The 71,656-nt window shown below is 42.4% G+C and overlaps 2 protein-coding genes and 1 long non-coding RNA gene across 3 annotated transcripts in view; 2 read left to right on the forward strand and 1 right to left on the reverse strand.

Annotated features, from left to right (window-relative positions):
- Positions 1 to 8,250, forward strand: part of GEM (GTP binding protein overexpressed in skeletal muscle) — a 9,581-nt gene extending 1,331 nt beyond the window's left edge. The window contains exons 2-5 of the mRNA XM_026099849.2: positions 818 to 1,160; positions 4,318 to 4,394; positions 4,894 to 5,098; positions 7,007 to 8,250. Of these exons, the coding sequence (XP_025955634.1) occupies positions 827 to 1,160; positions 4,318 to 4,394; positions 4,894 to 5,098; positions 7,007 to 7,284 (894 nt within the window). The 5' untranslated portion in view covers positions 818 to 826 and the 3' untranslated portion in view covers positions 7,285 to 8,250. The remainder of the gene's footprint in view (positions 1 to 817; positions 1,161 to 4,317; positions 4,395 to 4,893; positions 5,099 to 7,006) is intronic.
- A 19,136-nt stretch (positions 8,251 to 27,386) lies between these two features.
- Positions 27,387 to 45,071, reverse strand: LOC112983021 (uncharacterized). The gene is made up of 3 exons (XR_003259126.2): positions 45,013 to 45,071; positions 27,605 to 27,927; positions 27,387 to 27,505 (listed from the first exon to the last, which is right to left on the reverse strand). It is a non-coding gene; the product is annotated as an uncharacterized LOC112983021 (long non-coding RNA).
- Positions 28,084 to 56,983, forward strand: CDH17 (cadherin 17). Its single transcript, XM_026099843.2, has 18 exons — positions 28,084 to 28,207; positions 30,853 to 30,922; positions 33,704 to 33,802; positions 34,447 to 34,584; positions 36,194 to 36,332; positions 37,185 to 37,343; positions 38,060 to 38,259; positions 39,941 to 40,072; positions 41,097 to 41,247; positions 41,952 to 42,167; positions 43,426 to 43,502; positions 45,112 to 45,303; positions 46,635 to 46,879; positions 48,870 to 49,000; positions 50,276 to 50,512; positions 52,523 to 52,639; positions 52,746 to 52,862; positions 56,096 to 56,983. The coding sequence occupies exons 2-18, from the start codon at positions 30,866 to 30,868 to the stop codon at positions 56,206 to 56,208; spliced, it is 2,520 nt and encodes an 839-aa protein (XP_025955628.1). The 5' UTR covers positions 28,084 to 28,207; positions 30,853 to 30,865; the 3' UTR covers positions 56,209 to 56,983.
- Positions 56,984 to 71,656: the final 14,673 nt, after the last annotated feature.

Genomic DNA, 71,656 nt, shown 5'->3' on the forward strand with positions numbered 1-71,656 from the left:
GCAGTAGTCAGTTTTTGTTTACCCTGCTATAGATGAGATCAAAATCCATCCAAAATACGTTATAGCAAGACCTGCTTGCATCGTTCTTTTCTAGTACGAGGGCTGCCTAGTGTGGGATGCCTATTGCTTCCCCAAAAGATTTGACTCTTAACTGAGACAATGGGAGTGATGTTGTAAGAAAAATGGGATTTATTTTGTGATTGTTTTTTGTGTGTGGCTGACATTGCTGGAGGGACCAGCCTGCCTGTGCCAGGAGTGAGCAGGGAATGGGGCACAGCCGTGGGGTGTGCCCGTGCCCACCCTGTACACCCAGCTGCTTTGGGAATCGGAGGCCACTGGGGCTGGTCCCTCTGTTTGCCCCCCGTTGCACACCAAGGGTAGGGACCGGCTCCTATAGGTGCTGCCTATACCACCGGGTGTCTCGGTGGGGGTGCAGCAGTATGCACGCTCCCAGGCACGACAGCGCTGGTGAACGTTGCCCCTTCCTTCTCCTCCTGGGACACAGCGATGCTGCGCTGTCTCCAGGGCTGCACTGCACCTAGTACGGCAGGGAGCCTGCAAAGGCTAAACAAAGCTAGGATTTAGCATGGGAAGTACTATCTTCCCTAGGACAAAAGCCGAGGCTCCAACTCACTAACTAGAATATTTCTTTGTGTACCAGCAGCAACAAAGAAGTGCAGAAAGTCTCATTTTTCTTTTGTTGTATACTAGGTCCCTATAGAAGAGCAGGACATGCTGCACTGAAGTTAAGAAGAGGGTGTTAACACGTTACTAAATGCTTGTGGGTGACATTTGTGATTTCTATGTTTCTCACTAGGGGTAAAAAATGACCCTCAACAACGTTACCATGCGTCGCACCAACAACAGTGGCCTGCAGCAGCAGCAGCAGCGATGGAGCATCCCTGCCGATGGAAAGCATCTGCTGGTCCAGAAGGACTCCAACGAATACAACGCGCAGAAGCGATACACCATCAATCCTGACGATTACTACAGAAGAAGCTGGTCCTCAGAGTCATCCGACTCCGTCATCTCCTCCGAGTCCGGCAGCAATTGCTACCGGGTGGTGCTGATCGGGGAGCTTGGCGTGGGCAAGTCGTCGCTGGCCAACATCTTTGCAGGGGTACATGACAGCATCGACAGCGACTGTGAGGTGCTGGGAGGTAGGTCATGATGGCCTGGGGTGCTTGGGTGAGCAGCCCTCTCAGTAGTAACTGGCATTAAGGCACAGAAGATTAGCAAAGCTGTTTCATCTGAAACTGAGGTAACCAACACTTAGGTCTGATCATCAAAATTGATTCCAACACATCTATCTCTCTGAAGAAAACAAGCAAACGAAATAGGATACAAGCACTAAGGTCCTCACTGAAGAGGAGCTAAAGCCTCTGAAAGAGAACAATATAGATTCTCATGCTATTTCATTTTAAAATACCTGTTGGAAGCTGCTATGTTCCTGCCTGTGCCTGTGTTACAGGGGAGGCTAGTTCAGCTCTCACACAGGTCCCAGATATGTGTCGCCACTGGCTCCACAGGGTTAATTCCTACTTTCTGTGGAGGAGAGAAGAAAAAATAAAACCTGAACGGTGACTTGTTTTACTAGAATGTAATTCCTAAAAATAATATATAACGAAAAATACTCCTCCGGCAGCCCAGTCCTTTGATCACCTCCAAAATATTTGCCGTTAGAAGTCATGTGTAAATATATTGCCTCAGTATAGGCTGTTTGGAGTTTGAGTATAATATGTCTCCTCCTCATTTCATGTTACTTGCGCAGCATGGCTTCCCCCAAGGGAAACACAGATAAAGACACTTCAGCAGCGTAAGGAAATTCTTATTGCCAGACTGTGGGAAAAGGCATAAGCAGTAGGGTTTTCTCTGACACTTACCTCTTGCTATTCTCCTGCATTTTTGGTTAGGGTTGTGAAATTTTGTTTGCAATTTGAAATTTTCAATGCAGGAGGTGAAGCTGTGCACCAACCTGTGAGGCATATGAGATATTGCTGTGAAGGGTTGTGCTGTGACAGAAATCTCTTGTGGCTCTAGGGACACATGCTGTCACCTTTGGAGGACATGCATTGGAGGCTCATTTTGCTAGTTGATACACACAATTTTCCTTTTCCCCAGCATAACGCTTCTGCCTCCTGCCTGTTCCCCTTGTAGGACGGCACCAGTGCTGGCACGCAGAGTTTGGGGGCTTCTGCTCCAGCCGTCAGTGGAGCACAAGCAGGGAAGCTTTTTGTGTCTATGCCTCTCCAGTTACGAGAGGTATAACCCCGGGTTTAACAGAACCCAGGATTAGGAAGGTAGAACCCACATTTTCTTTGCAAGTTTTCACAAACCAAGGGCAGAAATCTTGGTGCCTTTGGGGAATTTGAAGTTGCTGCAGTGCAGTGACTCTAAGCCGGTTATTCAGGCATGCTCTGCCTTCAGCTTCTACTGACTTTTCCCGTAATCCCACCAGCTGCCCTTCAATCCGGAATACGTCTGATAAAAAGTTTCCTGGTGCTACACCAGTGAACTAGGTTAGACCCCTTGGGCAATCAGTCAGAAGATGCAGCCAATTTGCTTTACACACCATTGTCAGCTGGTTTCCTTCTCCTCCATAAGAAGCTGTGTGGTTTCTTTTTTGATTTGCACTCTTAGCAATACTGCTTGGAGCATAGTCATGTCATATCTTCATGGCCAGGTCTGCTGAGGTATCAGAAAACTTGCTGTTGTAATATTTCTCAGCATTGTCAGCTTTGAAATAAGCATGAGATGAACTAATTGCTCACTTTCACTGTGTTTTATACCCTATGGAAGTTCCTTAGGATTGATCAGGGTACAAATGAGTGCTGAATATGCCCGTTTTGGGCATAGCATTTTCCAGAGGTGTGCTTGGATGTTTGCAGCCTCCCCAAGTATAACAGAGACTAGAGAAGTAGTCCTCTAAATGCTGTCCTGTAGGGCATATGGCGCTCGTTCCTATGCAGCTGCTCGGTCAGTTGAAGAAACTGTTCTCCAAACTCTAGCTTGCAAACTGGAAATCTTATTGCAAGAGGTGACAGTTTCACAATAGCCAGTTCACAGAGCAAATATAGCTGCTGTTATGGACTGCTTTTGCTACTGACTATAGGAATCATCTAACTCATAAACACAAATGCCATGCCATTGGGCCTACAAGGGGAACTCCTCCTCTTGATTAGCTTTGTCTTTTTAATATCTCCATTTTAAGTTGTGCCAGCCCTGTACTCTTGTTTACAAAGTTTCTCAATATGCAGCAGCTGATTTTATTTTAAATCTTAAATATTCTTGGCTCATGCTTTTTCATGGATGCAGACTCCTGGCTTCTAAGAAAGATAGTGATTACAGTTTGGGGGAAAGCTAACTCCGGCAAAGCCCAGCAGACATTTTATGAGGCAAGAGCTAAGACACAGCCCTATCTGCACACATGGCTGGGGCAGCTCCTTCAACAGTGCACTGAAAGAAGTTGCACGCCCAAAACCTGGCATTTTTCCCTGATGAGCAGCCCGAGACTAGAGACGGGCCTAAACCCCATAGTACTCCTCCAAATGTCCCCAGATTTGGGGGAAAGAAGGGAGATTTAGAGCTTGAAACAGGAGCTACACTGAGATTTCACATCAAGGATTGATCTTCACTGTTGGTGGGAACAAATCCCCCAGGTCTAAGCAGCATCTAGTCACATGGAGTTTATAATCTAAATACGAATTTTTGCAGCCTCAGTACAAAATAATTGAACTTTTGCAGTTTGTTGACTCCTTTGCTTTTTCACATCAAAGGTAATGTCAGAAACTGTGAGATGGGACACAAATCTCAGCGTCTCTAAAACTCAGCAGCCCTTGTCTGGCAAAGCCCTGTCCTCATTGCTGGGTAGGCTGTTAGCTGTATTGCTCTCAGCAGCAGTGACTGCTCACTCGTGAACTGTCCCTGCTAAAGCGAAAGCAAATATTTTCCATTACTCAGCCTCGCTGGACTCTGCTGCTCCCATGGGGCAAATGTTCAGCCTTTGGTTATTTCTTCCACGGGTTCTATTTTCTCTCTCCCACATAAGATAAAGAGAATATCAGCCAAAATAATGAACATTTTGTTTCATGATCTTTTGGTCTCGTTCATATATCATGGAAAGTAAGACAACCAGCAACAAACAGAGGGCAGGTTCAGTGCTGACAGAAATGAGGAAAGAACTGAATGTGAGCCAGCATAAAATCTGGCTCACTAGCTTGAACCATGAACAGATTATATGTATTCAGCTATTTGTTTTTTGTAATGTACATGATGCCGCAAAATAATATATAATAACATTTCTGATTTTCCTTCCAGAAGACACATATGAAAGAACCCTGATGGTGGATGGTGAAAGTGCAACCATTATACTGCTCGACATGTGGGATAATAAGGTACTTTTATTTGTTCTGGTCAAATGCTAAAAGAAAAGTGCTTATGCAAGTGTGCTAACATCAAAAATAGGTATCTTTGGGGAAAGAAAGCAGCTGCTTTGCATACTTCAAAATCAGGGAAAATATTGGATTAGTCAACCTCAGCCCCCAACCAAACCAAGCATGCCTAAGGGCTCTGCAGTGTGAGCTTGAGAAGAGCAAGGAAATTTATTTGCCGCCTTTACTTTTTTAATGATAAAACAAAACATGCAAGCCATGTTCCAGAACCACATTCATTCCAGTCTAAAGCCAACACAATGAATTCTTTGGGGCAACTTTTGGCCTCCTTTGTGGTGATGTATTCATATCATCACCACATTGGAATTGCTTTTAGTATAGCTATGATTCAAACCACACTCAGTGTAGTTACACCAAGAGTGAGTTTGGATTCTGTAGTGTTATATTTTCTAAGGAAAATCCTTTCTGTGCTTAACGATGGCTGACCCTTTCATTTGAACAGCGCGAAGGAGAATGGATTCGAGACCATTGCATGCAAGTGGGAGATGCATACTTGATTGTCTACTCCATCACAGACCGAGCAAGCTTTGAGAAGGCCTCTGAACTCAGAATACAGCTCCGCAGGGCACGCCAGAAAGAAGATATCCCCATTATTTTGGTTGGCAACAAAAGTGACCTTGTCAGGTGCCGTGAAGTTTCAGTGGCAGGTAAGGAAAACAATGAGGACGAAAACTAGGTAGGCTTTAAGAGTCATGTAAAGCCTTTGAACAAACCCCCGAGCTCTGGCTGAGGGAGTACACTGTGATCAGGACTGGGCAATAGAAGAGCAATAAAAGAGCAGAGGACTGGGACAGTGGACAGAAGATTGGAAAGGACCTGCCCGGTCCCTAAGCCACCCCTGGTGGTGCAATTACCATGTGAGAGAATCCCTTTCCTAAATTTGAGTTCCATCATAAAAGCAGCTTGAACTTCTTCCCCTGCGCCTCCTCATGGAAGATCACTGCTGCATGCAACTGCTCTGGAGGCTGGAAACCCTTTGAATTTCTGATACATATTTATGCACAATCAGTTTAGGGCCCTTTATTCTGCTGCCAAAGATAATCTCTTAGTTTAACTAGTTCTCTTTCCTCTCTGGCATTTAACTTCCTGATGAATTTACATTCCCTCCCACTCTTTATTTTACTATTCTAACAGCTCCCAGCTCTTTGAAATGGAAAGTGGTACAAACATCCTCCCACCGGTGTCAGGGACATTAAGTCCCTTTGGCTCAGTCTGGTGCTACATAGCCCTGCTCACGTAGGACTGGAAGCAGCCTACCTGCATTAAACTAGCCCCTAAACCCTGACTGTCAGCCAAACAAGGCAGGGTGGGACAGAGCCTGGTTAACGCCTGGGTCAGTCGGCACCTGCAGGTTAGATAAGGCCATAGCCTCTGCTCTGCTCTAGTTTGTCTTGCTTGAAACAGGACACGCGGGGACTGGGCAGCCTTTCAGGAGAGCTCTCCCTGGTGCCTTGCTTTGGGGTGCTAAAACAGCCCTCTCTCTGCTGCCTACAAATGAATGAACAGCCCACGTTGCTCTCCCAAACCTCTGGGAGTCCCGATCGCACAGGCAGGAACAGAGGGACTGCTGGGAAAGCTGCTGCTCCCTGTGAGGGTCTGCAGTTGGTAAAATCTCTCCTTGAGCCTTCCTTGAGGCTTAGGTGACGTCATACAACACACAGCAAGGCATTAAATTATCTTATCTGAGCCAGAACCCATCAGAAACATGGCCCGGCATTTTCTCCTTCCTGCAGCTGTTCTCCTCTTCCGTTTCCTGACCGATCTAGACGTTTTTCCCCTGGGGATGTGCATAGCTCCTCTGGCCTCTGTCACAGTTGCCCAAAATGAAGAGTTTGAACTGAGGCAGCTTAGTAGTAGTCCAGAAATTCCTATTTTCCTCTGATTTCTCTATGGCCTAGCTGAAAAATGTAGTTTCTTTTACGAGACAGCAGATACATTCATGTTATTGTCATCCAGAAGACTGTTGAGTTTATGTTCAAATAATTAAGGATAAGAGCAAAGATTTCATATTGACCCCTGAAGTTATGGGCATAGTTCTGCATTTACGTAGGGATTTTGCATGTGTCTGTTCACACCAAAATTGTTACTGTCCAAAGACTCTTTTTTATATGTATGACCTGTAGAGGAGGATTGGGCCTTGCCTGCTATGGTAAAAAGAGCTGTGCATGCTTATGGAGGGCACTGTCATCACCTTGTAGTATGACTTGAGGGAGTGTGCAGGTGAGAAGATGACTAGGTGGTTTTGAGTCACTGTCGACCTCTCGGCCACCGATGTCTCAGTGCGAGTCAGCCTCAGCTCCCCACACAGCTGGCAGCGAAAACTGGGCTTTTCCAGGAGATTCACTCCCCCTCGCTGTGCGGGGAGTCTGACACAGGCCAGATGAATCATGGGCTAGAAGGCGGCCTAAGGTGATTAAAGACTTATCCATGCCTATATTAGGCTAGAGGAATTCCCCTGCTGGAGCTGGCTCCCTGCACAGGGCAGCCCGCAGCGAGTTTGCTCCCCCTGCCTCGCTCATGCCACCTCCTGACGTGTCCGCCTTGCAATCTTGCAGAGGGCCGAGCATGCGCCGTCGTCTTTGACTGCAAATTCATCGAGACCTCGGCAGCCGTGCAGCACAACGTGAAAGAGCTGTTTGAAGGCATCGTGCGACAAGTTCGACTCCGGAGGGACAGCAAGGAGAAGAATGAGAAGCGGCTGGCTTACCAGAAACGAAGGGAGAGCATCCCCAAGAAAGCCAGGCGGTTCTGGGGCAAAATAGTTGCCAAGAACAACAAGAATATGGCCTTCAAACTCAAGTCCAAATCTTGCCATGATCTATCAGTACTTTAAGAACGCTGGACTCTGCCAGAGTTTGTGGCATTACGTGGACATTATCTATGTTGTGGGAAATAATCAATCTATATTAGATTGGGCTATAAAAATGACTTAGATTCACAGTTATGATTGTGATGAAATGTGCTGGCATAGGAACAGCACAGTGCATGGAAGTATCTCTCTTTCTCTTTTGTTGGTAGTTTTAAAAGAAAAGTATAGACCAGAATGACCCAAAGTTATGCTGGGAAGTGTTCTGGAAAGTACCTTTTTTTTTTTTTTTTTCTTCTCCTGTCACCTTTGGATAATAGCATAAGAATCTCAAACCATCATGACTTGGGAAGTGAATACTACACTCTTTCTCATTATATTATGTTTTGGAAAACTGTGTAAAGAAGTGAGGAACTGACTGGGGATTGGTTCTTTGCCAGTTGGCTGGTCAGGCTTAAGCACCCACACCTGAAAACTCTGCATTTTTGTAAAATAGCCACCAAGACACTCTTTTTTTATTATTTTTTTTTTATTTTAAGGATTGGTTTCCATGAGTTTACACATCTTATACTTTGAATATATTTAAAGGAAAAATCCTATAATCGAACAAATTTTCCTCTCATATTTTCATACTATGGGGACTGTTTAAAAATCAGAGTAAAAAATAAAATCAAAGTGCAAACTGTATCAAAGTGCATCAAGTGCAAGATGCCAAACCTTTAAAAATCACCTGAGCTTTTATAAGAAACCACATGGACTTCTTGTATCCAGCCTTGGCCTTTGTCTATGCCAGAGCTATGCTGTATTTATTGTTGTGCATAATAACAAGCATTTTAATGTTGAGGGGAAATGTATTTATTACCAAGTTTCTTAAAAGAATAATGTTAATTTTATTACTGTTTTCTATCTAATATCTTTTTTCAGATTATGCAAGTTTTTACTTACATGCCTTGTAATAAAATAAATAAAATATATGACTGCCTTTGAGCCTCAGCAGGAAATCCCTAAGAATTTTTTTAAGTTGAGACAATATTTTGAGTGCTTGGGAAGATTGCTACATGACAAGTGCAGTGAGGATTCCTTACACGCATCTCTAAACACAGATTACTTAGCAACCTAGAATCACAAAGCAAGAATCACCAGCATTCTCAGTGTTATTAATGCACAGTATCCCCTGTGAGCAAATGGGGTTGTGATGACAGAGATAAAAACAATTCATTCTTAAATAAGGTATTTGGCCCTAAGCCTGAAAACACTTTAGAAATGAAGATAATTATCCTTACCTCCATTTTAGAGACAAGACATTGTTCTGCGTTCAAGGACAGAAAGCATTTAATTGACATGGCCTCTAGGCAGGCTGTGCTCTAATCCTCAATTAGTGTTGGAAATTATTTTACTAGCATGATCTTCATTCTAGACTACACTGGCTTTTGTGAGTGCACCTCCAAGTTCAAGGCAGATGTTCAGTTATACCATTTTGCCAACAGATAGCTCAGAAAAGCTAAATGGCCAGCCTGATACCTCATCCTCCTTGCTGATGAACGCAAAAACATGAGGCACTATAAAATGAGAATTGGGTTCCACCTCTTGGGCTGTGTGACGTTTATCCACCAGATGCTCTGGAAAGGCGTGAACTTGCTGAGTGTCTGCTGAAAACTGCCTTTGCTAAGCAGATGAAAAAGGGGTAGCTGTTCTCTAGGGGTAAAATATCATATTGCAGTATTCAAGTCTCTCTAGAAGGGAATTCCTGATCTAGAATAAGCTGTTGGCAAGAACAGAATGTGATATTTTGAACAGCACAAAGACGAGATTCCTGTTGTTATCAGCCTATGCATGTGAAGGATTTTAAAGGGATGTATTTTAGCTGTCAGCATGCAACATAAGGTCAATCCAGAGGAGTCTACAGAGCAATACGTACTCCAACACCTGATGTCAGAACTTTTTAACTAACATTTCCTCTTTCAAAGAGAGAGAAAATAGCAAAAATTAAATAGATACTAATTTTCAAATACTTATAGTATAGTTGAGTGCAGGCAGGAAGATTCCGTAGCTTGTTCTGTATTTGTCAACCTATGGGCCCTACAAGTCTAAACCAAGCAGGCTTTGAAGAAATATAAAATACCCATGTTGATCATATATACTTAATGGGTAAAAGCCATTCATGTTCACAGCATTGCTGGATGCATAGTTGGTGTCATAAATGGTTGGAGTCACCTAGGTAATTTTCACCCCTTGCTTGTTTCTCTTCCACTCCCTCTCAGAGTAACAACATTTCTTTTTAAAACATGTTATTTTTTTTTTTTTTAGGAAAGTCTTTGACTTTTTGGTCTTCTATTTTCTGAGCCTTTAAAACAGTCTTTGTGTTTTCAAACTTTTCCCTGGAGCAGAGAAATCTAGAATGCATTTTTAAAGGGAAGCAGTGATGGCCATGCAGTAGGCTCCTACCACTGAGCTGCCACCGCTAGCAGCTCTGGGGTCTGCTTCTGGGGGTGCTCATGGGCCAAGGCTGGTCCTGCTGCTTAGTGTGGCAGCGACCTCAGACCAAAATGCTTTGGAGAACTACATCCACCTTGTGCATCCAACTCAATCTCACACTGGCCGTCTTGGCCCACCTGCATGCTCCTGGCTCACTGCGAGTTTCCAGGAAGAGTTTCTGAGGGTGGAGGAAGCTGAGGAAGAACCACTCACAGCAGTACCCCCTCCGAGCAGCTGTCCCTTCAGTTTGCTCAGGCACCATCAGCATGTGCTACTGCCCAACTGCTGTGTGTGGAGGGAAGCGGTTGGTGCTGAGGATCCACATTGTGCACATTTCAGAGCTTTTTCTGCTTTGGACCAGGTCTGGCCTGGTCCCATGGACCGAATGCCCGTGTGAGGCTGCAGTCCTGAAGCATACCCTTTAGTTTCATCTGAAAGGGATCCAGGTCATGTGCTGTGAGTCTCCTTCACAGCCCTGATGGGCTGGGCACAGAGAAAGGGCCAGGGTTTTATTCTGCAGCTTATGGGATGAATGTGTGTCACCTTTTTAGCTGATCAACACCAGATTATCACATACAGAAATACTCACTACTTCTAACAGCTAGTGTACCTGGAATGACTACTTAATACTTAATTATTATGTGGAATATTGACATTTCAAACCCTTAATAGCCAGCCCTCTTTTCATCTCCTATGGGAGTGTCCAAAACCATGGAATGGATCAATAAGTGATTCTAATCACTGCTCTGACTGTTTATGAAGTCAGGGCTACAATGGCAGATCCTAATGCGATAGTTACAATGTCGGCCTCAGAGATCTGGCAGTAACTGTGGAATCGATGAGTCACAGCAGTGCGTGCACCAAGACCAGAACGGCAAAACCCACGGAGTCCAAATAAAACATAATAAATAGAGCCTAAAAAGAGTCTAAGAATACATGAAATGCCAATTGTAGTGTAATAGCTCTTATAAAAAACTTTTTTTAGAAAGATAGATCAGATCAGCAAGAGGCAGTAGGGGGAATGTCCAACTTTAATTAACTTAATCATGACAGATTTACTGCAAGAAAAAAAGTTTACTTATGCTTTAGGATAAAACTGCACTATTTCGTTACTTTCCCCTGATAATTTACCTGAAGTACTATTCATTACCTCAGCTATGGCACCATGTGGATCTGGAGAGAGCTACATATGTTCATATTTGGGAGAATTATTGATAAGTATAAGAGAGATATACTATGCTTTTAACCCTCACATTGACAAGGCTTTTAACATCCATCCCTTGGAAAGCTTTAAAGAGCATGGACCAGAGTTAGCTCACTTGGGCTGCTTTGGAGTGTAGATATAAATGGGAGAAAAGGCTTCTGACAGCAGCAGTCCTGGTGATAATAACGTGGTTAACCAAAGGCTGCGTCAGTGGAAGAAAGTGGTTGGCCTCCATGCAGTATTATCTCTATGAGCAGCCACACCTCTTCTTTCTGTCTGGGAGGGTTTTTTACAGGAAGCTGGAGTGTCCAGGGAAGAGGTGAGAGGGTAAACTGTACTACCAGTGTTTCACCGGTGAGATCCCTGGAGTGATATATTCTTGAATTCCCAAAAGTGAACTCTGCACTCACATTCCTTGCAACACCTCTGAAGAGTTGTCAAGCTGCACCTATTGTGTAAATCATTCTTGGATCTGACCTACAAACACTCTCACCTATGCAGGAGATGGCAGCCAGCAGGCACTGTGCGGCAGGTCCTCCTCTGACTCTCTTTTCTGGACTTACTGGAGACTGTTGCTCAGTTAGGATGGCAAGTGCTGCAGGCTGTGCTGGTGTTCCCCACACTGCTGGCATGCACTTAGCAGATGTTGCTTCCAGATGCATAAAAAAGTACTTGATTAGAATTGTTTCTTTTGCCTACAGTCCCGTGTCAGTTCTAGTTCAGTGGGGAGGCACCAGACAGTCAGGACAGGATAAAATGTGGTTTCTTTGGTGCTTGCCCACATGAAGGACCAATGCAATTGCAGAGTGTGATGTAAAGCCCAGGCTAGATGTGGTGCCCTGTGTTAAAATTATGCTAAATATCACAGTGCTGGCCATACTCGACCAGGAGTTTTAATTGTGACAGACTCTGTGGGACATTTATATAACCACCTTTGGGCCTCTAGATGTGGCCTCTTCCAGTTAAAAAAGGGAGTGCAAGTGTGTTATGCTCTTAATTAATCACCCTCTGGAAAGGCTCTGGAGAAGCCTTGCTCCTTGTGCAGTTTACAGGAGGGACTGTGGGAGGCTGCCCTGCAGGCGTAAGGACACAATGGTAGATGGCTACAGGAACCAGTATGAGTGAGTGCGAGACGTAACACTAGTCTGCATGTAGTTTCCCCATGTGCTCCTTCCTTACGGTGTTGTCACTCCAGAAATCTCTTATGGACGTTGGGGCAAGCAGGACCTCCTCTTTCAGGGCCCATCCCACACCAAGGCTGGAAATATTTCTGATTTTATTCTCTAAGATCACATAGGTAAGATGATCAAATCAATGGCTTTTTGCCTAGACATATTGAAATTCAGTGTGCTAATTACTTAAAATTTTAGTTACTTTGCTGCAACAAGTTGCGTGCTGTCAGAGCAAGGATGATACACCTACATGAGAGCACTGTAGTCTTGTGTAGCTTGCTTTACGACAGCAGCACTGTCTCATCACCGGGCTAATTATTTACTAAGAGAATGAGTAGCGTAACACACTTCCTCCAAGACCTGAAACTTGTACCTGAGTAACTTTAAAATCAAGTAATTTTTTTAGTGGCAGTCATGTCAATGTACTTATGCCTTCTGGGTTGAACACCATGTTTGTGAAAGTGCTCCTACATCAAGAAAACATGGTATTTCGGAGCACTGCAGGGTGGAGAAAACAGAGACTCTGTGAGTGAACTCATAAGCCTCAGGTTAGACACTGTTTGTGCTGACCTGTGATCCCTTCGTACAGCCCAGAGCAGACGATGGGTCCCCTCTGCTTGCTCTTCCGCCTGGCTGCAGGGCTGGCCCAGGATGCCACATCGTCTGCCCTGGTGACGCCACTCGCCCGCGGCCAGGGCGCTGGGAGGGCGCTGGGAAAAGGTGAGCGCAGCCACAACCCGCCTGGAGAAGGGACCTCGGCTCAGCTGAGCCTTGCACCCATTCTCGGTGTGATTTTTGCTGAATTGTTTAAATCATTTAACTTCCACTGAAGTCAGAAGTGACCTCCCATTAATTTGTACATGGGTGGGGTGTTATTTCTGGGTCTACATTCCCCATGTACAAGGTGGCCTTCACTGGAGTGTGCATATTTCTCTGATTCACAATCTTGTTCTGAAGGTGCTCAGAATATATTTCCTCCCTAAATACTGTTAAATCCCAACTGATGCCTAGACAGATTTCTTGAGCTTTGCCACCAGGATATTATTTTAGTCACTTTAATTACATTTTTAGTCTTCTAAGCTTTAAGATTTTCCTCCTCACCATGATGAAATCTTATTGCATAAATGGCTGCATTTGCTTCTCGTCAACTTGCTCAATTCAGAAGTGAGCTGGAATGATCCCTTCGCACCCATGGCAGCATTTTTGCCACTGTTGGCACTTGGTAACCATCCCCCTGCCCCCCACCAGGATTTAGCTAAAATCTTTTGGCACCTGGACTCCCACTGGAGTCCTGTGCCGTGGCCGGGACATTGTGCACAGCTGATGAAGCTCTGGGAATTGAGCTGCCTAGTGTGGCTATGTTCATGCTATCACATCAGTAAATGGGAAAGCACCGTGGCAGAGGAGTGCTGGGCTCCAGGGCATGTCCCAGGTACCTCACTCCAGGCTGCTGAGAGAGAAAGTGAAACATTTCGGCAAATGAGATGAAAAGCTTGCAGTACATAAGCTTGGGGATTACAGAGGTGATGGAATAAACACGTCACCTGCATCCCAGATGAATGTGCTACCCACACAGAAATCCCTCCTCTGATGTTTTTGACAAAAATGGTTCATATTCTTTAGTTTATGCATTTCAGACTGCCACTGGAGAATGATCAGAAGGAATCTAAGAAACTGCTAAGAAGAAATTCCCTACTGGCTTGGATCAGTGGTCCTTCTAGCCCACTAATGTCCCTGAGAAAGTGAGGCAAAGCAACAACAGGAGATGCCATTTAGGGACCTCACCTAAGGGCTATTATGAACAGCGATTTGCACTCACCTTCTCCACTGGCTGCATGAGTCTTAAAAATCTCGGTCATTTCCCCCTCAGCTGTCTCCTCTCCGAACTAGGGAGTCCCAGCCTTTTCAGTCTCCTCCATCAGGCAGCGGGTCCAACCCCTTAACTGTGTTTCTTGCCCTTCTCTATACCTTCTCTAACTCCATCCTTCCTGAGATGCAGAGGCCAGAACAGCATGTACTACTCCAGACGCAGATGTAGCTGTTTTAGATAGTGACAAAATGGCATCATCTTTCCTGCTCTCAGTACCCTTCCTGCTTAGGTCCCACATTTTGTTGGTGTTTTTGGCTGCCATTGCACACTGAGCCAATGCTTTCAGGCCATGGTCAATGGTGATGACAACGGCACTTTCCTGAGTTGTAACTGCTAGTTCCAAGCTTATTATGTGGTTTGGATGATTTTTTGCTAGATGCATTATCTTACATTCTTCTACACTGATGTGCATTTGACATCTTTACCCTCTCACTTGGTTTTATGAGATCCTTAGTCACCAAAAGAATTTTCATGTAAATTATGCTCTATTTAAATGCACTGTACCACTTTCATCCATCATTTTGAAAATGCCAAGATAATTTGTGCAGTTCTTTTTATAACTGGTGACTTAAATACATATATTTGATGGCAGTATACAACTCCAATATTCTGAGTGCAACAAAACTTGCCTTCATAAGGATTATCAGAGCAAGCCTTTCTTGCAGATAAAAGTCTTAAATGGAATCCTGGAAAGAGGTGACAAGTTGGTAGAAGACAGTTCTGTCAGCCCTGCCAGTGTCTAGTGTCTCATCATTCAAAGAGCATGCAAGAGGGACGACTGCAGCTAGCACTTACAGATGTTTGCTCATGCAAATAGTCCAGCTGATGTTGTCCTCACTAGCAGTGTTTTTAAGGCTAGACTGTGTCCTTTCTGTTGAATTGAGAAAGAGCTAAGTGCCAAAAAAGGATCTGTTATTTCGTATGTGACTAGAAAGCTACGTCATTCTCCTGCATGAATAGGAAATATACCATGGTTTCTCCTGGTTCATCTAATACTTTATGGTGTGCTCTTATCTCTGTTGGGTAGGGCCTGAAAACATTCTGTACTTTGGCACACGCTGAAACAAGAGATTGCACTGAAACTAAATACAGACTTTTCTCTAAACTGTTCAGAGCTGAGTGCATGTTGGATGGAGAAAAATTCAATTTTTGTGCAAGTATAATTTTCCATTCGGCTTATGCAGGCACCTTCCTTCCATCAGTCACTGTCTGGGTTACCAACAAATACTTAAAAATGGCTAGAAGCCATGAAATGGCGTGTAGGTCCACTAGTTGACTCACATTTGCTCTGAAAGAGTGATTTCTTGACTAGAGGCTGGTTGGAAAGAGGCCTCTCAGAGGTCTCAGTGACCTCAGGGCTGGGAAAGATTAACATCTTAAAATTACTCCTGATCCCATCATTGACTTTGGATCTGACTACAGCCAGACAACAAATTCGTATCTCAGTTTGACCTCTGCATCCTGAGAGAAATGCTGCTTCCTCTTCTAACACACACCATTGAAAGATGTCATTTTTAATATCTATGCAGTGCTCAATACTGCCTGATGTGTTTTGGAGGTATCTGAGACCTGTTCCTCAGGATGCAGTAGGTGACCTCCAGCTCTGCCAGACACAATGTGCAGCATGGTGCATCTGGTCCCCAGTGGGCTAGAGAATGACAAGAAACACGTCCCTGTCACAGGCAGGCTGAGGACTTCTGAGCCTGCCAGCTGGGAGAGGTCCAGGCAAAGCCTCACAGTGCTCCAGCTCCACATCTGAAGGCCACACCTTTAATGGCTCCTACCTGCAGTATTTCATCAGCATGATGATTGAGCACTTCTATTTAAATGGAAGACAGAAATGGCTAGACTCTGCCTTAGATCCATAAAAGGACTCTTGCTAGCTTTAAATACTTGGCTCTGGAAGGCAGGATTTGCTACCAGCACCATGAGGACTGTGCAGAACTTCTGCATCCCCAGCAGACAGCACCCAATTATTACCTCCTGCAAGAAGACTGCTGAAATACAAGCTACCGGTAACATTTTTGGTTTCCAGAATAGTAACTCAGAGGAGAAAGATGAGTTTTTGCTCCTGGTTATGTTGTGGTAATCAGAAGATCTTGCTTACAACAGTCTGGACTAATGTATCTAATGTATCCTACATGGTAGAGGAAATCCTTTTGCAGAACTGTAGCTTCAGAAACTGTACAGGCTCTATCAGTGTCCATTTGCAACAGAGCTTTTGGCTATGCTTGGGAATGTCTTTGCCAAAGTTTGCTGAAATACAAATAAACTAACAAACAAACTCTTCCCGCTCAAATTAGAAAATGAGCCTAGCATGACCACAGACCAGTGCATATAAGAATTCAAATATATACATAGCATTGGGATTATGACCTCAAACCACAGGATTAAAAATTGTATGTGTCTCCAGAAGCCACATTATTGTTTGCATGCAATATGTACTTAAAACAGCTACAGAAATATTAACCACATTCACAGAAATAGAATACCATAGTCAGCTATTGACATGTATGCTAATGACTAGCATAAATTGCAGTCAGCCTATCTAAAGAAAATGAAATAAGGTTCACATCTAAATAAGAAAAAAAGCAGTGCCGCTAATATGACTCTCCATAGATCTGCAAGATTGTTAGTATAAGACCATACAGCAGAAGCCTCCTTGCACAGCACCTCTGAAGATCCCCCAGAAGAAAATGCACTGCTATCGCCCTGCTCTGCTGGCTGAGGTCCTGCCATAGGGGGCTGTGTAAGTAACACAAATGCTGGTCATTTCATATTGCTTCGCTTTTTGTCGCAATCTTCGCTGGTTTGCAACAGAACTTTGCATTAAGTCATCAGTAGAAACATGTAACCAAAGGTGCTGCCTAATCATCTGACCACGGTCTAGCCGATCTAATGACAACCCCTTTGCTGTAGCAGCTTGGCTGCAAGCTGACCTCTGCCAGTCCACGGCTGCTCACTAAACAGGTCATAAAAGTAATGGCTACAGGCGCCTTGTCAAACTAGAGAGTTACGAGCAAGCAAGAACCTCCAGGGGCACATGAGAAGTGCTGCTGTGTTTGGAAAGAAAAATAAAGGGGGAGAGAGCCAGCGGGCTGTTGGCTTTCAAATTATCCCAAGTCAATATAATTGAGGCCCTTGAGAACACAGTGCTTTCTTTTCTTTCTTTTGTTTTTGCCTTTTCTTGTCTTCCTTGTCTGAATCTTCTCTTTTTCAGCGCACGTAGATGAGGGCTAGATGCGGCTTGGAACTGTAATACAGTGAGCCAGAAATTTTCCTTTCTGACTGTAAGAATAGTAAGGCAACAACAGAAGTGTCAGTTTTGAATCCAGAAAATTTGTTCCTTCTCTGAAGCAATTTTACTATACCTGAAAACACCTGTGCATGCTTTGTGGTACCGGCTGGCAGAACTTCCTAAGGGGCTGACTGAACGCCAACTTTCAACCGTTGGCAGAAACCGCCAGGAAAGCAATTCTTGATTGCAGTCGCAGTCTGGGTGGGCTGCATGGTAAAGCCTGCATCTTGTGTAGATCCTCACACAATAGTCAATGTTGTCCAAATCGAGGAGCAAAAATCAGTTATGGAAATCCCCAGTGGCATGAAAATATAATTCTGGAGGATCTACGATAGAATCTTTGCTACGTGATACTTTCGGATGGAGCAAAAATTAGTAACAAAAATTTAGAACTGTATTACAGATATACAGAATAGTACTAAAGAAAAAAAGCAAGGGGAATAAATTAACCATAAAAGAGATAAAGAATTAATGTTTAAAAGTAAATTAAGAAGAAATACATACATTTATATATTATATAAATAATATCTTTATTATTTATAATAGAGATAATGGCACGCTATTTAAATACAACTTACACAGCGTCAGATTCCCTTTCCCATGTGAATGCTGTGTCATTCACAGCATTTCTATTGTCGTTTATGTCAAATGCTTGTGCTTACTTGACAGATAGGTTTCCATGCAGAAACTCCATGCAGCAACTGAGCTTTTTATTAAAAGAAAACCAGAACAAACCTAAAACCATCAAAGCTGATTTTTCACTCTTGAACTGTAGCAGAAAGTCTGCAAATATGGCATATTTAAAAGTAGCATACCAATAAGCAGCCAAAAATCAAGAACAAAACCCAAAATGAGTGAAGTAAATTTGTTTCTGTCATGCCCATCAAGATTAATTTAGTAAAAATACCAGTGGCATGAAGTAACCAATTGTAAGAATAATTAGCACTGTGTAGGAATTAACTGCAAAAATACTGTTGTAGTCGAAACATATAGTCAAAAGTCTAGCTTTCATTTTTCCTTACAACTATATACCGTTGTTTACAGCTGCAACTTCTCCAATGCCTGTTTTTAAAACACAACTGGAATATCAAATGCTGTGAAAGTTCTGTGTTTGTATATTGCTTTTCAAGTTAGGATGCTACCAGAGGTAAAAGGACTCTAACTTAATAGGGCTTAATAAAATAATAGGCTGATTTGTATTTTTAAAGTGAAGATGATTCAATTCTTAGTAAAAAATAATCATTTGAAAATAAAAATATCATTTAAAAGATAATTAAGAAAAGTGTCAGTGTCTGACAGAAGTGGTCTTGCAGGTAATGCTATTGCAGCTTTAGAAATGATTGCTCCTCAGTTGTCCATTCCATGCTAGAAATTGCTGGTGTCACAGCAGAGAAGAGGGAAAAGTGTCCAAATGTCTCAGTCACTTTGGTGCCAAGTGCTGCATGGCACTGAATGAAGTTGACCTGAATGTCAGTGCTGTGATCTCATCACAGCAGATTGCACAAGTACCAGGGATGTTGGACATGTTGTGTTGTTTCTCCTTCTACGTTAGATGTTCATTATACTGTTTAACTTTGCAGCCAAAGTCATTCATAAAAATTTACTACCAGCACTACTGCTCAGCGAACATAGCTCAAAGTCCTTAGACAGATAACAACCTCTTTATCCTTTAGTTTAGGTAAGGATAGCTAAAATGTTTAGCTAAATTAGCTAAACATCTCTGTAGTTCCAAACTACTTACTAATTTATGTGAAGAATACATAGAAAGTTCAGACGAAGCTATAGTTTTGTTCTTTCAGCATGTTGAAACAATTTTATTCTTCATTGTTTGTCTGGTAGCTCCTACAATTCTATGGATATGTGAGAAGTTTCAATTTGTTCCATCTAATCTTCACAGCTATAAGGAAACATAATGAGTCACATGGCAATAGATGAATAAAAAGACACTCATTCATGTGGCTGTTCTCATAAAGATCTTTTTAAGCCTATCGTGGTATTTTGAGGCCTGAATTATGTTTTTTTAATTCTTGGAATTTGCAGCAGCAATACATCTGTAATAGGGATTTAATTTTTATTACAGAGAGGTTGCTGAATTGGATTAATCCAAGTCAGCAAAATGCTTGGAATGCCTAAAATGCATTGTCTAAATGTATTATTTACCATTAATTGATATAATTTATTCAATATTATGGTCTGGCTATATATATGGAAATGTGTATATGGAAGGTCTGTCATTCTAAGTTATATTGTTAGATGTTATGCCTAGCAAATGGGAAACTGTTCTGTAAAATATTAGCAAAACATTTTACATTCTTGCATACACAGACAGTATAGTCCATTTCCCAGTGAGCTGAACACCCATCATCAGACCTCCAGTGGCAAGACTGGCAGAAATGAGATATTTTCATGAAGTTTAGCTCACTGAAAGTAATAGCATCTTGATCTTGAGAACTGTGCATTAGTCGTTCAAAAGCACACATCCAAAATCAAAGTTGGGAGATCATCTGTTTTATTTAGAATGAACTTTGGGAACTTATGATTGAGACACAAAGTCAGTATCCATGAGAAATATCTCTGCAAAATGATGCAGAAGGTTGTTGCCTTTGTCCCCCTAATCATTTTGGGGTTGATGGTGGAAGTAACTAATATCAGCTGTGCAAGTTTGCAAATACAGAGCGTGATTGTTGCAGCAGGAAGTGCGGTTTCTTCAGGATGTGATCCCAAAAAAACTGCTGGGTCCATGCAGCGCTTGCAGGAGACCCATAGTAACCAAGAGCATCACGTCATCAACAAAACATTTTTTATTTTATAGATGCGCTAATCAAATGCACTATCTCCTTTGGGGCTGTAAGCAGAATGCCGCCCGTGGCAATGTGTTTGCTTGTGAGCGCTTGTTCACTCTGCCTTAGCCTCTGTACCTGAGCTGGTGATACGGTCCGAGAAATAGCTGTAAGGAAAGGAAATGCAAAGCTGAAAGCAGACTAGAAGCTTTTCTGTGATCTGACCTGAGCTGACTGCAACATTTTGCTGGAGTCCTTGAGTAAAAGGAAATGACTTTATTCTTCTGTTTCTTCAGTGAAACCTTCAACCTTGTTGTTGGGCTCCTAAGAAAGAAGTCTTTCCTTTCTTTCTGTTGTCTTTGACCATGAGATTAACCCCCAAATACACATTTGGACCCAGTTTTGCTGGTCCTGGATCACTGCGGTCTAGGATGTACATTGGTGCCAGCAAACCAGGCCAGCACCCAGTTAGCATCCCCTGGCTGCACTAAGCTTGAGATGCAATAAAGGTAAATGTAGCTATTAACTGAAGGATTTATCCCCCTTACTGCCCTTTTACCTTGAAAGGTAATGCAGCAGATGCAAGTCTGAGACTTTAAGGTGGGAGATGGGGAAGGGCATTAAGTCATACAGTTTCCATTAATGTCAGCTGAGCAGAGGTGTGTGTTCAGTGAGTGATTTCCATATAAGTCGCGAATGAAGCAGGGACTGAGCTAAAATGGTTGTATTACAATCTTTCAAAGTACAGAAAAAGTGAACATAAAGTATGTACACTGATAGCCTAATGCCACAGCTATTTAGTCATGCAAGTAGTCCCATGAGGTCCCAGCTTGTGTACGGCACGCCAATGGAAGCCGGCTATCCACTGCTTGCAGAAGTTAAAATTACATGATATTTCTGGTATTTCCTATTCTAAGCATAGGAATTAGTACTTTAAATAATGTTCATTGTAGGCGGCTGCAATACAAAATGTGCACAGTCCTCTCCTGCAGACAATAGGCCTTATCCTCTAACGGCTCATCCAGGTGACTAGCTTTTGATCACAAAAAGTAGGTAATTGAAGTAAATGAGATTATTTATATCTGACTAGGCCTCTAATGCATGTAAAATTACTTCCAACAGATAAAAGCCAGTTTCAGAATTGATTCAAATACTAGTTTGTGATGTAGGCCATATATTTTGGCTCCAAAACGAAATAGCCAGATCCCTAGAAGGCTCGAGTCCACTTCCAGCACTTCTGTGGGAGTTTATAATGCTTTCAGTGAAAGGCACTGCTACAACCAGACCTCGTGTTCCTGCTGAGATGAGAGGTAATAGAACTGATATGTGGCACTTTTCCTGCAAGAATTACATTTATGCTCATCTGGCAGTGCCTCTGAAAAGAACGTGCACTGAAATGAACCTTGATTTTGATATTTAGACATAATATACCTCCACTGCTAGTAAAAATCAATGTGAATATTCAATCCCTTGCTACCAATTCTGACCCTTGCCAAAGGCTCCAGAGAAGGCAATTCAGTGTGACAAATACAGCTATTATTTAGGGAAACTTACTCTGGGAACTCAGCTATCAGTAAGAATTCCTGACAAGCTGAAGTTTGCTTGCTCTTTTCACTATTACAGTTGCTGGTACAAATATTTATGGGGATACTGTACTCAAGGAAGCCACTTGGTATCTTATCAGACTGTAGAAGTTCCACCCTGTGATGTAAAACAGTGTCATTCTGGATACTGTGTACGTGGGGAGAAGGGCTGAAACCCATGGGAAAATGAACGAGGCATGTCTCATCCCTGCTTATAGAAGGAGTGTGACCTTTCTCTAACCCAGTGAATCAAGCTGAAACTCTCAGTACAGTTTCCTAGGTTTAGATGAGTATGACAACAATAAATCCCGCTGCTGAGAGGACTCCACTTGGGATGAGGGTGTTGGACTGATCCACTCTTGCTGTTTACACAGCCAGGCCTCCACATCTTGACTGAGGGGGATGTGCAGGGAGAGCCACAGCTGTAGCAATTCCCGAAGTCCTCTGCTGCGCTCACCCTGCCGAGCATGGTGGGAATGAGCTGAGCCTGAGCAGCAGAAACTTGGTTTGTATTCAGAGGTGTGGGGCTTGGAGAGAGGGAGAAACCGCATCAGCTTCCAGTTGCAGGATTGCGGTCCAGCTACTTGTGTTGATTTGGAAAGACGTTTTCACCCAAAGGCCAGTTTTCCAGGTTTCCAGCTGGGTCCAGGGGCATGGGGATGGCCAGCCACTGCAGATTTGTGTATCTAGTCCAGTAAATTTCAGTTTGGCTTTACAGACTTCTGTAACTGTCATCATAGCATATTATGGTAGTGGTTTTAATAAAGAAGTTAGGAGTCATATCTAAGAAAAAGCTTAAACACTGGTGGGCATTTCTCTTAAACACCTGAGCCTCAGAGTAAAATCCAGCCCCAAAGCCCAGAGGCCTTATTACTGTCCCACTTAATAGGAGTGGGAGAAAGGGTGTCCTTTACCTTCCTATTAAACCTTGTTCATGATGCAGAAAGAGCAGCAAACTGTGAGGCTGGAAGGAAAATAAAGAGCCCTCAAGTCCTACTTCAGTCTGGAGAGGCGAGTCTTGGCAGCTGGGCTCTGCTCCCAGATTTACTTCTAATTTTTTATCCAGTGACTGCTATATGTAATGGTCCAGACAGTAGAATCTGTGATTACTGTGATAAACATGGTCCTAGAGACTGGTTTATTTTTTCACGGCTCTTTCAATGTCCTACAGGTGGGCACATACACCCAGATGACTGAGTGCTCACAGACCATCTGCTTCAGGGATCCTAAGGTCATTTGCAGTTGCATATGCAAGTGAATAAACAAAAAACAGTGTCAGCCTGCCAGCTTACTGGTTTTCTCACGTCATAATATTGTGATGCTCTTTTCTAAACAGGGTGTAACTGAGAAAAGGCTCTGGTTTCGTGTTGTGTTTTGACACAATGTTATGTTTTGTGCTGTATCTTGAGCCTTGTAAGTTGTGCGCATATCCTTTTATATATTGAGTAATGGTCAAAAAAGGTTAAAAAGTTGCTTCTTCAGCATTTATAAGCACAAAAGGTCATAATTTTGAAATATTCAATTCATAACTTCTGATTCATATGTCACTCCAAGTCCTCATATGAATTAGCTGGAGGATACCAGCAAGCACAAAGTGAATTGCCCTGTGCTTCAGTATGGAACACAACTTTTAATCTCCTTTGGAGGTCTTGCAAGAAGCAGTGTAAACAGAAGTAATCTCTAGAATATGCATTGTTTATTCCAGAAGAGCTATTTGGTTCCATTATGTCATTGCTTGCATGAAGAAAAAGAGAAACTAAAATCTATCATCTTGACTGGGGCATGTTTAAGAGCTTAGGAGTTGAATAGCATTAACTCAACAACTAACGGTGCCAGGACCCAATGGCAGCAAATGGGGGAATTTATAACAGACCTCTTGTGTTAATGATGGAGAAGGTGAATGGTCCCTGCAATGGGCTGCGTTGTGGGAGAGGTCCGATCTCTGTGCCTGGGTGACTTTGGGGCTGTAGCTGGGAAGACTACACATCTGTGGGAACTGCTGCGGGGCTGGGGCTGACCAAAGCATTTGGGGAGATCCTCTGGGAGCAAAGGTGTGGAAGTGCTGCCAGGTGTGCTACTGATTCAGCTTTTGCCTGCATTGAGAGTGGCCACATGTAGGTACAAATGAATCTAGCTTGGGATAGCTTGACTCAAGTCCTGGTCTGGATTTACTGAACTGCAAAGTAGTACCGGCATCCATGCAAGCAGAAAATGAGACACAGCATGGGCGAAGGGCCACAGGAGGAGGGGGTAGGCTCATACGCTTAAACAGCCGTGACAATTTCATCGATGTAATGGGCATCGAGTCCTCCAAGGAGAGGGAAGCTAAGTGCTAAAAACGTAGAACGGCAACAGTGGGGAAGGAGCAGGGCACTCTGTGGGGTGGAAATGGGCTGTGAGCATCCTGATGCATGACAGAGACCTCATCTCCCAGTGGTTTTGCAAGTCACAGAGACAGCTTCAAAAAAGAAAGTAGATAGTGTCTGTCTTTAAGACAGTGTGGGGAACCAGTTTATATACTTCACCCAGGTTCCTGGTGGTCTGTTAGCTGCTCCCCCAACAGACCTAAGGATACTGCCAAGTATTATGGTTAGTAGGTCAGAACTGACTATCAGGTTCTGGGAACAAAAATGATACAGGTGAGGTTTCCATCATCCAAGGCACAGTCATTCACAGGCCAGTTGGAAAGACATATATCCTGGGGATGAGTGCAGGCTTGCACAGGTGGTTTGGCTTCATTGGACCTGGGCATGAAACACTGCTGGATATCATGAACTGCTGGATACATCTACTTACCATTTTTGTGCTCCTGTTGCCTAAACAAGCAAGAAGGATTTAAATTAGGATCAGAGAAGGCTGATGGTGAAGGCCCACAGTACAAAAACTATACCGAGAGCTTGCTAAATAATCAATGCCCCGCTTTCTTCTTATCCCAACATGTGCCTGTGTTGTTATCCCCCTTTACCATGGTGAACTCTTATTTTGGGTGATTTAGCTCATTGCTCACAAAAATCTGTGCCTATCTGATTGTCCGGGTTTGTGCTCTGTGTCAAAGGTCCCTCTCCCCAAAGCCACAACATCTGGTACCATTGTATAAACATAAATAATCTCAACATGAACAAGGGTCTAAACTAGAAAGGGCAAGGCTATAAAAACAGAGTGAGAGACATAAAAGGAAAGTCTGATGAACATTTGAAATGCAAGTAATATGGGGCCCTGGAGCTCTTAATATGTTATCAAGATTATGAGAAGTACAAGGATTTTGTTGAATAGCTTGTAACTGGGTTGTTTGTATAGAAGGGTAAAGTGCTTCAGAAACAACGGTCAGGAAAAAAAGTGAAATATTTATAGGGATGAATATATTTATTTTGAAGTCCAGAGTATAGGGGATAGGGATGATGTAAGTCTCTGGTGATTATGCCATAATGAAATAGAGTCTACAATCCTTGCAAAGGGAAAGAGGGAATGGGAAAAAAAATTAGAATGGACTTCAAGCAAGCAGATTTCTATAAAATCAGATTATTGATAAAATGGATTTCATGGGAAACATGTCAAAGAAAAGCATTAGCAGGAATGACAAGGCCTCTGTATAAATGGCTTGAAGGACATATTCTGTCCCAAAGTGTTAGTAGTGTTAGGAAGGGTAGCAAGAACAAAGTACTTTATTAAATCAGAGCCCTTAAGTGGCCTCAAACTCATGAAGGAAGCACAAAGACAGTCATAACTAGATTTCACTACTAAAGGTGAATACATAGCACAGGAAAATACAGACAAAATCAGAATAATTGATGTGCAACTAGCAACACATAATGAAGATAACATGAAAATACTTTATAGCTAAATTAGAAAGACTTGCATTTCTCAGGGAATATTGTTTGTGGGAGTCTGTCCTCAGCAGCATTGAGAAGCCTCATTTGGAAGAATATGGGGCAGAGCCCACCATCAAAGATGGAGAACAACTGAACAACATCCAGAGGATGATGGTGTTAATGACCAGGCATCTGGAAGTACCCGGATGAAGCAGTTGTGGAGACTAGGAGTGGCTGTTGTTTGCATTTTTTGCAATCAGGAAGGTTATAGGCTGATTCTGCCTCAGGAGAAGTGAAGGAGATAGATGACTAGCAACTTCAGTTTTCTTCACACATTATTTTTCTATGCTGCTATTTCCTCCACTGGTGCTAGCCCACTTTAATACATATTGATGCTGTTGTGGAATTATCGTGCCCTAAGAGATCCATTAACATAATGTTCTCAGAATAAGCAGAAAAGGAAAGAAGCTGAGGTTAGGGAGGAAATATGAAATGGAAATTTTGTTTTGGAAATGAAAGAGGTACATGGAGAGACATCAGGTGAATTAAAATAAGGAGAAAGAGTAAAAAGACAGAAAGAAAAAGTGGAAAAGGAGAGAAGGAGGAATGTCAGAGCTGATAAATTGGAAGAGTGAAGAGGATGTGACTAATGATATGGGAAGAGTTGTTTCTGGAAAAACTGACTCGTTTAACAATGATTCACACAATAAACACCTAGACACTTGCCTTCTTTTCATCAGATTTACTCAGAGAAACAGCTGGCTCAAGGAACCAATCTCCCTGCTGAGTTTCTTCTTGTGATTTTATCTGTGGCACCATGTTATGACTGTTGTAAAGCTTTAAGTGCTTCTGGACTTTGTAATGTTTTTGACATGGGAGAATTTTTTCTTGTGTGGTTACAACCTGCAAGCAGTTGCTCTGCAACTGGGAAATTATTTCAGCCAGAGAAAGGCACTGCGGGTGAACAGGCTCAGCTATTCCAATGGCTTTAAAAAATATATGCATTCAGTTAAGCATATAAAGTACCTTAAATTTATATTTTCAAATATCCTGCTGCACTTCCTAAAAATAAGAGTTCTAAACATGGACTTCAGCATTTTAAGGACAAATATCTGACTTGTTTATGTGATTCTGACTTATAATATCATTACTTGAGTTATTCTGCATAATTTTAATGTAAAGGAAGAAAAAAATGAAATTCAGAGTTTGTTTATGTGAATTTGATTGTTACTGCAGTATGAATTCTTGCTGTATTGAAATATATGCTTTGTGCTGAAAATCCTGCTCATTCATGTCCAACTAACACACAATTAATCTCCATGTAAGTCACTTTAAGTCAACATATTTCCAAGAAAGTTCAGTTCCCTCCCCCCATTATATTTATTTTGAAATCATAACAATAAGTCCTAATGCTTTAATGGAAACTCTTGTTTTTGAGCTGTGCTCTAAAGATAACTCTCTGCTAGCAGCAGCTTTTGCGAATGCCCAAATCATGCTGAGTCTGTGAGTAAATGGAGAACAGTCGTGTCTGAAAGCATGCTGAAAGCACAGTCCAGATTTTTTTCCCTGTAGAAACAAATATTGATTTCAAGAGAAAAGTGTGATCTGAACTACAGAAAACTCACCTTTTCCAGAATTGTGTACTTTCCAGCTGTAATCAGTTCAAAACATTTGTTTCTTTGAATGCATAGTCCAGAAAATGCTTAATGCTCTGCACAAAAAACTAAACAATGATCAAGAGTTATACAGCACACACAGGAAATTGAAGCCAGAAGTTGGAACCTGGATGAAAACTAACATTATGGGAGAAGAAAATAAGGCTGTTCAAAACACCTGAAATAAGTATGATATTAAAAAGTGAGGCAGCAGAAAACAAAACATCTCAAGAATTAAGACTTTTAAAAACTTCTCTTTTTTCCACTTATAATTTCCATGGTATTTTATTTATTATTTATTTTACCATAGTCCTTTATAGTCCAGTTGATTTCCATTCCCATTGCTATAGGTGCTATGGCACAGGGACAAGCGGGGATTGGCTCCCTTGAAGGACTGAAAACCTAAACAGACATGAAAGATGAAACATGGGGGAGAGGAGTTATTATAACCATTATGAGATAAGTATCTGCAAACAGGCAGAAAGATTTGCTCAGAATTACCCGATTTAAATTTGTTGCAGAGCTCACAGAAAACTTAAACTTTCTCCATGTCTGCAGACAAGAGTCCACGTCTGATGAATTATTCCTATAAATAGGCTGAGTGCTCCCCATGCACAGATCTGCTGTGAAAAAGTCACTTTAATGTCCAAGTTCTTGTCTTCTGAACGTGAATCATCACTGTGACTAGGAGAGTAGCAAACCTGATCTCCACCAGAAGCCCATGCCTTCTCCTCTCCACCATCTCTCCTACAGAAAGGACAACTTGCTCCCGGGGGCTCCAATCTGTGCATTGCTTGTTCATTTCTTGCAGCCACGCTGAAAAACTAAATTCAGACAGAAAATCCCAAAGGAAATAAGGAGCCATAAATTATCTCAGAACCACACTGCTTCCTTACATGGCTGCTATTTCATACCACACCTAGTCATTAAGGATCAATAATTCTCCATGCTGTTAATGTTTGAGCCACTGAACCTCTAGGGAGAGTCTGAGAAACTATAAACTGTGTGGAGAAGCACAAACGGACACTACCAACCTGCAAAGGTGATTCCTACAGCTAAAAGAAAGAAATATTTTTAGAGCAAAACAAGCTTTTCATGTTACAGGTAAGAGATGATCTGTCATTTGAGTGAAAGATCTTTAAACCCTGAAGCAAAGGGTTTGATGAAGGTTTTTCTGGCAATGTCAGGAACTTTGCTGTCCTTGTAAAATGGATGACTGCTGTGCTAAGGCTAAGTCTGGTTTGTATTTGATTTGGATCAATTTCTTCTGTTTTCTCTTTACTGAGTTTTAACATCTGAAATCAATCATTTAAAGAAAACCAACATTTTTTTTCATGGAATCAAATCCTTTTGGCTGTTACTGATCTTTAACCTCCGGGAATTTTCTTTGTTCTCTGAATGTTTATTATTGAAAGTCACTGTGATATTGTATGTTGGTTATCCTAGAGATTTCCTTTCAGGCAGGGGATCCATAAGGGATTATGAGGGATATAACAATGAAATGAAACTGAGAAAGGAGGGGAAATATGGGTCCTGTCGTCAGCTAGATCTCAGGCTCCTTTCAGTTAAGATGATCCTATTCTAATCCTGAAACTCATCCTGTCTATTATTGAAAACTTTTGCATGAGTCTCAGGGGATCTGAATTTTATACTAGACTCTATATTGGGCGGCAGGGAATAGTGTGTTTTGGGGCTCTGGTCCTTGGCGGTGCTGTGAGATTTCATGAGATTTAGTAGCAGCTTCCAGCCGCTCAACACTTGGCATTGAAAATGCCCAGGATAAAGGTTCAAATGCTGATCAAGCCATTCATCTTCGTCTTACAGGAGGCAAAGCAAATGGTGAGACGTTAGGGAATTATGTTTGCCTTCAGAGGAGAAGAGAACAGTACAGGCATTTATCTTCCAAACCCATAACCTACAAAATGGCTGTATTTCCGCTGCTGTATTTCACCATCAGTTCTGGATGGTGACACTGGACACAGCGCACTAAAACAACCATATGAAGGAGCACATTGTCCTACATTTCCTGTCCCCTACATTAAGGCCAGATGTGTCCCTTTCTTAGACTTTCTCCTTGCCTTAGCAGGCCCGGCTCCCTGTCTTTTCCCTAAACCCAGACTGCTGGACCGCCGATATCCTCTTTCTTGTCCTCTTGGCAGCCCCCAGTACTCCCAGCTCCCTCCTGGCCTTCCAGCAGCAGAGCCAAGGGCAGGGTGGCTGTCCTCGCTGGGCTGCTGGTGCGATGGCAGGGCACACAGTGCAGCCTTACCTGTTACCCCAGTTTAGTAGGGAAGAGATTTTTTTGAGGCTTCTGCCCCATTATTAAATACAGTTGAAGCGAGCCAACATATTCAAAAAGTCCTGGGAGGAGGGGAAAGGGGAGGCTGTCTGACAGAGAGAGGAACTGAACAATGTTTCTTACAGTATCTTACTGAAATATCAGCAATGTTCAGTTCAAACTGGCTTTTCAGGTGGACACATGTAGGGCTTTACCCGTCTGCCTTGTCCCATGTCCCAGCTCCTCCGGCTCCCGGAAGGACAGCAAGGGACTCGCTCAGTAAGGACCGGTGCCCTGCAGCAGAGGGTTACCTTCAGCCTCAGTTACCTCTAGGTTCAATGGACTGCCATTTTGTTTTCTCCCGGTACCCATGCAGCTGGCTTCTATTCATGAAGGAGCCCAGGAATTTTGAAGGGTGTAACTGCAAGAGTAATAAAAACCTGCTCAGAGTGGGATTTGCAAGGAGAAGCCCCATGGCACACAGTAGCAGGAGGGCTGGGGAGAACAGCAGTGTGGGCAACAGTTTCTGTATTTATAGGTCCTGTCTTGTCAGCTGTTGGGGAAAGAAAAGGGGGGAAAAAAAGTATGATGGAAAGCCCAGACACGAAGGCATCTAGAGGGACCTGGCCCTCCACAGGGTTTTCCTCTCCTTGGGAGCCCCCATGGGATGGAGCTGTGGTAGTTAAAGGATACCTATAGGTCCGAGCCGGGTAACAAGGTGCGGCACTGAGGCAGTCGGTGCTGTGCTCCACTCTTTGCAGGAGGAGCCTTGCCCTTTATGTTAACATCAAGAAGCAGAGAGAAAATCAGATTTCATTTTGGAGGAAGCTATTAATTTCCAGGAAATTGTAATAATGATTTTTTTTTTTTTTGGAAGTTGTTCATTTGTGGCTTTGCAGTAGCCACTTTCACTGCTCTGTGTGCTCAGGGTGTTTCTGAAACTCAGGCTACGTGAAGGCAGGTAGCACTTTGAGGACTTGGAAGCCTTGCTTCTGGTAGCCAGGTTTCTGTGAGGGTTGCAGAGACGACCCCCCCACCCCTCCCCTCTGCAAGTTGCACTGAATGGTTGATTTTGTACTTAAAAGACAGGGGTGTCAGGATGGCCTCTATAAGACCTTCAGCTTTTTGTGGTTATAATGTTTCCTGCTAATGTGTCGTTGACTTCGGTAAGGCAGAAATGAAAATAGGGGTTGGGTGACATCAGGCAGCCCAGTAGTGAGGTTATATGGCTTCACGGCTTGTGCCGGTTTTAACCTCTTTTTGTCAGCTCTCACGGGAGCCTCACGGGAGCCCCTGCTGCTGCGGGGCCAGAGCCTGCTCCAGCTGTCCCAGCGAAGCTCTGGTCCCTTCAGGCTTCGCTCCTTGACTGCTCCTTCCCTCAAGCTTCGGAGAAGTTCAGCTATAGCCTTTACGCTCAAATAGAGTGGGTCAGCCCTACCGAGTTAAAGTGTCTGTTGCCTCTTCTTTGCAGGAGCTGAAGCAAAATGTCTTTCAGTATGTTCAGACTGTGTGGATTTCAAATTCTGCTTGTCATTCACTTGGTGAGTTACAGCTTTTCTTTCATTTTTCTGGGAGCAAATGGCAAAAGTTGCATGTGAGCCTCCAAGCTATAACCCACACAAGGCATCTCAGGTCTGAAAGCCAGACTGGCAGCAGGCTCCAGGCAGAGCAGGGGGACTGGATGTGGAAGTACGTCCCCAGTGCATGTGCCCACATGGTCAGAAGTTTAGAAGTTATGTCAATCTTTAGGAAAAAAGCTTAAAAAAATGGAAGAAACCAACTATCTGTTTTGTGTCTTGTGGTTCCTCCTTAGATACTACTTTTTCCAATAAATTCATTTCATGCTAGTAAAAAGTTGAAAGTACTGCAACAAATCATCAAACAATGAAGACATTTTTATCTTCCTAGAGCTGAGTTCTGTATTATAATCCATACATGTGCTGATAAATTATATTCTATGATAATGTATTCTATAAGGTATAGTGGTATATGATTTAAATCATGCTTATTACTTATTTATCTTCATTTTCTATGTGAATACATTTTCAGGGTTTTTCTGGAGCTGAAATGTATTAGTTATGTCATTTATGGATCTGATCTATTAAATTAAGTAGATTTACTGATATTTGCTAAGGTTACAGAGACGGCTCCTACTTTACATTTGAAATTAAAAGGAAAGCTAAAAGAAGAGTATTGAAATTGAAAGCTAATAAAAAATCCCTCAAAATATGGAGACCCACGAGTGGGGTTTGTGTGCAGTAGTGAGCACCTAGTTGTTGCTTCCCATTTCAAAAATTTGCTGACCACAGCAGCGCCAGTTCCCGGGAAGTCACTCCATAGCCATTACAGCCAGCTTCAGAAGAGCTGTCAGCCGGATATGGCCCAAGGAGAAAACCTTATTTCCCCTTCAGGCCCCTGAGTCATGATTCATACTGTAGACATACATTTGGAAATATTTGTGGTCCATATAAAGTAATTTTAATTGACAGGAAGAGATAACTCTTACTTGCTTCGCAGGCTGCACTTTGAACCCGCTGGGTTTTATAGTGTCAGCCTTTGTGCTTTCACGGGCTGGCAACATGCCCTGTAAAACATGGCAGAGCAAGAGCTCCCCACCAAATGTTCCTGGGAAAAATCCCTAAGTTCCAGGTTGTGCCCACCGGCGTGTCATGGAAACAGCGATAATGGGTCAGATCCAGGGTCCTGCTAACCTGGTGTCTTGTCCCTGGCAGAGGCCAGTGGTGAGTGGTTAGGGAAAAAGTAGAGTGTAGCCATAAAGTACACTTTCCTAGTATGCCCACCTATTACATGGCTTTTTAAAATATGTTTCTGGTGTCATTAGTGTTCCCTTAGCATCCTTCCCCTCCCACAGCTCTTTCCCTAATTCTCACAATATCATAGTTTTCCTGTTTGCAAAAAAGTTGCAAACCCTTGTAAGAGAGGAGGGCAAAATCTCTGCGTATTAGTAAGCAGGATCCAGCATTATTCAAATGCAACTTGTGACATGCACACAGCAGTGCTTTAGGGTAAATTACGCTGAACTTAGCCATGCTTTCATCATAGTCTGAATTAAGTTTTCCCTTGGTAATATATAAGCTGTGCCTTTCTGCAAGAGGCCAAACAGCTGTCCCACAAGGAATAGGATCAAATTCAGGGAAAAAGTCATGCGGCAGAGAACATGCACTGGATAATATCACCACAACAGCACTCCAAATTCGTATACCAGAATAAGGTCATTTTCCCTCTGGAGGAATGGGTCTCGGCGGGGAGTTTCACCTGCTCAGCCAAACGACAGAGCCCAGATTCTGGTTTGCAGCTCCTCAGCATTGGCAAGGCCTCAGCAACAGGGAGAGAAGAGCAGGAGTTTAAGGGGGTTTGTTTTTGCCCTTTAAGAAGCAGGAATATTATCTGAATCACAGGCTGAATTGTCTTGTATGCAAAAGCTGCTCTAAGAGACTGATTCTGGTTTTGCGATTTTTGATTTGCAGCTCTGAAGTGTTAGTGCAGAAAGGGCATTAGAGTGTGCCCAGATGCCTTCAAGAACGAGGGACGGTGTTGTTCCTAAAACTCACGAAAATTTTGCCAGAAAAACCACCATATGAACCGAATGCCAGCCATTAGGAAAAAAAACAGAGGCTGTTTTACATGTCATTTTTGCCATGAAGCCAGAGATCAGCAGGACGTCTTTTCTTGGGCTCTTGTTTACACTAAGCAGCAGCTGATGTGAAGGGGCAGGGCCTGAACGCCTTGCTCGGGTGGCCAGAGCCACTGAGGGTAGTGGGGTAGTGGGCCTAGGGACATCCACTTTTTCCCTCACAAAATAGTGCATGGCCACGTTTGGATTTGCTGAGGAGATTGCAAGGGGTGCAGGCTCAATTTCTCCCCTTCCCCAGGTCACTCTGTGGGGTGTTGGGTCTCCTGCCACACTCGTGGCCACAGCATTGTGCAGCTCCTAGACGGGACGTGGCTGGTCCTACTGGGGACACAGGTGGTGATTCAGAAATGCTTTTATGGGTTTCCTCTTGCTCTCAGTCTACCCTCAGCTCTTTGGTACATGTGTTTGCTCCTGAAGGCAGACAAAGCCGCATTAAATTATGTAGTGGTTTAGAAAAGGGCAGGACCTAAATGTTTCTTTTGAAATCAAATTAAGATGGACGTGTATTAAAGAGCCAGGAGAGGCTCAGTGTAGGCCAGCAAGTATCTCTTACATTAAGGTACACCAAAATAATCTTTAATAGCCTCTGTGAAGGAGGGTTGCTGTTCATGTGTGATGACACTAGACAGTCCTCAGCCGATTTCCTCCACTGCTGTCTCTCTCATAGGCTATGTGCCAGAATTTTGGGAACCTGCATCTAACTGGACCTCTGAAGGACATGAATTTCTCTGTTCCAGAAGGATCTGGAGTGCGCCTCATATACCAGGTAATCAGTGTCTCTTGGTATCCACGCAGATCAAAAATCCCATACTTTTCGCATATTCATCTCATAGACAGTGTTGCCATCCTTGTCGGTGGGACAGTCTCCAGAGATGATCTGAAATGAACTTTGACTTTCATTATCTGAGAATTCAAGTGTCTTCATGCAAAAGAACAAAGACATCCCCTTCTCAAATACATTTTAAGAGGATATCCTGCAGCAGCGGTTACCACATTCAGCAATCCTAGAGCATGGGCTTCCATGTAACTTGTGTCACCATTTTCCTTAGGCTCTGAGGTTCTTTTCCCCAAACCATAACCACATAAGGGCAGATCCAGCTCCCAGGCGAATGGAGGATGTGTGTCATTATTTTCCATTCCAGTGCTCAGACAAACCCCTGTCTTAGGCAGACATTTCCTTTGGAAGAAAAACCACAGCTCAGATTTCCTGCAGCATTCAGGAAATAAAGTGAAAACTCCTCTGTTGAGGATCAGAAAAGGGCAGCTTTGTTTGAGCGGACTCTTAGAATATCATTACTCCAGCCAAACACACTGCTGGCAATAGATTTTAAAAGACACAAAAGCATTAAATTCTTTAAATTATTCTTGAAAAAGGCATTGATTTTTCTTCTGATTTTTCCCCCACTCTAGTTCACAGCTGAGCCACCTGCTGTGAGTTTCAGAGCGACTGGTGAAAAAGACGGACTACTCGACATCGTGCCGAAGACGGGAGTCCTGTACCTCAATGGGTCTCTAGACTGGGAGACCAAAACAAAGTACAGCCTGCAGGTGAAAACTCAGTAAAAAACAAGAAGGGAGGGTTATTCATGTATACCCATTTTTTTGGTAAAACTTGAAAATAGTGGAAAACTGTGCTGACATTTCATACTGTTTCTTACCTCTCTGTTTACAGCCACCTTTTCCATTTCTAATAATGAGTTTTGTTCAAAGATGCATGATTTTACAGTCCTGGAGGACTTTGCTGTTAACCTAATGATGGCTGTGGACTGTGAGCAGTTAGAACAAGAGAGTGCTCTTTAGCACAGGAAGGTTATATTGAGAACAAAATTTACCCTGATCCGAAAACCAATTCTATAATTGGATATAAGGAGAATACTTAATTGGAAGTGAAATGACTGATTTGGCACCATGAATGAGACCTGCTTGGCATCACTGAAGACTGGTGGGGTGAACCCTGTGGTTGGAATGTGAAAAGAAACGATTATTATCTATTTAGGAAGATTATAATCTTCCTAATTTAATGACAAATGATGTGACTAAATGACATTTAGACACAGAGACACACATCTAACCTCTGGCAGAAAACTGTCTGGCAGACACTAGAGGCTATTAGAGGAAAGATCACTCTGTGCCTGTCCTGTTATTATATTCTTTTCATAAGCATCTCATTGGGAGCTCTGCTGGGAGTGGGATGGTGAGCAGGAGATCTCCTTGTCACATTCAGTACAGCCTTGTGCGCTCATTCTGTGTCAGAACTGGCACTGCCTTTTTCTGAAACACTACCAGCTGAGAAGAAAATGACCATGAAAGGGTCAGCATCTGAAAAGACAAAGTACATGATGATGTTTTAGCTAGCCTTAGCTATCTTACTAAAGAACAAGATGCCTAGCACTTCAAGCTTAATTATTCCATGTTCTCAGCTCTAACGCACCCTTGGATTGGTAATATTATAGAGTACAAATTTTCTAACCCCAGAAGTTATTAACCCAAAACTTAGAAATCCTTTACAGATAAGAAGAAGTGATGACGGAACTAAAAAATGATGCTTGCTTAGGAAAGAACAATCATGATTTGATCTATTATGTGCAAACAAAATAAAGTCTGACAGACATAGTATATACTTATAGAGCATAGTATGTTCTCTAAAAATCACACAAGGCTGAAAAATGAGAAGTCACCTTGTTTGGAACAAAAATGTAATCAGAACTAAGAATTAAATGTTCCTAACAAACTGTTGGATCAGCTTATTTTTGTAGCTGATATTTACAATAGCACACTCAAGTCCTCTGTATCATGTTGGGTTTTCTGCTTGTTCTTTGGAAAGTATCTATTTCTATTTAAAGAAAAGCATGAGGTCTAATTGTGCAAGAGTCCAAGTAGTCTGCTGAGACTGGAGGTCAGAAATTGCTTTCTGAAAAATATCAGCCAAAGCAGGGGCAGATTATTCTGTATTGTTGGCATTATATACTGTGATGAGCCATTGTCAGTGAACTACTGTGGTGGATATGTCCCTGTGAATGGAGCCATGCAGCGATGGCCCTCTCCAGATTTGCATCACAGTAAGAATGACTTGACATTTGCCATCCTGATTGATTTAGATCCTTTAAACTCAAATTTGAAAATGTTTCTTTGTTTTTTCTTCTTTTTCCAAATCAAGGTGGAAAGCCTGGATGAAGAGGGACAGAGAGTGAAGGGTCCATACACTATTATAGTATTTGTTGAGGATATCAATGACAACCCACCAGAATTTGATCAGCTGAAGTACACTGGAGTAGTTAGGCAGAACTCCCGTCCAGGTAATTTTCATAATAATTAAGTATTATAGTTAATAAGAAGTGAAATAAAATGCCAGTGTAGCTATGCTGTATGAGTTTACTGTGACTAATGCTTCTCAGAATCAGACAGTCTTAGATTTTGGGCTGCAGTAATCCTGTCCAGAAAAGCAGTACAAGATCCACATGCTGGAAATGAAGCAAAGAACTTGGCCAAATATGATCACTGTGGCCATGGAATCGAGAAGAAACTTTCACTAAAGAATGAGCATGTAAGGCTCCATGGTGCAAGAAAACCACTCTGTAATATTTCAGTACATTCTTCAACTTCGTCCAAGTCAAAAAGGTTTTGAATGTTGCACGGATCAACAAAAGGCAAAAATTCGTTTACGTTGCCATGGATCTCTGTTTTTTTCCATTATCTTTTACTGTGCCATGGCAGTGTATGACTGTATGATTGTTCCTTTAATCACAACCGTGTCACAATTGCAAGGCACTTTTCTGAAGGTGCTTTTGGTTGAACTAATTTGTATAAGGACTACAAAGTGGCCTAAAGCAATGAGAAATACCGGTGGAATGCAGTCCTGGTACAGGCCCTCTCTGGCTGGTAGATAGCTCTCTGGGTTAGTTCTGTCACCTCTGCACCTGCTGGTCTTTGTGCCTAGTGAGACCCTACTGGGCAGGGCCAGCGGAAGGGTGACCTGCAAGATGGTACACAGGCAACGTAACCTCCATGCACAAGCATGGCTTGCCATGAGTACTGTGTTGTGGAAAATCAGCAGCTCTCCGTGAGCTGCCTTCCCTGCTCTGCTCAAATGGTCTTCATGTTGAGGTTTCAGTCTCTTCTCATCACAGCCCCTTCTCTAATCCGAACAGGCAAGCCCTTCATGTATGTCCATGCCACTGACCGTGATGATCCTTCAACTCCCCATGCACAACTGACTTACAGCATTCTCCACCATTTTCCCAACCCTTATTCGCAAATGCTTTTCCAGATCAATAATGTAACTGGAGCAATCTCGCCAAGTATGACAGGTATGTAAAACGATCTTATTTGTTTGTCAAAAAGCAAGCACGAATTCCTGGGTGTATACAGGAACATGGAGACAACAGTTCTGATGTCAAATTCTGAATAAAGGTAGTCTGTGGGACACGCTCTACTGCGACCCTGATTTTGAGCAGTTTGTTCATGTTTCCAACCAAATTCAAGAGAAGTTAGCAGAGCTGGACATCGGGATCTGAAAGTACAATGATAAGTGATGTAGATTCTCTTGCCCTCTGGAATATGCAGCCAGATCTTAGGGTTAATTCTGTTCCTTGAAATCAAGAAAACCAAAAACAGTAGAATGAAAAATGTGGAGAAAATGGGGCCAGCCACGTGATCTTACCTAAACTGTGATGATGTAAATAAGCAGGTTCTTCTGCTGAGCTGAGCAAGTGCTTAAAGAAAAGAATGAGAGATGTTCAATGATGCCTCTGCATGACAAAAGAGACTGCAGCACAGAGATCTCCTGAGGTTAGCCAGGGCCAGTGGAGTGGCTATGTCCACATGATGCAGTGCTGCATCATTCAAAGAAGCCAGAGAAAACAGCTTGCTGAGATTTGGCACAGAGGTCCATCTAAGGAGTGAGCCTGGAGCAGATGCAGAAGCAAGGTGCATGTATGAGGCAATGGGTCAGATGAGTCTGTAGGTGAACAGTCTCCACAACCTCTGCTTCATTTCACTTACGGCTCTTTGTTCTGTTCTCTAGGCTCTTATTACTTAGATCCCCAAAAGCAGGACACCTTCACCCTTGTGGTCACTGTGAAGGACATGGCAGGGCTGACAATGAATGCTTTCACCAGTAGTGCTGATGTGATCATCACCGTGAAGGAGAGTCTGTGGAAGGCACCCCCCACCATCCACATCCAAGAGAACTCCACCCGGGACCACCCTGTCAACATCAGCCAGGTAGGGCCTGGAGCTGCAACAGTGATGGCCGGCAGCTCGGCTGTGCTCCCGGTGCGCCTCCTGAGCGCCACTGAATCATCTTCTCCCAATGAATGGTGAAGATGTGCCCACCGCCTCAACAGCAAGCTCTGCAGAAGCTCTGCCCAGCCTGGATCTGAGTAAAAAGGGACTTTGGCACCTCTGAATTCTGTTCCATGTGGCATCCTTTGGAAATGATCATTAGTGCAGGTCTCATTAACCCATCTTTAGTACGAAAGTAATGGTTCGAATGTGACTGAGATACAGCCTAAGTCAATATAAATATCGGACTGACTAGGTGCTGCCTTTCAGGTTAGAGAGGCTTTTAGCATTGTCCACATGTGAGAAAATGACATGAACACAGGAAACCTTTGGACGATTTTATTACAGTCTAATGACTGGAAGACAAAAAGTGCTTTTCAAGGCTGTTTGGCACAATATGAAAGATAAAGGCGAGGACACATCAAATGAATTAGTTTAGCGGTTTAAGCAGAGCTTTACGATGTACTAGCCTGGAGGAAAAGTTCAGGAGGACAGTCGTAGGTGATACTTCCTGGGACAGTAAATGTGTGGCCTGATTTCCTCGTCTGAGGACACGCCCTCGTGTAGGTGTCCCAGAGGGAGGAAAGCCACGGGCAGCTTCTGTCGAGAGGCGTGCTGCTGCCTGGGAGGACGAGCAGCCTCTCCTGTTACACGCGGAGCAATTTTGTGCCTCTGCAGATGTGCTGCGGTTCTCTCTTGCTGGGTTTCTCAGCAGTCCCAGTCTCGCTCTAGCACCAAAGGCTTTGGATGAATCAAGAGCTAACTTCTTTAAGGTCATTTTGAGGTTACCTTCTTCCATCTACGAAAGAGGCTGGAAGAGGACCAGCTACGCTGAAACCCTGGTGTGATCAGTTCCCTGCATTCGGGGACATCTGCTGTGACCAGCTTTGTGTGATACTGTACACCTGCTATATTAAAAGGAGCTAAATGCCCTACTTCAGTTTCCTGCATTCCCGTAATATTTTTTACCACTGACATTTCACAGTGCAAATGCAAAATATTTTGCCTATAATTGCACAGTAAAAGTGATATATACAGCAGTAAATATTGAAACATCCTTTCAGAAATATTTGACTTCATATTTGCTGCATTTCTTTTAAAATCTAAAGACCCCCACTAAAGGTCCTTTGTCTCAGACTTTGATGAATGTAAATAGCATGCACACACATATGTGCAGATAGGTACCAGATATTTGCTTTGTTATTCCACTTCTGTGAGCTAGCTAAACCAAAGACGAGGCAGGAAGAGATGGCTTAAGAAGGTGGATTAAATTAGTGACAAGACTTTCAAATAGGAATAGTTCTTCCCTCTCCCGTATCACCTTTTATCTGCACACCACAAAACTCTTTCATACAAAGTAAGTGTCAGGGCTTATCTTAGACAGCTGAATAAATGGAGGTAAAAGGGCTGTGCTACAACAGTTTGGTGAGCAGATGTGGATTATTAGTCTGGTTTTCTGAGGCCTGCTCCCAGCATTGCCAAACCATTAATTTTCTCATTTATGACTTAAAGAGAAGCTAACAGGAAAGCCATCTTTTCTGTTTGTGGCCCACAAATGATTCTTGCTAAATCTCAGTCTACAATTCTGACTTACTATTTTGACTTATTTTTGTGTTTTTAGGTGCACTCAAATGAACCGGATGCAATTTATGAGCTTTTTGTAAAAGAACAGCTTCCCAGGCTCCCATTTTCTGTCAATCAGAATGGAGTTATTTATGTGACTGAGCCACTGGACAGGGAAAAAAAGGATACTGTAAGTAAACACATAAAACCTAATTGATGGGAGAGACCATAGCAGGAAGCTTATTACTAGTATGTGAGTAAATACAAGCAAGCTAGAGAGGACAGAGGAAAAAAGGAAAGAAAAGCTTGATTTCTTGTCATTTCTGTATGGAAAAGAATGGCTAAATAGATATGAAAGCATATTCATCAACTACACTGTAAACAGTCTTTAGCTTGCTACTTACCAACACTTCTCTGCGGTCTGTTAGCAATCACTCCCCACCACATATGTGGAGCACAACGCGGAGCTCGCCGTGACAGAGCTAAACGTATTTGAGCTGTGGCATAGGCGAAAGCAGGAGCTTTGGACATTTCAAATCCTCCTAATCTACTCCAGCACATAGATCACAGCGATCTCTCCACAACAGAAACAACAAACAACTGTAAAAATTGGACTTGCTCTCAAGAAAGTCGAGAGCTCACCCGGCACTGCAACTGAGTCCCAGGCGCTTTCTCTCTGCCTCTCAGTACGTTCCTACAGGTCACTCCACCAAGAGCACCTGCGACCTTCCTGTGCCAGGCTAAGCTGTAACCACGTGCACACATGTGCATTTTGCTAACTAAAGGAGTTTAAGTTGCAGTCGTGACTGCAAAGTTACTCCAGAGTTCCCCGTCTGGGGTCTTTCAGACAGAAAACCGTCTGTCCCTTCTTGCTCTTGGAGGAAATTTGGGCACAGAGATGCCAAGGACCAGCTATGCTGGAGGAACCCCATCTTCATATGTGACAGATTTGTTTATGAAATGACAAAAATAAGATACTCCTGCCTTTCTTGGGGTTTTGCAAGACTAAGTTCACAGGACAGTGAAGTATTCGGGCCTTTTCAATTCTTCAGAGAATCCAGATCACAAACAGTAAGGTGTCATGGAAGACCTCTAAAGTAAACAGTGTGAAAGGATATTTTGTTTTATGGGAGGCTTCCATAGTTATCCATTTAAATGTAAAATACTGTCATTCTGGAAAATCAACACATCTAATAGCAATGTTCTCATTGCAGTATTTGTTCTTTGTGATCGCGAAAGACAAAGAGGGAGAACTAGTGGACAAGCCTCTGCAGATATCTGTTATTGTGGAAGACATAAATGACAATCCTCCTGTGTGCCAGAAGGCTCTCACTGTCCTTGAAGTCCAAGAGAATGAAGATGCAGGTAAGAAAACAGGCTCTACTCTTTTATGTACATCATTTTGGTCTCATTATTGTTTTGAATTGGTTGCAAAAGAAGCTAAAAATTCTGATCCCAAATAGTAACATGTAGCTCTCCTGGAGGAAAGTTTTCTAGTGCAAATAGCCCCATTGTTTTCACTTTGGTAATTCATGTGAAAAGGATTTCAACAACCTAAGAGTGACAGACCCTAAACCAGTATTTAAAAAATACTATTTCATTTAAAATATAAAATTGCTCTGTACCACAACCAGAGTTTTGTACAAGTGTTAGAATGTACAAAGAAAAATAGCCCTCTATTCTCAGTGGAAAAAATATTGTTCTGAATAGCATAAGCCCATTTTCCCAAATCCAGGTGCTCCTCCAGAATAATTCCTTTTGACTTCACTAGACCATTACCGAAATCTGTCCCTGAGTGCTCAAGCCTAAAGTGGTCTGCTGTGATCACTTCTGGTCAAAACACATAGCACTGTCATTTGGACTGCCCAAGCCCAAAACGGTTGGCTGGGATGCTAGGGGAAAAACTCCAAAAAGTTAAATGGCTGTGTCCATTATAATGTTTGCCACACATTTGTATTTTTATTGCGACTCCACTGTTTGTATTGGTATCACTGTCATCAGTGTGTGCCTCTGTGGGGAGATAGGACTACTGCGTTATCTGAGTGACTCCAATCTTTCCTTGGCTGCAGGAAATTATATTGGAACCGTGTCTGCTACGGACATGGATCAGAAAGACACCCTGAATTCACGTCTGCAGTTCAAAATTGAGAGTCAGGTTCCTGCAGTTCCTGCAAATGATCTGTTCTTTATTCAGCAAGACACTGGGATATTGCAGTTAATTAGCCGTTCGTTAAACAAGCGTATTGCTTCCAGCTATTCCTTGAAGGTGTTGGTGACAGATGCAGGTATGTAAAGCCTGTTATACATTGGAAAAATTTTGTTCACCCTGGCATCTCCAGTGTTCAGTGTTCAAGGGATTACAGACATCCTAAAGGATGCATTAAAGGGAGTAGCAGCACTGACAATTGTTTTTCTCTGGAATTGTACTTTCTTGTTCTAGAAATGCGGAGAGGTTAATATTGATTCATAATTTAAGAATGGAAAGCTACAAGCTCTAGGGCAAAGCATGGATAAAGTGGGTGGGCACTTTACTAACAAACACTCTTCAGTAAGAGATTTCCTTCCATAGGGAAAAATGAAGCGATCATATGATTTAGGGTTTATATACTGTTTCCCCCCGCCCCCAGATTAAAAGGGCTCATGAAAAAAAAAGGAGAAATTAAATGCAGCTGCCCAGAGAATCCAGATAATGTATTTTAAGAGATTAAGAACTGAAACTCATCTTCAAAAATAACCATCCCCATCATGCAAGATCCCTTATGGTTCACTGAATGGAAAGGGAATGAAACTCCATACTAAAGTTTAAAGCTTTATACTGGAATTCTTATAGTTAGGCAAAACCTACACATTGGGAGGAACTAGCATATAAATAATGGAGTGACATGTCTCTTAATAAAATAGCATCACTTAAACAGATGATATGAAAACTTTTGAGGGGGAGAAAAAGCTGATTTGTTTTGGATGCTTATTTGGATTTCATCCAAACAGTTTTGTTTAGGATATTTCCTAAGTTTCAGTTCATGAAGCACATGTGGAAAATACTAAAATCCAGCTATATCTGATCAGACAGAGCATGTTTGCAGATCCCTTCCCTGTAGGCACCCCTGCTCAAGAAACACTGTTAGATTTATATGGATCTTAGGTTCAAGTCCTACTGTAACAAAAAAGAGAGTGTTGTCTGATGGTTCACCAAGAGGAGAAGATTTTGGGGGTTACTTTTTGACACACAAAAGTCATAGTGAGAGAGCAAAGACAATTCATAGGTGTCCTCTCCCTAGTAAAAAGGTATGGTAAAAAACAAGGGGGAAATGAAAAGAAACAGGGTGGGTAATATCGAGGGAACTGGGAAAATGAACAGGAAGAGAAATAGTGAGTTTCTCACTGACTACAAAATATTGGAGCTCCTGTCCTTCTTACGACAGCAGGGCTTTGCTTGGATCAGGTGATTTGGCAATGCTCACTACACTGTGAACCCTTCTGGAGCAAAGTTGTTTTTTCTGTAGGAGGCTTGCTCTGATATTGTTTTGTTCTCTTTCTGTGCAGTATTCCAAACAATCTGTGATGTGCAAATACATGTCATTGACATCAATGATCAGATTCCCATCTTTGAAAAATCAGATGTGAGTATTTTAATGTCCCTAGCAAACTTTCACTAAACCTTTGAGTCTATATTCAATATCTCCTGAAGTTAATGGGAATCCATCTATTAACAAGAACAGGTAACAAAGCAGTCCACTGGTGAAAATAAAGGCAAGATGTTTCCACAACACCTACTTATAAGGTCTACCTTGTCAGTAAACAGTGGGACAAACTCATAGCTAATTCTGAAGTATAAGCTAATTTGCTCAGTGGAAAAATATGTGTAAAGAAAGAAATGGCTCTATTAAAGCAGTTTATTCCAGAAATGTAAGTTCTGGAAGGGAAGGGGGAAAAAAAAGGCTTTACAATTGATTAAAATGTCTCAACAGGAAAAAAAACTGACGTAGGTTCTCCCAAAGTTCCCTTCCAAACACAGTATTAATATATCCAAAAAACAGAAGGTGAAATGTGCTTTTAGTTGAATGGAAATCGAATGGGCTATTTTCTTTAAACAAAAACAGTGACCCGTTGATCCATGCCCAAATGCATGCCTGCTGACCCTTGCTTCAGGCTAGAGTTTCAGGCTCTTGCCTCTTTGCTGGAGCTGCTGAAGCCTAGCAGAGAGACCTGCAGACCTACAGTGATTCCCATTACTTGGCCTAAGTCTCACTTCAGACACTGCAGTGGGTATAGTGGGTCCCAAAGATTTCCACATTGCCTGAGGAAGCTATGAGTAGGCTCCCGCTCCAGATGCAGTCACTTCTACTGGGTCACTTCTACTAGGTGTCTAAGCTCTCACATACTTTAGCCAATGCCAGCAGTGGGGCTGGGAGATCAAATGTCCTGCCAGTCAAATGTAAGTGTCCTCTCTTGGGGTCCTCTCTTGGGGAAGCTGAATTGTTTTTTGAGCTTGGCTGACTGCATTGATCAGCTCTCTGTTGACTCTAACTTCGACATGTGCAGACTGTCAGCCCATGCAGCAGGCTGTTGACCTTCTCACCAGTAGGTCTCAATCCAGGACATGATCTCAAAACCAATCTGCTTGGTCAGGGCACACATCAATGCAATAAATGAAGCTGGGCCACTAGAATGACAACGGCTTATGGTGCTTGGAGAATTAAATATTCAACAGTCTCAGTGGCTAGGGCTTTCAACAGGGACAGAAGAGACCTAAGTGCTGTCCCTACTGCTGTGAACATTTAAATCTTGTATGTAAATGGAGAGGTTTCATTAGAAGAGGTAAAAGCTGTTCCAGCATGCCTGGTATTGCAGCTATACTAGTAGCTTGACCTTGCAGAGATCCCTTCACCTTTGCTAAATGGAGAGCTGATAACCAGCAAGCTGTCTGGAAAAGGGGATATAGCAGTTTGCAGAGACTGTAGTGCCCAGCTTGCAGCCCTGTATTTCCCTGGGCAGCAAGGTACCTCAGCTTTCCTGCTATCAGGCACTTCACTAATGCTTCTGTACATGTCTCCTTAACCTAGTTACATCTCTGCTGTGAAACGGAGCCAATGCTTCCCTACCTCACAGGACTGCTGTGGGTTGAATTACCTTAGTACTTGTGGGTCAGGAGCCTGTTGTAGTGCTGAAGTTCTTATCCTCAGATGGTGCTCAGTGCATCCTGTTTCAATGATCTCTCTCTCTCCTCAGTATCAGAATGTGACTGTTGCAGAAGATCTCCCGGTAGGAACAGTGATATTAGAAATTCAAGCTACTGATGCAGATGAGCCTCTCACAGGGAGTTCTTACATCGTTTACGAGGTTAAGGAAGGAGATCCGAACAAAACGTTCATCATAGAGACAGACCCTGAAACAAACCGAGGATTCATCAAGATTAACAAGGTGAAGAGATGGGTTTATTCTTTTCATTTCTATTCTTTCATTTCATTTCATTTGTCATATACAGTAGTTATACTGGTGACCATTTCCAGACAGACAGGTGGATTGGTGGTCTGTGAGACCACCCCTAAGCTGCGTGCAGATTGCAGAAGGCCCCACACTCAGGCCCATGTGCTGTGTCTGTGCTACGCCCAGGCACACCTGTCCTCCTGCCTTCCCCATCAGCTATTTGCCCTCTGCCAGCTCTGCTGCTGTCCTGTGGTCTGGGAGCCAGCTGATGAAGTAGAATCTTTACACATTATGGAAAAAATTGCATTATTTGAATGATTTTGCAGCAGAAAACAGAAAGCCAGCTAAGCACTGCCATGTCCTGTAGTCACAGTGAGGAACAGTCACAGTGCAGGTCCTCCTCCTTGATGGTGCTCTGGGCCCTTGGTGGCTTTTGCAATGGGAGGTACAGGTGCCTGGCTTGTCTCCACATCAGAACAAAAAGGGAATTTGTTCCTCTTGAGGCAAACATTAATGGAGATAAAGCCAAGGTCAGTGTGCTGCAGCGGATGACCACATTCTGACCGATATAATGAGAAATATGAGGAACATTTTCTATTGCATCCATGCATTTCAACACCAGAGGTGTTCTCCCTTTGAAATTAACCTTCTCAAAGGCACTTGTAATTATGAGCTCAGAAAAATTATCATTCATTTTCCATGTAATGACATACTGTTTGTGTGGAGTTCACCTGCAGCCAGCCAGGCCAAGGGCAGGCTGACAGATGTGCTGAACCTCAAAGTAATTTTTTCCCGAGGAGGCAATTGTGAGAAACTCCATGGTGTTTTCCAGCCTCACATGATTTTTGTCAACCAGAAGTCATCCAAGGCCTTCTTGTACAGAATTATAAATACTATTGCTGTAAACAGGATATACATATTAAACTTGGTCAGGTAGCTGGCAGCATTATTTGGAAATGCAGTTGCTGAGGGAGCCTCTGAATGGGCATATAATTTCCTTTAAATTCATTTTCCCAGTGTCATTTTGCTCTTGGCAGGTGACCCTTGTTTCATCTAAATTTGAGCTACAATATCTTCCTTGGGAAGGGGAGGATTTTGTCATTGTGTCTTTTGTCTTCCTGTGGAGGGAAGGGCAGGGGGAACTCTCTTTTTTAGCTCAGCAGAAGCACAGAGGGCACTCTGACATTGCGCATCGAGCCCCACCATGGGTCAGAGTGTGTTAAAGATGCTGAAATGAGAAGCTCCTCTGTCTGTCTGTCTGTCTAGGATTTGCTAAAACAAACAGTGGGACAGCTCTTTAAAGCACATTTTTCTATTTTATCCAGGCTCTCGATTTTGAAACAGCTCAAGTGTACAACCTGGTGATCCATGCCACAAACCCTGAACCTCTGGTGCCAGGAGTGCAGTATAACTCAAGCTCCATTACGGTCTTCAAAGTTTTTCTAACAAATGTGGATGAACCACCCGTTTTCAGCAGAGAAGCTTACACAGCAGAAGCATTTGAAAATATTCCTGTCAATACCCTGGTCATGACGGTGGAAGCCTATGATCCTGAGGGGGATACTGTACGGTAAAAAAAAATGACTGTGATTTATTGATTTTATTCAGGATTTAGTGGGGTTGTCATTATGAGTGTTAGTCAAGGCCTCACTCTGTGGATATCCAGTTAAAGTCTCAAGATGAAATAGGGCTTAGAAAATTTTTATAATAGAGGGACAAAGAAAACATACCCAATATTTGGCATACAGGAAAAGAAAAGACATTTTTACAGAGTTGCCTATTTCTCAGCTAATAGTACAAAGTGGTAGGTGTAGTTTCAGTGGTGGCCTGGGACCTACTTGAAGTAAACTGCTGGGAAGTGCTTTCCCAAACTTCTTTATATATTGTAATAAGCATCAGCTAGTGGGTCCCTTGAAGCAAGAAACTAAAAGTCAAAAAAGGCCAGTGTATATATCTCCAGCAAAAGGGTAGAGCAGGTTTGAGAATAACAAAGTTTCCAAATCCAAATACCTTTAACAGTGAATGAGGTATGTACAGAATACTCCTAGGAATCAGTAGGACCATGGCTGCTTTTCATATTACTCAGGTAACAGCACAGGGTTTTGCATCCAGCAGAACACACAACTTAGAAAGAAGCTCAAGTCTATATTTGATAATTCATTCATTTTCTTTTAAACTAAGTCTTCTCTACGTAACTGTCAAAGACTAAAGGCCTGCTTCCAGTATGGATGCCAAGATACACTGGCAAGTCCACTCATATGATTGTGAGTGGGATGCCAGAAGTCTCAAGCTGGTGCATCCAGGTGGCTCAGTGCTGCGTCTTATGGTCAAATCACCTCGAGACTCTGCCAGGTCATGGTCTGTGCAGCATGCTCTGCTGCATGGTGTACATGTACCTTCTTTGTTAGTGACAGATAGACAAATTGTTTGTGGTTCTTGCTGCATGATTCCCAGCTAGAATGCTGAAAAGGTCAATCAAAACCATATTAAACAATCCTTGAAATTTAACTAAACTTCAGCAAAACATCAAGCAGTTAATGGAGTTGCAGGGTCTGATTCTTAGGCCTCCTGTGGAGTTCTGTTCCCAAGGGGAGGTCATCTGGCTCTTTACTTTTCCCTAAATTTTGGGAACTTAGCATGTTTGGCCTTCTGTCAAGCTGGTTTGAAAGTGAGCCACATAGTCCATAAGCTCTGGGGAATGATGACAGAAACAGCTGACAGGAATTCATGTTTACATAAACCACATTTATGCTAAAAAATAAGTTAAAAGAAATAAAACAAATAGTATAAAAAAGCATGTTAGCCTGCTGTTTTTAATGCAACAGGTACTGAAAGAATGAAAGTGTTGAATGAAAAGGTCAGGTCACATATACTCAATGTCTGTATTTTAACTCGGTCATATGTTCATTGTTAAATCTGTCTATGTGAATACCCTGAGATCTTGTTTTTCAACAGCACTATAAAGGCAATGATGTGGCAAAGGTTAAAACACTCACTGTTCCAAGGCTGCTCCTATGGTAATTACAGGATGCACCTAGGTTGGTAGCAGATGACCGCTGCAATACATTTTGGGGTCCCGGTCCCTCAGTTTTCCAACAAAGGGTCCTTGGCTGCACTGCTGCCTCTACCCAGGATAGCCTTTGGCTTGTGCCACCATTGAAATCAAGACATGGGGGATGTGATGCTGAGGGAGGGACACTGGGCTGGGACAGTGGACACTCCTGGCTGAAAGCTTGGAGTTCCCCAGTTAGGAGGAAGGCAGAGTTGTGATATGCATAGGATGCTGCTTCTTTGGAGCAGCAGTGATATTCCTGGGGTTCTGCTCTCACTTTTTATGCTCTGAACTTAATTCTCACCAGAAACCGATGTTTTTGGCCTCCATTCGTCTGTCTGTATCTCCTGGCTGGCTGTATCATCAGGACTTCTCCAGGAGTGCTTTCCTTGAGTACAGTTGTAATCAAGTTATTTGCCTATGATCAGTGAAGAAGTACTTGCTTCGTCAACAGTTTTTTCCTGATTTGGAATAAAATATGTGATTTCTTTTCTTTTTTTTTCCAAAGATATTCCTTAGAAGGAGATGTGAAGAAATGGTTGAGGATTGATTCATCCACTGGGAAGATATACACTGCTTCTCTGCTGGATCGAGAACAAAAACAAGCATATGAAGTTCAGGTTGTTGCATCAGAGTCAAGTAAGCAAGGAAAGGACTATGTATACACACAGTGGGCTCCCCTGCCCTTGCTGCCTTATCAGCAACTACCATACTTCTTGAAACACCATACTTTCTTCAGGAAGATGGGGCAGCAAAACTGAACCCATGAAAAATACAGGAGCAGGAGTTACACAAAATGGTCTCCTGGGCTGGGGTCATCAGGTGCATTTGATGTAATACCATAGCCACATGATGTTAAATAACTTTTGATGTATCCTTAGAAGGATTTATTCCTTAAGCACTTGCCTTTTGTAAAAGAAATCTTGATCTTACAGGTAATGAAGATTAAAACAGGTTTCATGAAGTTAGCTATCATATGCCATTATTTTTGCTGGATCAACATAGCATACAGAGAGGGTCATAATTTCTTCAGTGATTTCAGTATTAACATTGTCTACTACATTTTTACTCTATAGCTATAGAGATTTTAACCTTTCTTGTAGGTATGTTTTGGTTTCCTGAAAACACATGTAGAGAGTAACTGGTAATCTTGTATGGAATTTCATTTTATTATGAATAAACCCCCCCACATTAGTTAGTTTGAAACACATTAGAGTTCATAGTTCCAGCCATTGGGATCTTTCAGGTAGTCTATCTGAGGAGGATTTATATTGAATAGAGGTTAAAAAAGCTGGGCTGTATCCTACTGAATAAGGAACATATCTAGGTTTCCCTTATTAAACACAGATAACCAACAATGCTGGCCATTGTTTTCTGGATATGATATGTAAAGACGAAGTTACTGTATGTCACAAAAAAGGAATGCTTCCTCAAACATTGAGCCTGAGTGGGCCCATTCATGTGGGAATGGGCAAAAGGAATGAAAAGGAAGTTCTTGGGCCCCTTGTCTTGGGCCTAAGGCAGAACACTGACTTGCATTTCCTACATATAGAAGGGAGGAAGGAAGCATCTGGAGTTTCATACTTAAAAGAGTGTTCTAAAGAGAAAATGCTCTGACCATGGATGTGACCGCTTACCAGAAACGACAGTCTAGCTGTCTCCTTTCACTTGCTAGTGTTCCATAGTTATCAAGAGTTGGGCACAAATATACCCTATTATTTTATAAGTAGTAGTAGATAGCATGAGTCCCTCAGGACCTCCTGAGACCTTGCCTCTGTATCCTGCAGACAGACTACCACTACGCACTGCATGTCTGATGGTGCACCAGTATCCTTTTACCATAGCTGCAAATGCAACAGCCCAGACTGAAAGTCCAAGATATGATGTATAACTCTATTCTATTAAATTCTACAGATAATGTAGCTCAAAAATCCAAAGCAACCTTCGTAATAAACTTAAAGGATGTGAATGATAACCCTCCACGCCTAGCTACGAATGGTGCTCTGTTCTTCTGCCACCCGCTCAGTGGAGGAGAGAGAACACTGATTCAAGCTACTGATGATGATGAACAGATGTTTTATTCAACATTTACCTTTTCACTTAAGGATGACACGGATACAAGAAATAATTGGGAAATCTCAAAAATCAACAGTAAGTTGATGAACCTATTCTTATATGGATATGGCAGTCTCTAAGTAATTTGGGAAATATAAACAAATATTGAATTCCTCTTCATTCTTACCAATGTATGTCAAATATTTAATGAAGAAAAAATTTAGGTTGTTAAGAATTTACATGCATTTTGGTATGTATTTATGTGAACAACTAAGTCATTTTTTTTTGAGTGATGACATTTAGCATGTTAGCATACTAAAATTACCCTAGAATTTAGGAGAAGAAAAACGTGTGTGCCTAAACGAATATAAGTCACTTCTGATAAAGAAATAGAGCAGCTTGCAAACTGTCTATTGCAGATACTTCCTGTGCAAAGGGAAGTCCTTCTTCACAAACTGACTAGAGTTCTTTTAAAGGGATCAGTAAGGATGTGCATAGTGGTGATAGAGTCTGCTTCCATTCCCAAAAGACTTTGATGAAAGGTCTCAATAGAGAAAGAAGTGTTGCTATAATGTAAAAATAAAGGATTTTGAATAATCATTTAAAATGTGGAAGCTGGGGTAAATGGTCAGCTCTTGCAGTGGAGGGAGTTCACAACTAGCTTTTCCAAAGTGGTCTTTGCTAGGACCTGAGATGTTCAATATATCCATAATAGATGTGGTGTACAGTGAAGAGGCAAAGTTCATTGATGATACAGTTATTTGAGAAGGAACCAAGTGTGAAGAGCTGCAAAGGGTCTTTGTGAGACTGAGAGGATGAACAATAAAAGGGTAGATTAAATTTGGTGTAGATACACATAAAGTGATACACATGAATAAACACCACCCTCCTAAATTCACATATGAAATAATGGGTTCTGAGCTGACCATTACAAGCCAGGAGTGAGACTATAGCCTAATGATAAGTAGTTCTATGCAAATGTCACACTGGATCATCAGGAGTGTTCAAAAAAACCAAATCAAATATTAGGAATTACTAGGAAAGGACCAGAGAAGAAACAGACATTGTCATTACGACCCTGTATAAATCCATTGTTTGTTCACACCGTCGACACTGGTCCCTCAGTCTCAAAAAGATACAGTAGAGCTGGAAAAAGGTTAAGACGGGGCAGCAAGGAGAGAGTTATGGAATAGCCTCATATCAGGAAGTATACGGAAGCAGCAAAGTAAACCATCAGGTTGGGACGTAGTGGGGAAGAATATGATAGAGGTCTGTAAAATCCTGAGTGGTATGGACAGGATGGCCAGGGGTTGGTCATTCACCCTCTTTTGCAATACACTGACTTGGGAGCCTCAGATGAAGCTTGTGAGAGTTACTTTCTGTGCAAACTGAAGGAGGATGCAGTTGGCTGTGGAACTCCTTGCCACAGGGTGTTGTGGATGTAGAAAGTTTCTAAAAGTTCAAAGGGAGATTGGACAAGTTTGTGGAAGAGAAATCCACTTATGTTTGCTAAATTGACGGATATTATATCTGGCTCAGAAAGCCCCTGAGCTGAAAATGTTTAGAGAATATTAAGAGAAAATAAAATATATGCTTGCTTTTCTTGTAATCTCCACTTATTCTGGAGGCAATTAACTGGTCTAGATGGACCTTTGGTTTGATCCAAATGGCTTTTATGTTCTTACTACGCTATATTTAAAAGGGTCTCAGATGTCACAGTGTAAGCACACTAGAAGGATGATCTAACTTATTAAGTTCTCTTAGGAACAATTTAAGTCAATTGTGAGTTATGAGAGTATGGGTCATATTCTTGGTTTAGAAGTGATGACATTGGTGTAGCACTCCTCAAGATTATCGAGAAATTAAGAAGGAAATTCTCTGGCCATATTTTGCAGGAGGCCAGACTAGGCATTTGGATGGTCCCTTCTGACTTAATGTCTGCAAACCAGTGAGACCTGGGGGGATGTGGGGAAAGAGGGGAGCTACCACAATGTTCAAAGCAGCCTTAAGAAACAAGACCTCAGTCACAGAGCATTGCAGCTGATGTGAATGCCTAGCTAAATTTCTTTCTTGTGCTGACACAAATGTCCCATTTCCTACTTACAGGTACTCATGCTTACCTTTCTCCAAAACATACTAACTTTGACGAGAAGGTCTATAATGTTCCAGTAATAATTAATGACAACGGAAGACCACCTTTGGAAGGAGAAATAAATCTTGAAGGTATACCATGCACAGAGCTATTAATTTCAAGAGAACAGTAATATATATGAATAGTGAAACTGAGCTATTAAAATTCTCATTAATTTTATGGCATTTGTTTTTTCAGTAAACGTCTGCAAGTGTTCAAGTGAAAAGTCATGTTTTATAGCAGTACAACGTGAGCGCTCCTGGCCAAGTGCAGGCCAGGCAATTGGGATTCTTCTTGGGGTATTGCTCCTCATTGGTAAGTGACTTTCTCTTGGTTGATATGAGGCTAGCCCTACCAAGTGTGACAGTGCTGCTGCACTTACGGCAATCATTCACTCCTTCAGTGAAGAGGTATCATGAACGTTACAGAGTAAGTGAAAAGATGGAAGATCTCACTATACTCAAGCACTGTGATCACCGTGGTCATGTAAGTTTCTGGTCCAGGGGTGGCTTTTTTGGACTTTGTACCTGCATGCACATGTGCTGGCAGTGCAAACAGCTGTTACTAGAGAAAAGAGCGCACCCTCAGCAAGTTTGCACATGATACAAAACTGGGAGGAGTGGTTGATGCACCAGATGGCTGCACTGCCATTCAGAGGGACCCCTTCAGGCTGGAGAGATGGGCTGACAGGAGTCTCATGAAACTCAACAAGGAGAGATGCAAAGTCCTGCATGTCAGGAGGAATAACCACATGCACCACTACAAGCTGGAGGCTGACTTGCTGGAGAGCAGCTTCACAGAAAAGGCTCTGAGAATGCTGGTGGACAACGAGTTGACCATGAGTCAGCAATGTGTCCTTGTGGCAAAGAAGGCCAACTGCATCCTGGGCTGCATTAGGCAGAGCGTTTCCAGCAGATCAGGGGATGTCGTCCTTCCCCTCTTCTCAGTCCCGGTGAGGCCACACCTGGTGTGCTCAGTCCAGTGCTGGACTCGTCAGTGCAAGAGAGACATGGACATACTGAAGCGAGTCCAGCAAAGAGCCACAAAGATAATTGAGAGGCTGGAGCATCTCTCATATGAGGAGAGGCTGAGAGAGCTGGGACTGTTCACCCTGGAGAAGAGAAGGGGCTATCTGCTCAGTGTGTATAAATACCTAATGGAGGGAGGAAAGAGGATGGAGCCAGACTCTTCTCAGTGGTGCCCAATGGCAGGAGAAGGGGCAATGGGCGCAAACTGAAATTCCATTAAAACATACGAAAAAAATGTTTATGGTGAGGGTGGCCAAGCACAGGTCCAGGTTGCCCAGGCAGGCTGTGGAATCTCCATCCTTGGAGATATTAAAAACCTGACTGGACACAGCTGGGCAACCTACTCTGGCTGACCCTGCTTTGAGCAGGGGGTTGGACTAGATGATCTCCAGAGGCCCCTTCCAACCTCAACCATTCTGTCATTCTGTGAAAAGGCTGCATTTGTAGTAATAGTCTCTTTGTTGCTACCTACCTCCTTTTGCCTGTCAGGGAATGTACTGGAGTCCTGCCTTGGGCTTTCAGATTACAGTGAAAACAGTGAATCATCTAGGGATGTTTTGCTGTTTACTGTCTGTAAATTTCCTTTCAGTTTCTAACCATAGCTTAGAAATTATAATTTTATTCACCTACTTTAGCTTCTTAGGTTTCCATTTTCCAGTGAGAGGACTGCTTTGAGCTGTGGGAAACTGGCATTTGTAAGAACAAAGCGCAATTGTTAAATGGTAATGAACAGAATGATATACTTATAGGCACGAGCTGATGCAACTTTGACAAATGGCTTAATACTTTTTCCAAAACAAGACAAAATCTTGTTTGGCATTCTTTTTATAAATGTAAGAGCAAAGCTGTCAAGATGACTGTTGATGGGATCCAGTCCCCTAGGAAGGCAATAGCAGAAAGAATTCGGTGCACAATCCCATGTGATTTTGGAATGTGATGGTCACAAGCAACAGACTGGGAGACTGTGAGTCAGCTCTGGAGAGGGGAGAGAGTGTGGGAGACACATGCAGAAAATCAAAGAAAAGAAATGAAATACATTACAGACCTACTATTCAAAAGAGGCAGATGAAATTAGAGGATAAAAGGGAAAACCCCCAAGAACTTACGTAAGTAACAATTACTTCATTTCTAAAAGAAAAGAGAAAGAGCCCCTGAGAACAAATACCTAAAAAGACAAAATTAACACTCTATGCTGACTTTTCTTGTGTAATTCACAAATCCCTAAGGCAAGAGAAAGGGCTGATGCGTATGTGATGCATATGTGTTTGTCTTTTGAAGATAAAACAAGAAAAAGTTCCAATTCAAAGAAAATCTAAACTGGAAGAAGCCATACTCAGGCCATGCAATTGACAAAGAAACCTCCCGTACTGCATCTCCATCATCTCTGTTCAAGCTTCTGACATCACTCGTTTCTTCATGATACCTTGGTCTGACCACTTTCTCAATATGACATTTATATACAAGTGAAAATTTTGTTGGATAACCAACTAAAGACGCTATCATTGCAAGAGTGCTGGCCAACTTTAGAGAAAGTAGTAAAAATTGCTACTGGTTCATGACTTAAAAAAAAAAAAAGTGTATGTAACTCATAAAGGCTTTTAAAAAGATTTCCTGAAATGAATGCACAGTTTTTCAACAGACAGCTTTTCCACTTTAAAGCCAAAGTCAGATGACAGCCTCTCGGGTGGATTTAACAGGGATCAGAGATGGGCAAGGAAAAAAAAAGAGAGGTATAGAAAGACTTTACAAAACTTGAGAAGGTTATAAACTTTGAGTTTGACTTTGAAGCTCAGAAGATATGACCATAAAACCAGCCATTTTCTGGAGACTAGAGTGGACTCCTCCAGGACCTAAGGACTGTCTCAGACCTCAGTGCCTTCCCTTTCCAGAGCAAGGCATCTATGGGCTTATTTTCTTTAAGAGAAATGCAGAGCATAGGCACTGGAAAACAAAACACAACAAAATAAAAAACAATTCCAAATCCTCAGCCAATCCAGGGCACCACACACTTTTATTAAAACAAACTCCCTCTCTCTGGTAAGGTATTTTTCCCATGTAGGAGAGAGTGGGAGAATTTATATCACATGGCAGATATTAGGCATGTTGCTTGATGAACTACTCAGATACTGCAAAGATGAATGTGAAATAAGAACAACTAGTGAACAGAACAAATATTCAGACAAATGAATAGGGGAGGGGGAGTAGATGAACACTTCTGTATATTTTACTACAGTACCGGAACAAGGAGATGTTGAAATTGAAAGAGAATCCAGCACAGATAAAGAGGAAATAAGTTTATATGCTGTATAACAAGCTCATCAGGATTTAAAAAGTATTAAACATATGCATATATATTTATATATATATATATATAAAACTATATATAAAAAGCCATTTGTTTCCATTCAAGATGTAAAGCAGTGTGACAATTACAGGGCGAGTGTCAGATCTTTTGTGAAAATATCTTTTCAGAAAGTTTTCTCTGCCCTTTACTGATCCTCTGTTCCCTCCGTTTTTCAGGTTGCATTATAGCAAGTGTGTTTTTCCACATGAAATACAAAGAGAAAGATCAAAAGAAGAGCCATCAGGAAGATGCAAAGGATCAGGCTGAACTCCATAGTCTGGCTAAATGACTGTTTATTTCATCAAGAGAATAAATGACCTTCGGGTTGGGAAGAAGTGACCTTTGTAGCTCCCAAAGCCCAGAAGTGTATTATCATGAACTGAGGATACAAACATGCAAAAGCAAGCTCCCATGGTTTTGTCCTTAGTTTTATAGCTAATATTATTCAGTCGCAAGACAAAAACTGTCTATAAACTTCAGCAGCAGCCATTAATAAAAACATCAGATTTGGCATGTGTTAACCAGTGATGACACCAAACGCTAAGCTCCTGCAAGGATCAATACGTGGGACCAGTTTTCTTTGTTTGGCAGCTAAAGTAAATGCGAACTTTCTAGAGGACTACATTTTATCTGGCTCTTTGCCTCTTCATGCATCTGCATCTATGGCTCTTTTCATCTCAGTGAGTTACTGAATAGCAGAAAGTGTAATAAAGTCCACTGCTACATAGAAGATGTCCCACCAAGTAGGAGGCATCCCTCTGACTCTCAGCAAAGCATCTCCCAAACTTAGTGCAATCTGTTATCTCTCCTGGGTCATGCCTGCATATGCTGTGCTTGTGAATTTATGCTAGCAATATGTAAGGACATTTCATATGTAATATGACATTTCAGTTTTTCATTTATGTTATCTGGGTATAACGAGTCTGTGAAACACCATGGTTTTCAGTTTCTAAGTTAAAAAACCCACATGCTGAGTCATGTGGAAATTGGGTGATGTGATGTTTTATCATACTGCTGCAAATAATTTGCTTGCCTTTTTGATAAGAATAAAAAAGTTCTCTGAAGGTTTTAGTGTCTGTTTATTAAAAAAAAAGATAGAGAGATAGTGTGAGGAAGAGAGTGCAAACCATGGCTGCTTGGTTACCTGTTTTATTTAACCTTACGTTTTGCATAAGCAGGTTAGAAATGGCTTTCAGGTCAGAGTGATACATGGCTGTCTGAATCAAGATGCTATGATATCTGGAAGCACTGGTATATTGGTTTCAGTAAACTGCACTTGGACCCAGGATGACACTCGGAGAAGGAAAGACTTTCTCTTGACAGCATGCCTATAGAAGGGCATTTCTGGTGACAGTTTGAGGGAGACTTTTCTTTTAAGCTATAAATAAAAACTGACAAATAATGTGTTAAACTGAAAAGACAATATACTTTTGAAAACACTGAAGAAAAGGTCATACGGAAAAGAATATGTTTGTTTGTGTAGAGTTTTTTAAATAACTTTTGCATGCAGCACAGAACTAGCAAGAGAAGACCGCTTTTTTGGTAGCATTGCATTATAATAGGTTTTCCTAGAGTGCTGCCAGCAAGAACTTTGCTTTTGGGCTTCAGCGACACAGCTCAGTTGTTACATCTCTTGCCCCAGCTTACCCAGCTGCTGGAGCTCTGTTATGTGCTGTGGGGCTCCCTGCTGGAATGCATTTATTTTATGATGGGAATGCAATCCATTTTATTTGGAAAGTATGACATTAAATTACGTCAGTGTGCCCAGGGATTGGGAGCAGTATATTGTTTTATAAATAAAGGACCCAAAGTTCAGGAGTCGTTGTACTTGTGTATAGCAATGCAGCATTATCTGAAGATGGGGAAAATATGCAGAAATTCCCCTTTGTTTTATCTTCCTGACCCAAATGTCTCTCTGTTTGCTAATCTTGCCCAAATGTATCTCCGATTTTCATAAATTTCTTTTTTGCAGCAAGGGCAATAAATATCTTGCCTAATTCACCTACATTGAGCTCATTACCAAAAGACTATACTATGTCACTGGTTTGATGCCAGGACCCTATCCCTCACCTCAGCCTATAGAGGCATTGCTTTGGTTTCTATATCTCGTGGGGCAATTCACCTGGCTTTCTGCCTGGCCGCCCTCAGACCTGTGGAGAGCAGAGCCTCCAGCCCAAATTAAAAAGTCTTCCTTGCTCAGGGTCTTGGCTACATCTTCAAAATCTTGAAGACTTTCAGCCTCCTTGTAGCAGATGTCACTCCTTTTGCAGGTATTAATCTACAAAAAGTCGTTTGCTTGTACTAGGAGGGTTTAATTAACCCAGTCCTGCTCTGGCTCCTCCGTCAGTTCAATCTTTTTGGGAGCCAGACAAAAGCTGTCACCCAGCCTTACCTTCCGGCAGACTGCTGCCCCAGCCTCCTTTCCAGAGGCAAAATTCAGTTTTCTTTGAGTCTCTAGAGAGGAAGAGAAGCAATATTTATTACTGTTCCTTCCCAACGTGCTTTTCTACCAGCCCCAGCTGGTTCCCAGGTCCCTGCAGGAACTACATACAAATACGGGAATGTTTTGCCCTTATACATCACAATTTGGTCTGAATTTGAGTTTTAAAGTACAGGCACATCCTTTTCAGCCCCTAAAATGCCTATCAGTGTCTGTTACTCACTGCATCCTCCAAAGTACAGTCTTCAGTTTCTCTGAAGTTTCTTGGTAAGAACTAACATGACGTAAGCTGCGGTGTAAAGATACAGGCAGCACTGAAAACAGAATTGAGAACAAACCTTTAAAAAATAGTTTGCTAAAGTTAGCCATGTTATTTTTTCTTATAACAACTTTGAGATGTTGGCCTATGTTCATTTCTCAAGTTTGAATAATAGGTTTGACATACGTGCATGATATGCACGCATATATGGTCAAGCAATTAGAAAGGTCTGAAGCATTAAGCATGAAATAGTGCTTTAAATGCATGATAATTAGAAGAAAATGGAAGAGAAGCTAAAGCTCTCCTACTTTATGCCCACAAATTATTAGAACAACTTCATATATTGGTAGAAGAAGGACAAATTTTGAAAACAGTGTTGATCGCTTTGGACTTCAGTTACAACCTTTCTGCCAAAAACAATATCGCACAGAAAGTCCAGTGATGAAATCTGCTGAGAATATGTCCTCTGGCAATGCTCATTGCTATGGCTCCTCCTTTAAGTATGCAACATTTCATTACAAGGTTCAAAGATAACAAAAGATGTTTCAGTGCATTCTAATTCTTTTTTACAAGATTAGACTTATCAGGGTTTTGATTATCTCCAGAATTAATGACATACATTAATTAAACTGTCATTATGCCTATTTTTCAACCCTTTTGTAAATACAAACTTGAAAAAATACGAACAAGATTTTTATCTGGGTTTACAGAACAAATGCTGCAGAACAGCAGCTCCTAGAAAAAAAAGTGCCCTTAATCCACATTTTGAAGCAGAGTTCATCAGTCCTACTCACATGATCAAACGCTACACAGAAGATTGCACCCACCATGCATAGCTACTGCTTTGCCTGTTAACTGCTACAAGATACAGCAGCTCTAAGCAGCACGGTGGTGGGGGTGGCAGGCGGTGTGCCAGCAGCACAGCCAGGATGCAGGGATGGCGATGGCCCGGCTGGCTGAAGCCACCAACACTAGCGGACGGACAAACCCCTCTGGCTGGCCAGTTGAACCCAAACCTGCAAATGCCAGGAGAACTGTGTGAGTAGGTCTCCCTTTTCAGCTGCAAATAGCTTTTTAGTGAGACAACCCGTACTGTTATGGTTGGCCCACCACCATGTGGAGGAGCACAGAGGGAACTGGGGAGGGATTACGGACCAGATCTATGAAGATGGGTGCAGGTGGTCCTGGATGCAGCTCACCAGGAGTTTGAGAAGATTTTTTCATTGATTTTTACAATTAACAAATAAATGAATCTATTTTTGGTGTTATGTCCCCCAGATTTGCCAGAACTGGGAGCTCAAATTAGCTAATTGCTTGTACAGACTAGAACAAGGAACCACAAAGTTAGTAGAGTTAATGCTCCTTCTAGACACCAGAAATCTTGTGCCCAGTCTCTAAATGTTATTCCAGTGGCATTCACCTCCCAGACAGGGCCTCCTTTTCTGTTGGTTGTCTTAGGACATTACACAGAGGACCCAGAAACATGCATTTTAAACTACAAAACAAATTTCTAGAGCAACGGGACACTGCCGCAGCAGAGCAACATCTTCTATGGACCGCGCTCAGAAAAGCGAGGCTTCACAGCTTGTGTCCAAAGGGTTACAATGATGTACATGAGCATCCATTAGTGCGGTTAAAAATCCATGGAAACATTCAGAGAGATGAACAACAATATAGCGTTAAGGATCCTAAGCCAGGAAAAACACTTGCAGTTTGTTAATTACGTATTCCAAAAGCAAAGCAGAAGATTAAAAGAAAAACAGCAACAGCTCTTTGAACTTGTTGCTGAACAGCATGTTCCTCCACTGATAGTGGAGGTTTGTACAGGCTAGGGAGATGAACTAGTTGAGCCTGTTATGTTTACAGCCTGAGAGCCAGAGATAGCGATGAGTATTGTTGCAAAAGGATATTATACCACAGATTAGCTCAAGGGGAAGAAGTGTCATGCTTTTGCAGTAGGGACAATGACAATTATTATTTCCATGAGCTGCATGTGCACTTATGTCCAGTTCTTCCAGTTACAATATCAGTATCCTAAGTGGACTCATTTCACCATTCCTAAACTATTCCTTAGGATGTATGTTAACTCTGAATATGGTCAAGAAATGTGTTTCCACAATGTCCTCTTTCAACATACTGTTTTTCAGGACTGACATTTAACCTGAAAGTCCTCTGGGGAAGTATGGGTCCATCATTTCTCATTGGCAGAACTGAGCAGTAAAAATAAAAGGTGGAAGCTAGAAACCAGGGGTGCTCACCGGCACAATGATCCCGTCACCAGGCGAAGAGCAAGGATTACCACCTGCTGACAGTCAGCATATGCATCCTTCGTGTTGCTTCTCCACTTGTAAGAAACTGCCTCCTCTCTGAAGATTTTATGCCCTGCGGTCTTCAATGCAGAACTAAATTTTCTACATTTGAATTATTTCTTGTGCTTGCCAAAACTGAAGTGAAGCAACACCTGAGCAGTGGTGTCCACAGAGCGTTTGCTCAGGGGAGACTCACTGGGGGCTGTCACACGCTTACATGCAGAGCCACAAGCTCACCCATGCTGCTCACCCCTTCCCAGAGAAGCGACCTGTCTATTCATTCTCCTCGTCAAAAGGAAATTGTGGGAAGACAGTGGAGGATTAGCACCACTGAAGTGGAGCCAGTAAAGAGCTACTGGTTTGATTTACCTGAGTTATAACTCCAGATAAGTTTTCAGTGAATTTGTAAGAACAAAAAACCTTACCTGTCCCAGCAAATGGAGTATAATAAACACAGGTGGGCACTGACATAGCAGGTGCTGCGCTGTTTTCACACTGCTTAATCTAGGCAATGAAGGGTTATCAGTAGAGGTGGCAGTGGAGAGCATCGAAGGGCAGAAGGAACAAGAAGGCAGTACCGAGCACGACATGCCGGAAAGTGAGAGCAGAAGCGTACTCCAAGCCCCAGCTGAAGACTTGTGTGAACGCCCATGCCTGAAGGCTGTGAAGCTCCTCTGAACTGCCTGTCTTTCCTACCTGGGCAGAGGTTGCTGAACCAAGGATGAAGGATGCAGGAACATCCTTCAGGGTCTGGTGGCTGTCGTAGGGAAAGAGGCAGCAAGTGCTGGTGGCTTCAGAAGTCGGGGGATTTCCAGGTGCCACCCCTCTTCAGCTCCTTTTGGTGGTGGCTGCTGCTGCCAGACCTGACTGAGAAGGCGCCTGTTTTTCTTTCATTTTTGGCCAATGCGTGAAAGGCTACAGATTTTTTTATTGCCCTTTGGATAACACTGTTGATGTTAAAATCTACTCTTATGAAACATTTTCCATTTCCCCAGGAAATATTTTGTGTTAATATATTCTTATCCTTTCCTTATTGATTTTATCTGCTATGCATTTTGCCAAGTCTAATTTTTAGAGCCTTACGTTTATTGTCTTAGGCCCTAGTCATAAGTGTTTCTCTGGGCTCCGTTTTTTTTTCCATGATGCATAGTGCACTTCTTTCAAGTGAAGCACAGCTAATAGCAGTTTGTTATTTCTGCATAAGTCAGGTTGTCAGTGTCAACTAGCAGACAGCGTGAATGAGTAAGAGATGGGGCATCTTCCTACACACATACATCAGCGGAGCTGAGGCCAAAAGAAAGCTGAATGATGCTTAATTAGTTAGGACAAGATGTAAATGAAAAGAGGAAACATGGAAAGCACTAGGCAGTGACTGTGCTTGCTCAATCTTTTGGGTATGTGGGTCCATATATTAGTAAAACATTTTATACCAATGAGTCACTTAGTTATGAATATCTCTTATTTTAGGAGCATGCTAGGTGTTGGACTTGCAACCAGATTTGTCACCTATTAATCTCTGCTGCCTTGCCTGAGCTCTGTGATGGTGCAGACGAGGGTGAACCAGGGGACAGAGGAAATCTGATTGCCCCCAGAGCAAGCGTTGCAACCCCCCCTCTTTGTGTCTCATCTGTGCTGGTCACTTGATTGCTTTTCAGACACCAGGCCCACATGCTTGTCTCATTTCGTAAAGCCTAGAGCTTGAATGCTCTACGCTGTAGAGCATAAAAAGGAGATGTCTTCTCTGCCAGCAGTATGCCTTATCTGTTGAAGTTAGTCCTGAGAAATGCCTTTTAAGCCAATTTGTGGAATTTCATCATCCGTGAGCAGCCATGGGCATGCCCAGGAGAGTGCCCATTGCGGGACAGCCAGCTCCCACCAGCACTGCTGCAACGCTGCCTGCTCCGGCAGGTCCCACCTCCTGCTCGCTTGACCTGGCCAAAGCCCCCAAGAGCTGTTTGCGTGAATAATGCACCCGGTTTTCATGACCAAGACAACTCCTCATGGACTGAACAAGATCCTGACACAGACAGCAATGAGCAAACGGAGTAAAGCTGTAGCCCACGGGGGTCAACACCGCAGCAGAGCCTCTGGGAGCGCTGAGCAGCTCTGCACTGGGATCAGGGCTGTTGGCTTGGGGAGGGAGTCTGGCCGAAGAGCTGAGTGACTCAGTGCCTCCCTCCCTGGGCGCCATCTAGCAGACCTGCAGCTCTGCAGGGGTCTGACGCCAAAGCGGGCTGCAGTGGGAAATCGAGGGCAGGCCAGTCCCAGACTGGGGAGGACTGTATTCCCAGGGGCTCGGCAGGCGTTGCTGCACTGGAGCTGCGATGATAGCCACTTTCCCAGAGTATCTGGAGTGAAAGACACTGGGGACGTTTAAATGTTATTGATAATAGCAATCTCCAGAGCTTGTTTAATTTGCAAAGGCCTATCACCCAGCCTCCGTCGGCCTTTGATGTGCATTCCTGCATACACGCAAAGCACATTCATTTCCTTTTGCAGTGTTTTCATTTGCTTCTAGAAAGCCTCTCTCAATCAGGCCTGTGGCTATTCAAACAGTGTCAGTAGTTTTCATATCACTGAGAGAGTCTTAAACAAACACTGCTAGTTTTCTCCTGCACTGCATACCAGGGTATTACCATGGTCAGAGAGTTTTAAAATTCCCACAGTAAGAGCTATAGCTTCTGTTCAGAAATTAGCCAGCAGCACCACTACAACTGTCGAAAATATTTGCCTGAAAATGGAGTTCTTGCAAACACCCACTGTGGAGTGATCTTTCTAACACCACAGCGTAAAATAAGGCTTCCCTTTCCAAAAGAGACATAAATGTATCCACAAGAGCACACTACAAGAGAAATAAAATGAGGTGCACATATAGCTCAAATATATTCTTAACCTGCAGAGATTTGCATGTGGCAATGTTACCTGGAGTGAGCAAGAGATCACAAAGCAAGTCTTCCCACTTCACCAAGAGACTTCTGCCTAAAACTAACAGGAATGGAGGGGGAAGCTGTTCTCAGTCATCATGCCATTCCCTGTTCCACCTGTACTTGTGCCATTTTTATGTTTATATCAAGCTCACAGAAGAATAAATGTAATGAATCTGTCAAGAGCATTACTGCTTCTCAAGGTGTACCGCTGTGTCTTCAGAAGGAAGGAAAAGGCAGGCAACCATGTTACAGGTGATGTCTGTCAATGAGAAGGTAGGGTGGACCAAGCTGAAACTGGAGGAAAGCAGAAATAAAAGGAAGTAGAAAGTAGGGTTTGCGTCAAAATAGGCCAGGGTCAAAAAGCAGGGAGATTATGGAAGTTTCTGTCCAATAGACAAGGTAGGTCCATGGTAAAAGGCCAGGGCACGATCCAAAAATGAGTAAGCCTTGACCTAACAGCATCCAATAGGGAAGGAAGGGTGCAGTCTGGAATCAGAAAAATGTCAGCAAATCTAGAAAACAAGGAGGGTAGGGGAAAAATGACTGCAGCAGGGTAAACAGGATGGTTAGGAGCACTCACAAGGGTAAGTGTTGCAAAACAGAGGTTAAGGAAAGGGAGATAAGGAATTAAAGATCTCAGAGACAAATTAGGACCCAAGAAACCAAGAAATATAAAATCAGTGTACAAGCTCCCACAGAGTCTTTGTATAGATGCTGACATAGTGTCTGCCTAGGAGCCTTAAACTCATGGCTGAATCTCCTTCCTAACCCGTCTGTATCCAACAAAATAAAATGTGCTTGGGTATCCTGCCTGGCCTGGTGCTGGATCATGATGGTGCAGGTCTCCCGTAGATCCTGTGTCATATCTGCAAAACCCAGGTGTCTTGGACACCCCAGGGCATACAAACTGTGCCAGTGCAGCAGACACTCACGTTTAGGCAACTAAACTGAGCCCTGACTATCTGGGAAAAGGCTCATGGCAGCAAGGCCCAGGCTTGCTATACTGGGTACCCCTTGTCCACATTTGTCTCTATGTTATTGATAGAAGGCATGCACCAGGTCAGGGAAAGGGTCACCTTCTCCTGGTCCCCAGAAACAACCTGCAATGCCATCAGCCTTCCTAGACTGTGAACATCAATATTTGTGGCATGACCTCCTTGGGCTCAAGATGTGTTTAATTATAAACCCCTCATGACCAAGGATAATGACTAATAGGGGAGATAAATGAAGAGGGTGTGAGTAGACAGAAAGCAGTTAAGCAGTGAAATGTGACAGTCTTTCCTGGACTTTGCTAGTGCTGGGCAAGAGAACATGGTGTGCATCAGTGCTTTAGCTGAAAAGAGGACAAGGTAACGGTGGCAAGGCCATCTGTGGTTTGAGGACTTCCAACACCTTAGGTGTCAGCTAAAAAATTAGGGGCTTCCACAGAGCAGCAGTTCAGAAGTTCTTGTCAAACTTTCTTGGCTTGATTTGGTGGTGGCTGATGAGGGGATTCAAGCAGAGCCAGTATGAATGGGGTAGAAGCAGGGATGAAACCCCTCACTGACAAAAAAGCAGCTCTGCAATGGGGAGGCATGGAGGGCATCATCCTGAGCAAGCATGGTCAAGGGTAAGATGCAAACCACATCACTCTGCTGAAGTTTGAGAAGACAGTGATGTTACCTTATACTGATTTCCCTTGCAGGGGACTAACTAACACAGCTACATAGAGGAATTTGAAAATGGCATCTAGAAGACAAAAGATTTACCATCAGACATAAGAAATGAATGTGTGCCTCAACCTGAAATTCTCTGACTGACATCGCAGGGAAGCAGCTGCTCCAAAGAGCAGTGGGCAGTGGGGATGCCTGCCGGGAGGCCATCCAGTTCACAGGACACTGGTTGCTAGATACAGTCTTGTGAGCAAGGCAGGTCAGAGGTATTTCTAAAGATAGGGTCACTGAAGTCTGGAGCAACCAAGTGCTGTGGGCCTTTGTGGACTGGTGAGAGCTTATGCACTATGTGAGTCCATAGATTTTCAGATCTCAGGTTTATATGTTTGGCCACCAAAAATTCCTGATATTACAGTATTTCCAACCCAAATTGTATCTCCAGAATGAAATCCCATCTTTTTATGACAGAGCAGACAGCCTTCAAGACTTAATTTATATCCAAGGCAGCTGTTTTTGCCTGTCAAGTAGGACAGATCTTTACTAGGATCTTTATTGGAACTATCTTTCTAGGATAGTTCCAGCTGAATGGGCTCTACATTGTGCATTTTTTCACTGTTGAAACTGGGAGGTCTCAGAATAGTAAAACTTGTATTTTGCCTTTACAGGGCATCTGCCTTGCTGTTCTGATTACTTGGCTGATAAGTAAGTTACAGAAATCTAAACAGTGAGGAGAACAAGGAACATGCCTCCTGTTGCTTTGATAGCGCAACCTTAATAGCACAGTTAGAAGCATCTGCTCCAACAAAGAAGAGTCTGCTGGGTTTAAGTGTGTCAGTGTAGGGATGAGGTGACTATCCACTTTGGCTCTTCCAAAGCAAAGTGGACTTCTCTGAGACTTCAATCTGGTCCCATTTTGGAGAGTGCAGTTAGGGGGACCACTCACTTGAAAAACCTTTGATGAACCTATCATGTAAACCAGCACAGAAGCATGCATTCTTCAATTATTTGTAGGAGACAAGCTTCTGTTATCAAAACATAAATCCAAAAGTGGAACATACATAGTCCCTTGAAAGATGTTATGCAACCCAGAAATACCATGACTGGCACTTTCCAATTAAATAGACAGAGTACCTTGACAAAGATGTCTCAGGACAAAAGAAACCTGAGGATGGCTCTAGGTTTCCAAGAAAGGAGGTCATCATTGTATCATGTAGGTATAATGCTAAAATGTTATGATAAAATCCTGGAATATCATTGGAGCATTAAAAGTATTTCAAGATGCCTAAACAACCATATCAGATGGAGAATATGATCTTCCATTTACTACTCTGATGGATGTAGTTGTGTTCCCTGAATGCCAGCTTAATGAAGATACGTGCCTTCTGCTGTCTTTGAAATAGGTCATTTCTGAGGAACAGAAGATATAAATTCCCAAATTTGACTGTATTCAGGATCCAGTGGTTTACATAAAAGACAAAAAGCCTGGAGTTGCCCTCAGTATGAACTTTATCTTCGCTAGCAAATTCCAGAGCCCCCTCAGGCAGTGTTCTAGTATGGTGCACTAGCAGAAAGTATTATGGGTTTATTCATGAGGGTGGTGGTGGGGATATACTCTCAATATTGTTAACTCAGTCGTACCACATGATGCTATGAATGGCAATATATCCGTTAGTCTAAGATACTGCAGAATATCTGCAACCCTTCCTCCCACCCCCGAACAATTTTTTGTTTTGTGTTTTTAACTTTCTAAACAAAGTGGAGTCTGTCATGTTCCCAGAAGAGTTTAGGGCAGGCCCAGGAACATCCTTGACCAGGTCCTGTGTCAAATGTCTTGACTATGGCAACAGGATGGCAGAAGCACAGTCAAACAGCAATATCTCATGGATGTTGAGGGGTATGTGTAAAGGTAGAAACAAAGGCATAATGGTGGCATCCAGATATGCTGGTGTGCCCTAATGAAACAAGAGACTACTGAAAGAAGAAGAGATAAAAGGGATAAAGCAATCTGTTTCAGTTAGAGCCATTTAGGGGAAAGTCAGAAAAATATGGTTAGAGCTGGGAGCTTGTCTCCTGCCTCCAGAATCAGATTTTGGCTCGGCTAGTGATCTCTAAGCCAATGTTAAAGAGGAACATACTAATAGCAATGATGCCATGGGAGGTGTGTGGTATGTTTGTTACAATCTCAAGAAACTGAGCTGAAATGTAGTAGCAGATCATGTCCCAGCCATCCTACTGAAGCAGAACATAAATCTTTAGGATATAGTGACTCAAACAGATGCAATCTTGCAAATGTATTCTAACTTTCCAAGTTTGGAGCCCTCTACTAGGGCTAGTAGAGCCTAGATAGTTCCAAGAAGAGATAGCCAGAAAATGCCTTCAAAAAGTTACTGAACAAACAAAAACAATACCTTTTTTAGACTTGACTTTGGCAAGTGGGAGGACATTATAGAAGGTTTGATTATAGAATAAAACTTTAGCAATAATATTGAATATTTAAATTTGGCCTATAACCAAAACTTGCAAGTCCTAATGCACAGACTTTGGTAAAATTAAGAAAAATAATGAAGCTGGTTGAATTGAAGAATTCAGAGAAATGAATTTGGAGTAATCTTTGTACTTCTTTAAGTCAGAGATGCAAAACCTGCTTGTAAGGAGAGAAGAATTTTTAGAGAAGCACTTCAGATCTAATTGGCTGAGTATCCTCTCAAAGAACACATTAGGAATAAGCAAAGAATCCTCAAAGAATGCAAAAAATTCTTATGAGAAAAGAAAATTATGTTTTGCCCATCAGGAAGTGCAGAGATAAAGTAAGAATAATTGAAAATTCAAAACAGATTTAGATGCTGCAAGGGAAATTAAAAACAAAACCACATTTTCCAGCAGTATAATAAAGAAAAAAGAACAAGGAAAGAAGTGGAGCCACAACAGAGCAAGGACTAGATGGCTGACTCAATTCATACTTTGCCTTAGTTTACAATAAGAAAAATGAAGCTGAACATGGAAAAAGGGCAAATCACCTAAAGGAAATTATTACATTTGAGGCGTAAATAGAATTTCAGGTACTCTAACAGTGGGCTGTGGTCCATCTCCTAAATTTGGAAGTATTAGGTATATGAAACCTCAGTTTTGGTAGTAAGTTAAAAATGGTACAACTACGAATGGAGAAAAGCAAATATGATGCCTTTAATTTCAGGAAGTAAAAAATAGCATTCTGGGCCAGGATCAGTAGCTTGACTTCAGGAGTAGATGTGGTTTTACAGAACAAACACAATTGGAAAGAAAGAATAATTAAAGACATGCAAAGAAATTCAGAATGGGATAAAAAACAATATGGGTTTACAAAGTTTGCTTATCCCAGACTGACAGAAGAATAAATTTCCTCTGGAAAAGAACTGCAACAGATCTAATCCTGCTGAGCATCAGTCAATATTTTGATACACTGTCAAATGGGAAATGATTAATATAACTGAGGAAAGTGGAAGATAGTACCAGAATTAAAAGGCATATAAGGATTCCCAAAGGGGAAGAAAAAACAGACCATGTTGAAAAGGAAGATATTGGGCATGTTATTAGCACAGTTTGTCAAACATCCATCTTGGTTTCCTCTAATTAAATATTTTCCTTTGAGACTTCAACAAAAAATGTAGTTTTACTAATGACATTTGCTAAATACACAAAGTGGTCTGTAATGGTAAATACTATGCAGGACCAGAATATCACAAAGGAATAAAAGGTGACCTTGAGAAGTAAGTAATAAAAATGGGTTGGAAGTTAACAGTATGAGGGGTACGGTCGCTTGGGGACCCAAAATACTTTTTGTTATGTCTGAAACAACAGATGGGAACAACTAGGGGGAAAGGCCTGGTTTATTACTATGTTGTTTGATGAGCATGAGCTGCTGTTGCAATATAGCCATGAGAAAAGCAAACATGTTCCTAGTGTGTATCAGAGGAAATACTTTCACTACAGATAAGAGAGTGTGAATATCTTTCTCCAAGACACTGTGAGACCTCACCTGAAACACTGTGGACAGCTCTGCATCCCCAGTCAAGAAGGATTAATTGAAACTGGAACAGATGCAGACAATTATCAGGAGATGGAGGCTATCCTACCTGAGGAAATGGAGTTTAGTCCATTTAGCGAGGAGTAGAAAAGGATAAAAAGGAATACAGAAGCTTTCTATAGACACATCAAGAAAGAGTAAACACAAGGGGAAGAAAAATAGCTATATTAAGGAAATTGGCATAAGATGGATAGCTGAACTAGTTAGGAAAAATGTTAGTCTAGAAGATAGAATGTGGCTTTTATGGATCAGAAGAGTGGAACTTTGGGACAGCCTCCCAGTAGAAGCAGTGGAACAAGAACGTTTGTTGGTATCAGCTTACAGCTCGGTCGCTCTATGGGAAGTCATATACATGGCACGGCTGCCTGAGAAGCAGGAGATGGCACTTAGCACTCCATTGTGCTGGAGAAGCAGGCAGGTCCACGTGCCTGGTGGCATGCCAGCCAGTCCACACTTCCTAGGTCCGAGCCACCAGTCTGGCTTAACTGGAGCTCTGCAGCTCCCCTTAGTCCACAGGCACCTGGAATGAAATGTTCTATACGGGCGAACCTAAAGGACCTCATCTCCTGCAGCCAAGAGCGTCTCTCACTCCAGTTCTGCTTTGACAGTATAATTCATACCTCCCTTTTGAATGAGAAGCTGTCCACATCAATCTGGCTGTTATACTGTATGCATTATTATATAAACTGTACTATTGTACTATATCATCTGTCAGTTATGCATCACTGATAATATTCTATAGTAGAAGAATGCATTGCCTATATGGTGTCCCATTTTTGGGCTTGCCAGTTCCCTTGGTTGCCAAGAACATGTATCTCCATATAGATTCTTTGGTACTTCTTGCAGTGGAAGGTTATCTCTCTTTAAGTAAAAGAAAAATCATAATTACACAGGCCATGGGTTATATAGAAAAGCTATAAGCTGTACATGTTTTTGTGATGTATTTTACTTGTAACAGGAGATGTCTTCAGTAGTACAGTGTGTGAAGTATAATAAATACAATCTACAGTTAGTGTCTAAATGAAACAAAGCATAAAGTGGATTAAGTGCTACCCTAGTTGTATCACAGACATGTGATTAGAAGAACTGCTCTGTTTAAAAGTTTCAAAATCTGTTTGAAGTCTAAGCTTGGATGAAGCTAATCTGCACAGGAAGCAATCATTTCTCTTTCTTTCTATGTAACTGTTGTTCTTATGTTTGAGCTGCCTTAGAGTTTGTGCCTTTTTAAGCAAACACACTGCTGGGCATCAGGGAACGCAACTACTGCAAATCCTTCATCTTGCACAGCCAGGAAAGTGCTCAAATGTCCAGGTTTGCTCTAGCACCCAGGTCAGGGCACATGATCTGAAAAGTCAGAAATTCAGAGTTAAGGCTTTGATCTAAGGTTTTGGATACATGCTGCCCCAAAGTTGGAGATATTCTGATCAGAGCTCGTGTTTTCATCTTCAGTCATTAAGTGTACGTTATTTCATCATAAATTCAAGGATAGCCTGTGCTCAGGGTCTGCACTGAGTGGATTAGAGAGCAGTGTTCCCATACTCAGAAATTCTTCACAATTTAAAACATTTCCGCTCTACCTTGAGACAAAACTGAGGCCCTTCCAGGTTTTTCCTGGGGGAAAAAAGTATCAGGAATGGGACCCAACCTAGAACGCCTTGACCATGTCAGGTACACACCCCTGGCACAGGAGATATAACTGCGGGACTGCCCTTCTCTTGGCTTCAGAGGCTGTGTCCATACCTCAGGGTGCTGAGGTGAGTTCCTTATTCACTGGAAGTGTACAAATAACTTGGGATTCACTGGGTCCAGAGTCAGGAAATAAGAGAAAATCAATGCTTGTGGCAGAGAATGCAGGACAGGGGAGGAAGCAGGCAAATTGCTACTAGCTGAGAAAGCTTGCATAGCAATAAATATATAGTGAATACAGTAGGAGTTGGTGTAGTTATTCAAGGGAAAAAGCATTGACCCACAGGAACAGGATGGGAAGAGAAACAAGACACAAAATCACAGAAATACTAAGCAGCAGTTTGCTGACTCTGCAAAGCAAGCACTGAACTTAAAACACACTTAGGTGCATTGAGGATAAT

This window comes from Dromaius novaehollandiae, chromosome 2, assembly GCF_036370855.1.
Source record: "Dromaius novaehollandiae isolate bDroNov1 chromosome 2, bDroNov1.hap1, whole genome shotgun sequence".
NCBI lineage: Eukaryota > Metazoa > Chordata > Aves > Casuariiformes > Dromaiidae > Dromaius > Dromaius novaehollandiae.

Coding starts and splice junctions, on each gene's coding strand:
- CDH17 (XM_026099843.2), top strand. CDS start 30,866: ATGTCTTTCAGTATGTTCAGACTGTGTGGATTTCAAATTCTGCTTGTC. Junction 38,260..39,940: donor ACCCTGTCAACATCAGCCAG/GTAGGGCCTGGA, acceptor TTGTGTTTTTAG/GTGCACTCAAATGAACCGGA. Junction 52,863..56,095: donor TGGGGTATTGCTCCTCATTG/GTAAGTGACTTT, acceptor TCCGTTTTTCAG/GTTGCATTATAGCAAGTGTG.